This window comes from Martes martes (assembly GCF_963455335.1).
Source record: "Martes martes genome assembly, chromosome: 7".
NCBI classification, from domain to species: Eukaryota; Metazoa; Chordata; class Mammalia; order Carnivora; family Mustelidae; genus Martes; species Martes martes.
In genome coordinates this window covers 1,734,233-1,805,300 of record NC_137894.1, presented here as the reverse complement: position 1 = coordinate 1,805,300, position 71,068 = coordinate 1,734,233, and the positions used below count along the sequence as shown (strand labels likewise).

General features: G+C 55.7%; 1 protein-coding gene across 1 annotated transcript; it reads right to left on the bottom strand.

Moving 5' to 3' along the window:
• Positions 1-28,296: 28,296 nt before the first annotated feature.
• ABHD17C (abhydrolase domain containing 17C, depalmitoylase) lies at positions 28,297-69,278 on the bottom strand (the record flags this gene model as incomplete). Its single annotated transcript, XM_080808829.1, is given in 5 exon segments — positions 28,297-29,552; positions 32,965-33,144; positions 68,683-69,064; positions 69,067-69,128; positions 69,130-69,278. Coding segments are annotated over 5 exon segments (993 nt in total). The 3' UTR covers positions 28,297-29,332.
• Positions 69,279-71,068: the final 1,790 nt, after the last annotated feature.

The window sequence follows — 71,068 nt, the reverse complement described above, 5'->3', positions numbered from 1 at the left end:
GGCACCTCTTCTTCAAAAGCTCTCTCTCACCACACTTGGCTTTGTCTGTCCACTCTGCCCATGCTGAGCTGCTGGGGGCTCCTCTAATGGCCCGGATTGCGCGATCTCCCTTTGCCCAAAAGGCCCTTCTCTGCTAACAGACAAATTCTCAGGACGATTTGCAGGGTTCAAATCAAGCAGAAAGTTCCCTGGGAAATACTGGAGTTCTTACTTTTCTCCCCCGTCCACACCTCGTACAAACACCGAATGCCGTATTCTTCCCATTTGTTGACATGGCTGCCCCAACCTCAGGTTGTCGGGTAGGGGAATGAATGATGGGGTTCTGTGTCCGGTGTTGGCTGGCTGCTCGGGGGGTGTTTGCTGAATGAAAAGGCTCAGGAGAGGCAATAGCTCCTGCCTTTAGTGATTCACCTGCTGCTGACTCAAAGCTTCAAGCCCCTGTATCTTTTTAAGGAAATGGCTCAGGCTGATGAATGCATCATGGCTCATTGCACACATAAGTGGGACACAGAGCATGCACCAAAGTCTCGTGATAACATTTCGCCTAGAAGACCTTTAGTTGGCTCATTCGTTTCCTGGCAGAGTCCGTCCACGTACCTCTGGGGTTTCAGGGTCTCCAATAGAGACATCCAGGGGGAAAGGGGACCCAGCGAGGGCGTGCATTAGTGGCCCCGAATCTGGCTGCCATCCCATCCACCAACAGCACGCTCTACCATTCCCGGTGCCATTGGCAAAAAGAGGTGAGTCCAAATCTCCACTGAAAATCCTTGCTAATCTCTTTATGGAACTATTTCTGGCACAAATCAAGTAGAATTGCAAGAGCAAATTGCAAAATGGGACAGAAGCGACTTTGTACCTTATCCTCAGGGAGAGATAATCATTTAAGACGCCACAGCATTTAAAAGTAATTGCTTTTTTAAAAAGCAAGGGGTGTAGAAAGGACAAGTAAACTCGTAAACTCGTAAACTTGTAAACTCATCCTTATTTCATGCAAGATGGGAAGAGGGATCAGCTTCTGACTGAGGTCCGTGCGGGACGATGAGCTACAGCGCTCTCCCCAGTCCCTCAGCGGGGAAACGGGAGACAAGTCACGGCGCAGGAGAGCGAAGGTGAAATGCCTAAGGGTCTCTGACTCCAGGGGACAGCACCTGCCCCAAACCAGCTCACATGCAGTAACATGGCAGCCAGAACACAACGGGACAAAGGTAACCAAGGTCGGACCCAAGCATTCTGCCCCAAATCGGAGAGACGTGCTGCTAGACGTGGAACTGCAAGGAGTACCACGAAAGGCTCTGGCGGGATGTGCCCAGCTGTGCTTAGTGTCCTTTTCACCCCAGCCCTCGACTCCGGACTTGGCCTGAGGCCCCCGATGGTGCCCACAGCCCCGACCTCTGGAAGGAGGGGGCATGGCCGACAGGGGTGCTTGGGCAGCACGGATGACTCTGCTCCCCTCTTGTGTGCTGACTTATAAATGCACTGAGAAGGGCTGCAGGGATAAGAACGCATCGGTGTTGTTGAACCCAGCTTGTCCCAAACATAGTTGACCTCGGAAGGCTGATGAGCAGCCCAAGGAAGTGTTGCTTCTGAGAAACCATTTGAGGAAACATTCCTCTAAGCTTAGTTTTTAAAACCATAATCAGTGATAAAATGTTCTTATCTTGTGGGACGTCCTGTCTGTGGGAGTGCAGAACAGCTGCCCTTTCGTGGGGGGTCAGAGAAAACCCCCATGACTAAAGCCTCGTCAGGGGTGCTGGCAACAGAGGGAGCCATCCAGGAAAGAGGCGGATAAGCGGCTTTCCAGATATCGGCCTGCACACCCCGAGCCAATGACAGGCCTCCCGGTAGCCCCAAAGTTTGGAGAATAGGAGTGGAACGCCGTCCTCCACAAGGGCACACTGGTCCGACGGGCTGCATGGCCAGGCTGGGCCAGGAGCTCATGCCCTGCAGACATCCTGGTCATAGGGCCCTGTCCCCAACCCACGTGGCCTTCTGCACTGTGACGCCCACGATTCCTTCCAGTGGGATGCCCTGAGCCAAGGCACGGAGACTCTGGGAAATCTGCTTCTGACATCTTCACATTTCGCATTTTCACTGGAAGTGAGAACAGATTTCTAATCCGTGTCCCTATTTTGCTTCCTGTCAGTAGCCCTGCAGCACGGCCCCGGGGGTTCGGGCCGGGAGTCAGCTCCTTCGGAACACCCGTGGGGCCCGTGCTGTGTGACCCTGACAGGCCACGCCATCCCTCCGTGTCCGCATCCATACAAGGCAGACGGACTAACGGCCATTCTCACTGTGGGCCTGAAGCGTGGGCCGTGGGAGTGGGCGTATGGAGACCACATCTCCGGGCAGAGGGCAGGGGACGCGCGTGGGAACCTCTTCTTCCAAACAGCATTTACTCAGGAACGAGTGTCAGGCACCAGCTCAGCCCTGGAGATGCAGCGTGGGCAAGTGGACCCCGTTCCCACTCCTGGGGCGCGCGGAGGTGGTATCCTCCACGGCACGGCCTCCCACTCCGTGAGCCTCTGCGCCCTTCCGAGGGCGGCGCCTGCGAGAGGCTGACAACGTTCTGAAGTTTGCAGACTCGCCCGGAAGTCCCGGTTTCCCCTTCTCCACTTGGAACGTCTGCTGACTCCACCGAGTGTGGGAGCAAACGCAGGAGACACGCGCATGGTACCCCTAGTAGGGACCGGGCCGCGGCTCTAAGGAGTCTGCCGTAGGTTACATGATCAGGCGCCGTGTGTTCCTCTCCAGAAAATGAACAATCACCCCATTTTAGGGGACGGGTAAACAACCAAGGCACAGAGGGGTGGAGGAACTTGGCCAAAGTCACACAGCAAAACAGCGGGGGAGGCAGACTTGCGGCCAGGTCTGCGGGGTTCCAGAGCCCATGCCCCTTTCCGGTTCTTTCCACCAGCTCTCCTAGTCTATACACCCAAGAAAATACAAAGCAGGAAGCCTTTAAAAATGATGAGGAAGGACTATGGGAAACTGTTTGCTTTGGAGTCAGCAAAATCTACGGGAATTTTTCCTCAAACGCCTCCTGTGCGTCCCTCTGTGCTCTTCTGGGTAGAGCCATCTCGGCGGTCGTGGTGATCAAAACCGAGACCCACACTGCGGTTCACGGGCAGAGCCCCAGGCCTCAGTGTCCCCTCTCCCCTCTGGCGCCTCGATGGGCACCCCTGGGTTTGCTCTAGGGCCAAGTCCAGCTCTGGGCACGGGGGTGACCCTCAGGGGCCATTCATGGGTGGATTTTGTTCCCTGAAATCCCCGGAATGTCTCATTACAGACGCAGTGCAGAGAAGGGAGGGGGCGAGGGAAGGTCACACACCAGACAGCATTCAGACAATCGGCTTCAACCAGTAAAGCTTCTCTAAAACTTGACCCAGACCAGCGTCCTCTGCAGGGACTACTGTCTCTGGGCCAAAGGCGAGCCTCTCACGAAAATTCTGTCCCTGTGCCCCTCAACCCTTGCACCATCTTTGCCGCAGCTCAGGCTGGCAAGCTCCGCCCCCCCTGCCCCCAGGATCCTGGTTCCTGGATTCTCTGAACTTAGTTCAGACAATTCCTTCCTTTATAACCCTTCTTTGGTCAGCAAACTGCGCTCTCCTTCCAGAGCCAACCACCACCTCCTCTGTCCAGGAGTCTTGCCTGCTGGTCTCCTTCCCCAGGTCACACCTTGCTTCCAGCATGGACTGCAGGCTGATGAGTATCTGTCTGTCTGTCTGTCTCCCCCCTCAACTGTGAGCTTCTCCATCACAGGGAGGGGCCGTGGACCTGTCTCCGAATCCTCACCCTCTGATCAAGAACCAGCCAATCAACAGCGAGCACTTTGGGATCGAAATTGCCCTCCAACTGCTTTACTGTGAATTGTACTATTCCCACAAACATGCTTTCTCCAGCTTGAAAACTGAAGCAACGCCGGGCATCATTCAGAGCACGGGAATCTGGACGCACACAGAGCCGGGTCCCAGTTCCAGCCCAATCACCTGCTAATGTCCTCAAAATGGCACCATCGGTCAAGGCCCCTGGGTGACCTCGGATGGATGTCACGGAGACTTCTCCGTCCAGCACCTTGCTCAGAGCTGTCAGGAGGATCCAACGATCACACGAGACCTGAACTTGGGAAGCGTTCGATAAGCACTGGGAATCCATAACGATGAAGAGAATAAGGAGGGGCTGGCACAGGACAGACCTTGAGAAGGTGACTGGTGGGATTCTGGTTTCCTTCAGTGCCCAGAGCAGAAAACACAAGGACCCCCAGCAAACCGGTTCCTTCGAGAAATGTACGCACTTGGGGGCCGGGGCTCAGATGTGGGACTCACGCGCTCCTGGAGTTAAGAAAGGCTTTGTGCCACTTACATGCTGGACTCTGGGAGTACGCAGAACAAGAAAGTCTGTGCGTGTGAGCCCAGGGGGTTGACCCCAGTGAAGAGACGTCTCTCTCTTGTACAGAGATGAAACCTTTTGTATGTCAGGGAGGGAGATCCCAGCCTCCTGCACCCCGGGGCTGTGTGCAAACCCAATGCTCACCGTTCTGGGACTCTGCCCGGCTCTGCACCCCTGACCTGTGACAGTGGGTGTCCCCGAATGGCCCGGCAGAGCACAGACTCACGTGTGTGCTTAGCAAGCAAGAATCAATCAAAGCATCATCTTTTTTTTTCTATGATAAAAATAGCTTCTTATTTAGAACTGTATGTGGGGATGTTCAAAGTAAAAATGAAATTCACTACGTGGTCATTCTCAGAAAATCCTGGGAGATGTTTGCCTGTTAGCACGTGTGACAACATTACCCAATGATCGCAAAATTTAAAACAGATCCGAGCTCTTGCCCGGCCACCGGGCTCGTGTACACACACCACCCCCCCCCCCCGCAATGATGCGGTCGGAGGACACCCCAAGCCTCTTCAAAGCGAGGAACCAGACACACACCACGGAGATTGCTGTGCCTTCTTATTAAAAAAAAAATTATGTAAAATGTAAATGAGAAGAGATTCCTGCACAGAGACGCTCCAAAGCCAAAATCCGACAGCTGCTTTCCCTTTGGCTACCAGGAACTGAATTGAGAAATCTGATGAACTCAGTTGCTTCTGAAGAAGTCACAGACACGGTGACACATTGGCCCAGCAGAATCTGGAAAACATTCCAGCGTGGGGCCCACAACTCCGTCCCTCTCTAAAAGTGAAAGGAAGCAAGGGAGGAGGAGAGACGGGCGTCAGGTGCCCCCAGAAGTCTGGGAAGCAGCTCATCGCCGCCCGAGCGAGCCCACGCGCTGTTCCCCAGGGGTGAGGCTGTGGGTGCAGAATTTACAGGAGCACCAGGACTCACTCATTAGTATCAAGACTATGCGATGCCCCGGTTCCAAAATCGAAACTCCGGCACAGAATCCATAGTGAACAAATAGCACCATTTTAAATACTTTTTCCTTTTGCTTCCAGGGCCTGTGTTTACTTGTGTGTCCTAAAAGGCTGTCGAGTGGCACAGCCAGGAGCCCCAGCCGGGGGAGGTGTGGGGCGGCTGCGGGAGAGCAAAGAGGAACAACGCACGCTCACGGCTCGGCTGTGTCGGTGAAAAACAAGCTTTTGCTGAGTAACGCGGAAATGGATCTGAAACATATGGATTAAGTTCGTCCGAAAATAAACACAATTTTTAAAGGAAAGGAAAAGTACTTAGCCACCATGTTTGAGGTTTTCCTGCACCCAAACCTTTGGAAAATTAGCATACGAGTGAATTACTCAGCGCTTGTAACACAGTCAGCTTTGAAATCCGCTGCTCCTAAAACCACCAGTTTGCTTCAAAACATTTTTTTTCATGTTTTGCCCAAATCTGTTCCTTTGCTCACTCCTCCTGAGGCTCGGTTCTGTTATTCTTTACAGGAAGCAGAAAGCTTTGCACACCCGCCCTCAGCCGGGGAGGCTCTGGGACCCCGGGATTGGGAGACTCTAGGGGACCGAGCTGGGACTCAGTGCTGGGACTCGGTGCCCCCTCCCCCGCCCCAGCCCCCGCTCACAACAAGGACCAGAGCCCTGGAAAGAAGGCAGGTGAGCGGAGCATTAGACTAGGAGCTGGACGCATGCCAAGGTGCTACCCTGCTCCACTCTGTGCCCTCGGGCAGCAAGGCCCTCGGGGCCCACCAGCAGACACCACAGCCACCCCGGGAGCAGAGAGAGCCAGGCATGGCCTCCACATTCAGGGGACAGCTCAGGATCACCACCAGCCACCCCCAGACAGTTCTGTGGGATCTAGGGAACCAGGATCTTTGGTCACCTGTGCCCCAAATTCAGGGCAACACAGGAGCCAGCCTATGTCCAGCCTTAGCAAGCCGGGACAGGCTGAATCCCTGTGGTTTGGGAGTCAAGTCCAAGTTCAGGGTGTTCCAGGGTCTAGGGTGACATGGTCTGAAGCAAAGACTGCTTTGGACATGCGGCCAGCTGCCGCTGGTCACCCACCAGCACGGCAGCCCTCCCTGACACTGCCTGGATCGTCGGATGCCCCCCCACCCCCAGAGGGAAATGCCACCTGCCACGTTCCCCTGCTGAGGCTCCTCACGGAGATGGGGGTCCTCCAAGTTCTCCAGACTGACCGTGGGTCACTTTGGTCACCTTAAATCAGTCGTGTGATCTTCCTTCTAGAGCTGAGTCCCTGCTCAGAAGGGTGTCTTCAGATCCCTTTCTAAGGACAAGGACTGCCCCGTTGGTGAGGACAGGGCTCTCTCTGGGTGTCGTCGCCTCGAGAGCACGGATTTCCTCCTGCAGGGAGCTCTGGGAGAGGCGAGCAGGAGCCTCAGCTTGAACCGGAACCTTTCACTTCACCTGGGACCAGTGCCCTTTTCCCTTTTTACACTTCTGACTTACTGTTCCTGCTCGAACCCCACCTTCAGAAACCCCCCACATTCAAATGTGTCTACTTTACACCAGTGAGAAAAGGCGGAAGATCCTGGATACAATGTGTTGAGTCTTAGACCCTGGGAAGGAGCTTTGTTTCCTTCTTGCTTTTCTAGGATCTGAGGACTCCTGGGAGAACAGACGGATGGACAAGGTTGGAGATAAAAAGCCCCCCCCCCCTTTATTTTTTTGCAAGAAGCTCGTGCCTCTCCCTGCTTGCCAGCTACAGCTTGAGTCTCCTGAGCCAGCATCTGCCATGGATCCTCGCCTCTGGAAACCCACACGCCCCACCTCTGTTAGACAGTCACACACGGGGTAATTCTGGCTTCATTTCACTGAAAAGTGTTGACACAAAAACCAGCAAGACATCCAAAAGATGAAGAAGACACAGCATGACAAACCACTCTAATACGAGGCGGACACTATGGGTATGACCGCCAAAAGCAAAATGGAAAGGATCTGAGGACAGAGGTTTTCAAACTGGGCTCCTTGGAACTCACAGAGCTCTGTGGAACCCCTTGGGGACCTCAAGATACAAACCTACTCTCAGCCACGGGCATTTTTTATCTGGATTGTAAATGAGATTTATTAAGATTTTGTTGGAAAAAAAACTTATGATTAATTTAAAATCAGGAGGCTGTGAGACTAAAGGCACCAGCTGCTTAGAAAGACTCTATCTTCCGCCACGCATCGCCCGAGGTCTGGGCGGGGAAGGGAGCGGAAGCCCGTGAGCCGTAAGGAGCTTCGCGCGTGTGGAAGGATGCAGGAGGTAAGAGGTTTAAGCCTGCCTGTGCTTCTGGATCTTTCCCTGTGGCCCTTCCTCCGTGGGCATCCCTGTCTGAGCTCCACTCCCTGAATCCCACCTTTGCCTCCTGGGAAAATTCCTATCAACTCCTGCTGATCCTTCCAGAAGCACTGTATGCCCCCTTCTCAGCGAAGCTTCCCGGGTCGTCTTTGGCTCCACCTGTCCCCCACCGGCCCCCACCCACCACTCCTCCTGACCCTCGCACCACAGCCCCCATCGCGCTGTGTGGTAGTTTCCCACGGGGGTGGCTTGTTCCCCCAGCTAGACCGGTAGCTCTGGAGGGTGCAGACCGTTTCTTTAATCCTGCCCCCGCCCCTGCCCCGGGGGCTAACACAGCGCCCCGCACATGCAAGGTGAGAACTCAACTGCACACCTCCGTCTTGGCTGACCGTCAGGCGTCTGTGGTGCTCATCCCCGCGGGAATGGCACAGGGAGGGGGGCTAAGGAAGATAATGGAGGTTTGCGTTTCATTTTTAGGTTCCAAAAAAAAAAATCTGTGATCCTCTGAGTCAAGTCAAGTTGTCTAAATGTAAACAAGCATTCTCTGTGTCTGGAACCCGAGTGAGATGAGACTCCCCAAGTGATCTCTTAATACCAGCAAAATTACATTCAGATGCCTCTGCCAGGCGGAGATAAATTGCCATTTGCACAATGGCCTTGCACTTAAAAGTAACTCGGTTCAGAGAGCTGGAAAATTTATTAGGACAGGGAAAAGGGGGACTCAAAGGGGTTCACGATATTTAGTCTACTGATAAGACGATTTGCGAGCAACAATAATTACCTCCAAGAATTTGAAGGGTCATCATAAGGTCATTAGGAGGACACAGGCCAGCTGGACCACATGCACTCAGACAGACACCAGAAAGGGGCTTAAAACCCACCAGGAAGAGCAGAGCTAGGTTATAGCCCCCGGCGCCTCCCAAGGCCTCAGTGGACCCCTGGGACCTGGTTGGAGATGCAGACCCTCGGGCCCACCCCGCCCTACCTCCCGACCAATCAGAGCTTGCGTCCCCCGCCCCCGGCGCTTTTGCATATTCAAATCAACTCAACGGGGTGCTGGCCACTGCCTCTTGCTCAGTCCTGGGCCCAGAGGACCTCAGAGCCCTCAGCAGAAGCTCCTGTCCCTAGACAGGCCCAAACGGTGCAGCGGGCTCCCCGGGCATCCCCACTGCGACGTCCAGGACCGGGAGAGGCAGTAGTCTGGCCCGCATCCTTTACACCACAGAGGGACCAGCTTCTCGACTCGCCTTCCCCATAACACAAAATGCCTAACGGCTAAGCTCTGGGACAGGGACAGCTGAGAGAAGCACACAGGGGTTTTCAAAAGCAGTTGTCTGGTCAAAGCACTTTAAACCCAAGTTATAGCTAAATCCGTCACGTGGCTGTCCTTGCAGGAGCTTCAAAGATAACACCTCAGCAATTTCCCAATGCAGGAGCCAGACTGTCGGGGCTGGAGAGAGAGAAACCTCCTCCCTGGGAGTCCCAGGGGGCAGGGGTGGCCGCTGTGCTCCCCAGGGCTCAGCCACTCGCAGGCGCTGGGAAGGGGAGGCTGGACTTGTGTGCTTGGAGCCACACTGAGCCTGGAGAGGGACCCTTGAAAGCATCAAAGGAAGGGGAGAGGGGCAGCTCCTCTCTCTCTGGGTGGGGAAGTGTGTTTCCTGGCACGGAGGGAACTGAGCAGAAAGCAAATGTATATTTGATGACATTTCTCTGCAGGCAGCCTCCCTTCTGAAGAGCCAAGTTTGAACAAAGCCTGGCACTAGAGGAGACAGAGGCCAAGGCAAGAGGCAGAGGAAACAACCAGAGAGGTGAGGACGGCCCCTGTGGGGAGTGGGCTGGGGCACAGGTACAGATAGTGATCTGAATCACTGCCGTAGCCACCCAAGGCCTGCCCAGTTCCACCAAGTTTCCACATGCCAGGCTCTTGGGAAAGGAGGCTCGGGGCCCAAGGGAGACTGGTCGAGAAGACGCTCGGCACTGAGAAGTGTCCCTCTGTACCTACGGCCACTCCTAACTCCTCCTAACCTAACCAGATATAAGAGAGCAAGACACACAATCCTCCCGCCGTCCACACAACAGGAAAAATCCAGCACTAGGAGACAACCGACGCATTACACAGACGAGATCGGGTATCTGAGTATCTGCCGTTGTGTGGAAAGAGCGGTGTTGCCAGATGACCCCTCACGGATATGGGGTCTTACGGAAGCAGCCCACACACATAACTCCATTCCTCATAAGAAACCATCCCACACACTTGCATCTCTCTCTGGAGCTCGAACTACAAATGCGTTTCTTCTACAATGCCTGCGGCTCTGCGGAGACCATACAGGGGGTCACTCCGGCGGCGGGGTTCCCAGAAGGCTGAGCATAACTGAGTGCTCCCCTCTCATTCTGCTGTCCCTCCCCTGATCACCACTCGTGCCATCGCACGGGCCTGTCCCAGAGACTCAGACGCCGCTGCAGGACAGAGAGCGCCCCGGGGCCCACGGACGGCCCCCGGCTGGCTCCTGGGCCAGGCCCTCCCCTCACTTGCCCTGACTGCAGCGGTGCTCTGGAGGTCAGCTGTGTTCCTACCAGAAAGCGGCCTGTGCTGGGTGAAGTCCGGGGGCGAGAGCCAGGGCTTCAGGGTCAACCGGGGTCCAGCCTCCTGCTCCATTCACACCACCGGGGAGATGGAACTCATGGGAAGACTCCCGGCGCCTGTACCGCATCCTTGAGCTCCACGCCTTTGAGATGGAAGGAGCTAAGATGATTTCTGATCTACCAAGGAGAAAAAAAAAATAGATGAAAAAATCTAAAGCCACTAGAATGTGAAACTGGCAGAAACACATGCCCACGTGCACATACACACTTTTTGGGGGGAAAAAAATTCCAAGTGTGAGCTTAGGTGCATTATAATTCCATTATCGAAACAGCGTGGTAGAGTGATTTTCACCGGACAGAACCCCAAATGCAGAGCTGGAGGGAATCTTCCAATCCAGATGGGACCGAGTAAGTGGCCAACGCTCCAGGCAGAGCTGTGTCCTAGTCAGGACATCACAGCCAAGCTGGGCTCCGCCTGTAATGGCTGTGCGGCTTCCTACATGGCTTCCTACATGGCACCCCACAAGGTGCTGCCCCGCACAGCAAACCCTCCGTCCAACTTGCAGCAACCCAGGAATGGGGACCATGGAGCCACTCCCCATCCGGACCCAAGAAAAATCCCTTCCCTCCCCCAGCCAGACTAGGAGGGCTTTTGGAAGAGCCTGTCTTCTTTTGAGAGAAGACTCAGGGAGAATCAATCCTCAAATCTGGAGGGTGATGATAATATTTTGAAAACAACTTACTTTATCTTTCTTCCAAGTGCTGCAGGTGAGAAACACAGGGGCCCGATTTGTCTCCCCAAAATTCTCCCGTTTATCTCTGAACACCATTTCTGTTGGCACTGTGATCAGCTTCAGCATTGCCATGACTTCCGTCCACAGGTTCTCCGACACGGACACGGAGTGGGAGACGGAGTCCCTGTCAAGCAGTTGCTGGTTAGCAGATGGCTGGGGCTTCAAAAGAAACGCACAGCTATCTTTTACAAATACCTGTAATCGCTACCATTTTAAGAGCGTTCTGCGTGCTCAGCGAGGAGCTAAGTGCTTTATATTGGGCCATTTTAGTTGTCATTAACAACCCTGCCAGGAGAGCGTGTGCTCCTAAGGTATAAGGAACAGGCACCATGCTCCAGTGACTTCCACACACACGTGCTGTGTCAAAAAAGAAGATGCTTGATTGTGTCCACTCCCAAGGACCTCCAGCAGTCGCACCCAGAATCCGACCTTAGACATTTTAAAATAGAGGAAGATACACACTTCTGTATGAACGCAGAGGGCTAAAGGAGAGCCCCAGCCGGTGCCATATCTTATCAGGGAAAGGAGATGTGCACAGAGGAACCCCTACAGGTTCTCCCCTCCCTGTTTCCAAGCAACCAACTTGAAAAAGCATCAACTGGGCCCAAGAGGAACCTTTGGGAGCTTCTGTAAGAGTGTTCTACACCGTGGAGAAGGCAATTAGGATCAGAAAACAGCATAGGTGTTTTTGCAAATGAATCCAAACACATTATCTATAACTTGTTCTATTGGATTCTTCTCCATCCTGTCTCTGTGACTCTGAAACTGATATCTCTTTCCACCACCAAATTTACCAAATAATCTGATAAAAGGTAGCAAGGCTCATGCTGTGTACAGAAAAGCAGTCTGAGCAGTCCCTAATTAGGTCTGGCCCGATCTCACTGCCTCTGTCAGATGCTCAGGAGTCACACATTAGAACACTTCTGAAGGGGCTCACGGTGTTACAGCAAAGCCGGGGACCCCCTCCCGCCACACACGGCGCCAGAGATCCTGTTCCGAGCTCAGCTGCATGTTGGTCTAGGACCCAGTCACCAACCACAGCCTCCTTTATTCTCCTGAGAGGTTCATGTGACCTTGGGACAGGCTGCAATGGGCTTTCAAAAACTAGCGGCCCCTCTCCTCCTGTCCTGCGCCCCAACACCTGGAGTCTGGAAGGCACGAGACCCAGGGCTGCAGACCCGGAGTGGAGGAAGTGGCTGGGAGCTGTCCATGGTGGCGCCGCGCCTGGGCACGCAAGGCCGCCGGCTTCCAGCCCCCCGGGCGCTCTCCAGACCGCCGCAATGGAGAGGCTCGCTACCAGGCTCACCGTCTCCGGGGCTGGGGCTGCAGCCAGGCACTGGCTCATACATCAAAAGATTACTTTCAAAAGAGAGTTCTCACCTGTGGGCGACGCTGGCCGCGCCGAGCGAGACTCAGGACCTCAAAGCCGGCTGCTGGAGGCACGCCTGGGTCGGCGGTGGTGGTGGTCGACCCTTGGGGAGCGGCGGCGGTTGCTGAGAGCTGAGAGTCTGCGGCTGAAGACCTCGGGCTCACTGAGCTCCTTTCTCAAGAGCACATGCGTGCCTCCGGGTCCGTTCCAGGAGGTCTCTGGCCCTCGTTCCCCAAGCGGCGAGCTGGAGACCTGGCCGCAGCCCCGGCTGGCACTCTGCACTCCGCCAGGTCTTTAACCTAATTTAACCCTTCTGGGAGCCGAGGTCCCTCGCCAGGCACCACCGAGCCCTCTCCCGGCAACGCCGGGTTTGGAGACTCAGTCTAAACATCAACAGGGGCCGTGGTGTCTTTTAACATTTAATTGCACCCCCCCCCACACACACACACACCGCGCGCCCCGCGCCAGCACGACGCTGGGGGCCGGGCGCTCCCGGGAGTGCGGGAGCGGGAGGCAGCGGGAGGTGGAGGCGAAACCGGAAGGAAGCCAGTACCCAGGCCCGAGCAGCGGGGCGCAGACCTGTTGCCAGGCGCGCGCCCACTGGCGCACAGTGTGAGCCCGCTCCGTCCGCCGGACTCCGCGACTCCGCGACCTGACTGACCCTCAGAGCGGTCCCTCGTCCGCAAGCCACAGTCCCGAGCGCGAGACCCCCCCCCCCAGCCACTGAGAAGTGGGGGCCTCTGCGGAAAGCAGCCCCCCCACGCACACACACTCAGCGCGGGACGCGCTCCGGGGATACCGGCGCCCCCGGCACCTGCTGCTTGCAAAAGATCGCACGATCTCGGCGAAACCTCCCAGAGGACAGCGACAGGGGCGTGTGTCCATCGGCAGACGCCCGGACAGACAGACAGAGGCGGACCGCAGAGCAGAGCGGACGGACCGCCAGAAGCCGAGGACGGGTACCGTTCGCCCGTGGCCGGTGGAGGCGGCGGCCCCGCGCGCGCCCTTCCTCCCCACCGAGGCTCGGGCAGTCGGCGCAGCCTGGCGCGCCGGCCGGGCCCTCTTACCTCGCGGTCGGGAGCCGAGACGGCGGCACGTCCCGCGGGCCGGGAGCGCGTCGGCCCGGGCGGCCCGGGGGCACAGCGACGGGCTCCGCGAGCTTCGGGGACGCGGGCCGGCAGACGGGCGGCTCGTCTGAAGACGCGGGGTTCCGCGCGCGGCCGCGCTCTGCCCCGATGCCCCCGGCCTCTCGCGTCCGCCCGGCCCCACTGGCCCGCGCCGCGCTCGGCTCGCGCTCCCCGGCGTCCGCCCGAGCGGCGGCTTTTATAGCGCGCGGCGGCTCTGGGCGCCGCGCCGGCCGGGCTGGCTCCTCCCCGGGGCCCCAGACGCCCGCCCCCGGCCGACCGCCCCTCGCCCGCCCGGCCCCGGGCGGGCTCTGGCGGCCGCTCTGGGAGGCGCAGACCCGAGCCCGCCGAGCCGGGGCGCGCGGACAGCCGAGCGCCGCGGCCGGGTGAGGGCGCTGGAGCCCAGGGCGCAGCGAGCCGCCGGCGCGGGTTCTCGGCCGCCAGGGGCTGGGGGGCCGGGCGGGCGCACGACCCCGCTCCCGGGGACCGGCGGCGGAGGGGACAGTCCTGCGTCTGCCGGAGTGACCGCGACAAGGGGCTCAGGGCTGTTAAGTCTCAGGATCTTGGGGGGGGGGGTTGCTTTTTGTTTTTTGTTTTTTTAACTTAACAGAAAAGAGTGGCCTTGGAGAGATCCTGGCGTAGGCGACCCAGCGTTTGTCTAAGGGCAGCACGTTCAAAGAAAACTTGATTTGAAACCGGTCAGACACCCCAGGTCATGTAGCTGCAGACAAAGGCTTTACCCCTCTGGGGGTCAGTGTCCTCATCAGGGAAATGGGTTCTAGGAGGCCTCCTGCGGGGACTGGTGGGACGTCAGAAATGAGGTGGCGACAGTACAGACACACAGCACACAGCAGGTGCTCAATGAGTTACAATCCTTCCCGCGTCCTTCTAACTGCACAGACCAAGGTCCTCAAGGGGCAGAGCAAACAGGTATGACTGCAGACTGTCCCCGTCCTGAGGAAACAGGCCAAGTAGAAAGAGCCTGTGAGGGGCGCCTGGGGGGCTCCGTGGGTGAAGCCTCTGCCTTTGGCCCAGGTCATGATCCCGGGGTCCTGGGATCGAGCCCTGCATCGGGCTCTCTGCTCAGCAGAGAGCCTGCCTCTCCCTCTCTCTCTGCCACTAACTTGCTGGGGGACCAGTGTCACCCACTCCCCTTCCTGGGGTCTCTGTCTGCTTGTTGTTTGTAAGATGGGGGCTGTGATACAAGTTCTCCCTCCGGTCCACTTTTTTGGAGTTGATGACTCAACCCTCCGCCTGGCTAGCTGGAGCCCCCCAGAATGTGCTTCTCTTTTCCCTTCCAGCCAGCACCCTGTGAGCACCAGCTCTGCAGGGAGGGTCCTCATTACAAGGCGGCACACACCAGCCGCACGAACCCACTGCCGAGCGACAGGCAGAAGCTGCTGGAGCCTGTTCCTGCGCTCGGGGCTGGGACAGAGCCCTGATTCTTTGGTTAAACTAAGGAAGGCCTGCATTCCTCCCCAGGCCCTTCCCAGAGAGCTGGTCTTGGCCCTCACTGGGCTCGGTTAGAACCCTCAGCCCTTCCTTGACTTCTTGAAAGACCCAACCGGATGCTACGGCAAGCACCCCTTGCCCACCTCTCCTTTCCAGCAAACTTAGCTGGAACCACCTAGGTCCCCTCCCCACCACACCATGGTTTCTGGTTCCTTTCCTTTCTTAAGGAGGAGCCCCAGACACCGGGACCCACAAACACCGGGAGGAGGCGGAGCATCCGGCCACACAGAGAAAGGTCAGCTTTGAGTCAGCCTTGCTTGGAGCACGAAGAGCTGCGGGGCAGATTTCCCCCCACTCCCATCAGCAGAGAGTCGACCTGCTGCCCAGGCACTGAGACACTAAACAGTAAAGAAAGACTCTTGTCAGGTGATGGGCTTGGGGAATGACTCAGTCATGTGTTCTCGACGCGCAGAAATACCCAGCACATTCCTCTGGTATCCGGCTTTCTTTATCTCGGGCCAATGCCCTGGGGAGAAAGTGAGGCTGACGGGCGGCAAACAGGCTCCACATGTCAGAAATCAGACTCAGACGGAGCTCCATCGGCACTCACTGAGCCTGTGACGGACGCCATGCGCCAGGCGACCCTCTGGGGCCCAGTGTCGGCCGGCTGGCTCTGGGGACGTGCCTACCCAGACTTGCCTCGATGCGTGGGCTTTTGCAGGTGCAGACAGAGCAGCGGCTTGAGAAGGGCAGGGTTGGTTTTCTGGTTCTTATCAGAATCCCCGGGGGGAGTGTCCAGACGGAGGAAACCATGCTGCTCTGCCCAGAAAGCCTGCCCTTCCTGAAGCCGGCCCTTGGCCTCCACCGCCTGCCCCAGGTGGACGTGAGATGCAGCCCTCAGCCCATCCCGCGGATTGAACGGCCGGTGCGCTCACGGCTCCCACGAACGCCCAAGTCTGGCATCCTCGGTGGGCTGGTGGGGCCCAAGCCTGCCCCTCAGAGCGGGGGTCACCACCACCGTCTACCTGCTGACCAGCAAAGCCCGTCCCTGGGCTCACGGGGCAGCCTCCCTGCGAGGCGTCCAAAAGGCTGGCCACACCTGCGTCTCCGTCCCGCAAGCCTCCGGACGAGGTTTTCCCAGGAAAAGGGCAGGCAGACCAGAATAGGGGGGCGCGCGAGGAGATGGGAATGAGAACGCAGCGGGAGGACGGAGCGAGTGGGCTGTTGGCGGCAAGGCTTCCAGCAGACCCCGCTGAAAAACCAAACCTCAGGCGTCGGATCCAGGGAGAAGAGGCTCGCCAGCCACGGGCGTGCTTAAATTCCACCAACAGGGGTCGCCCTCGGACACCAAGCCTGAAGCCGGCTTGGGAGAAAGGGAAACTCCCAGCCTGCATCCTGGGGCCCCATTTCCAGGACGAACAGTGGCTCAGTTCCTGTTCTGTTGCTTGCACAGGAGGTGGCCCAGCCAAGAAGACACAAGTCCTTAATTTTTCTGGTGAGTGGAGGTCTGTGCTGGAATTTGGGACAGGAAGTCTTAGAGCAGGGGCCCACTGCTTGCAAGCTCTAAACGTGGGTTTCTGCATCTCCCTCTCCAACCTCATCCTTGCCGTAGAGAAGGAACATTCCCTCCCGTGTCTTTTTTTTTTTTTTTTTTTTTTACTATCTGACATACTTGTGTGTCAGAGGAGATGTTTTCCCATCACGTACTGCTTTTTCCTGAGTGCAAAGATTATGTATGTGCCTTGCAGGGGGGTGAAAAACACAAGTTGGAAAATTCAGAAAATGGACAAAGGAAAGGTCACCTCATTGCGAACCTAATGTGTGTATATTACCAAAAATTTGAAAAATACAGAAAAGCACAAAGGAACAAAATCACTGCTGCCCAAGGATCATCTGTTAAGTTGCAGCCAACAGCAAAATACTCCTCCACGGAGACGTTACCCAGATGCACGAATGCATGCGTGTAACTTTTCTGTAAGCAGTTCCATTGTTTAGCTCAAAATCCTTCTTCTCCACCAGCTCGCACGTCCCGGAGAGCAGGAGCAGGAGCAGGACCGAGTCCCCCAAGCTCGCTTCTTTTCACCTACAATAGCCCCCACGGCGTCCTGCCGAGAGTCCGTATGTAGGAGGCATTGACATTGTGAGTGAATGGATACGCAGAGAAGCATTTTTAATTAAAATAATATACATGGAGTTCATGGGAACAGAAACCCAAGTGGTTCATACACATTCGAAAAGAGGCTCCACTTTGCACATAAACAAAGAAATGCAAATTAAGGCTACGTGGAAATATTGGACTGGCGAAACTCCAGAAGTTTGGTGGTATTGCCTTTGTTGGGTGGTGGGGGTCTGGTGAGGGTGGAGGACGGACCCTGGCCTCAGACAGCGCTCGGGAAAGCTTAAACTGGTACAGTCTCTGAGGGCGGTTTGCCAAGATTTAGGAAAATGTGCATTATATTTGACTCGGCAATTCCACTCCCAGGAATTAACCCTATAGACATATTTGCACAACATGCGAAATGACACGGACAGAGTTCTACTGCAGCTCTACTTGTAACAGTACAGGACTGGGAACAGCCGAAACGCTACTAATAAAGCTAATTAAATGATGTTACGTCTGCACAATGGAACACTATGCAACTATTTTTTTAAAAGGATAAGGATACATTTTGTATACTAAAATTAAAAAAAAAAAAACCAGGGTCATCTGGCAGGAAGAGCATGTGATTCTTGATCTTGGGGTCATGAGTTTGAACCCCACGTTGGGTATAGAGATTGTTTAAATAAATATAACTTACTTTATTTATTTAATTTATTTACCTTCATTTAATTTATTTATTTACGTGGGTGGTCCAGTCAGTGAAGCGTCTGGTTTCGGCTCCAGTCATGACCCCAGGGGCCTCAGACGGAGCCCCACTTTGGGTTCCCTGCTCAGCGGGGAGTCTGCTTCTCCCTCTGCCTCTGCCCCTCCCCCCACTCGTGCTCTCTCTCTCTCACTCTCAAATAAAGATCTTAAAAATAAATAAATGAATGAATGAATGAGTATAAATATGTACATAAAATAATTAAAAATTCAAGTGTAAAGCAATGTATATGGCAAGCTAAAGTTTGGACAAAAGGAGAAGGGAGAAAGCACATCTGTTTGCATTCACTTCTAGATGCTTGAGGAACCCTCTAGAATGATCCACAACAAACTAACAGCGTGGTTTCCTATCTGCTCTGGTGGTGGTTTTGGTGGGTGTAGGAAGATGGAAGACAGGAATAGGAAATACACTTTTCCTTGTATGAGTGTTTGTACCTTTTGATTTTTGAACAAGGGTGAATTTATTACCTAGGGAAAAAAGCAAATAATTATTTAAATGGCAAAAATATCATGTTACATATAATACTAAGCCTTTTCTTTCACATAATAATATACCATAAACACTTCCCCAAGACTTTTTTTTTTAATTAAATTCTACACCCAGCGTTGGGCTCGAACTCTCGACCCTGAGACCAAGAATAGCAGACTCTACCGACTGAGCCAGCCGCGAGCCCCTCCTTCCCCCAGGCTTGAGTCTCTTTCAACATTAATTTCAAGCAACACACCAATTCTTAATATGGACATAATTTATATAATCAACCCCCCCCCATTCTTGATTCCAGTGTTCTAAATAAGGCTGTGATTTTGAACATATTCGCACTTCTCTCTCATTATTTCTCTGGGAGAAACTTAGATTCGCACCAACTTACAGCCAAGTTACCCTCTAGGAAAGTTAGACCTATCTCCATGCCACCGATCTACACAGGAGAGGGCCTGTTCCCCTGAGTCCTAAGGCCCAGGACAGTTGTTTATTAACCCACTGCCAACATGGTAAAAACATTTCAGTGGAGGTTTAGTTTTCACTGCTTCTGTTTCCAGCCCAGCTGAACACTGATGTGAGCATCCAGAGTCCCTCCCTTGGACACTGCCTGCTCGTGGAAGAGACTGTATCCCAGGCTGATCACGCCAAGGACCTGCGAGCTTAGTAGATGTTATGAGAGAATTAACACGGGGGGGCTCTAAGTCCGCGTGATATTAGACAGTGTCCCGGTGTGCCAATGACCCATGGTAGGGTTATGCAAAGAAGACATCCAGATAGTCGACAAGCCCTGAAAAGATGTGCCCTGCCACTCATCATGGGGGAAATGTGAATCAAAGCCACAACGAGCTAGCACCTCACACTCACTAGGACATCTACTATCAAAACAAAACAAAACAAAAACACGGAAAAAACACGGCGCTGACGAGGATGTGGAGAGACGGTGCCCTACTGGTGAGAGTATAAAATGATGCAGGCACCATGGAAAATAATACGGCATTCTTAAAAAAAACTAAAAACCGGGGACGCCTGGGTGGCTCAGTCAGTGAAGCGTCTGCCTTAGGCTCAGGTCCGTGATCCTGGGGTCCTGGGATCGAGTCCGGAATCTGGTTCCCTGTTTGGCTGGGAGTCCGCTCCTCCCTCTCCCTCTGCTCTTCCCCTTCTCCTCCTGTGTGCACTCCATCTCTCATTCTCTCTCTCAAATAAATAAATAAAATCTTTAAAAAAAAAATAAAAACAGAACTACCATATAACCCAGCAATCCCACGTCTGGGGATATATCCAAATGAGTTGAAAGCAGGGTACAAAGAGGTATTTGTGCGTTCCCAGGCACTACAGCATTATTCATAGTAGCCGAAATGTGGGAACGACCCGAGTGTCATCAGCTGACAAGTGGATACTCAAGACGGGGTACAGGCATACGATGAAACATACTCAGCCTTAAAAGGAAAGAAATTGGGGCGCCTGGGTGGCTCCGTGGGTCAAGCCTCTGCCTTCGGCTCAGGTCATGATCTCAGGGTCCTGGGATCGAGCCCCGCATCGGGCTCTCTGCTCGGCGGGGAGCCTGCTTCCTCCTCTCTCTCTCCGCCTGCTTGTGATCTCTGTCGAATAAATAAAATCTTAAAAAAAAAAAAAAAAAAAAAAAAAGGAAGGAAATCCTGACAGCTGCCACAACGTGCAACAACCTTGAGGACGTGACGCTCAGGGAACAAGCCAGCCGCGGAAAGACGAATACTACACGCGTCCTCTTCCACGAGGTTCCTAAGAGTCAACAGATTCAAGGGTCGAAACCGGAATGTGGCTGCCAGGGCCTGGGAGGACAGCGAAGTGGGAGCTGGTGTTCAACGGACAGAGAGTTTCCATTCTGCGAGATCACAAAGTTCCGGATATCGCTGGCACACCTACGCGGACATCCGCGACGCTGTCAGCTCTCCACTTAAAAATGCTTGAGATGGTGCCCTTTGTGCCGTCTGTACCTCACCGCAGTTTCAAAAAGAAAAGCAGCGCGGCAAAGAAATGACGGCTGGAGCTTTCCTTCCGGAGCAGACGATCCCGCTCCGCTCCCACCCCCTGACTGACGTCTCACCTGCGGCAAAATCTGGGGAACGGACGCTGCTGGGACGAGCGTGGGTCTCCCCGCGTCTCCCTGTGGGCTCAGTGCACCAAGTGCGCTCCAGCCCGAGGCCCCTGTCCTGACTGTTCCTCCTGCCCGAAGCACCGGTCACACCAGCCGCCCCTCGCCGGGACTCTGCGAGGCCCCGTCCCAGACTTCAGTCAGGGGTTTTTCTCGAAAATCCCACGCGAGGAAGTTCTCTTCCGTCCTCTCCACACGAGTCCCACCACCCCCCCCCCAGCCCCGCCTCTGACCCTGATTTATTGTCCTTGTTTCCCTTCCTCAGTTGTCCTCCGCTGCTGGAGTAGGAATGTCAGAAATACAGTCATTTTACGAGCCGCCCTCCCCCCGCGCCCGTGCCTAGAACAGCGTCTGGGCAGAGGAGCGGACACTCCCGCTCGGTCGGCGGACTGAACGCACTCCGAGGACCTCGTCGTCGCACCCGCGGCACGAGAGCGCAGGGACAGTGGGCGGACACAGCACACACGGTTTGTCTTCCATCCCTACATGCTTGGGATCTTTCCCCAAAGATCCATGATGCCCTCAGAACTGGCAGTGCCATGACTGCGTTTCAGGAGATCTAGGGCGCTGCTGCCCAGAAAGGCCTCCTCGTCCCTCTTCTGCATGGAAAACACAAAGGAGCCCTTCAAGACTCAGGACAGGGGTCGCTGCCGTGGGGATCTCTTTCCTGATCTCTCCCACCAGGAGTTGTCACGGAGGCTTGTAGAGAAGTCTGTGCTGGGAGCACAGCAGTGCGTGTGCCCCTCTCTTCTCTGTGTCTCCCTCTGGCTGTGAGCTTCGTGGCACGGATGTGCCTCACCCATCTCTCTGTCCCCAGACTAGGGCAAGGACAGACTGAGGGAATATTCAGTAGACCCCCAAGTCAATAAATAACATTTCTCCCCAGAGACGTATACAATATGCCCAAAGAGAAAGTTCAAGCATCAAAATTATATATAAACCACCCTGTTTAAATACTCGTGTGATTCCTAGACAACCTAGAAGTGCATTTGCTACAACAGCATCCCTCGTGGTTTCTATGGCAACATACTAAGCACATCCAAGACTTTTTATGAGGCCACGAAACCTTTGCCTTCTTTCCCAAAGTACAGAGAGTGCGCCCGTGACGGAGTGGGCTGTGTCTCACCCGCCACTAAGTCAGTCTCTGGTCCTTGAGCGAGTCCTTTCCCTTGCATGGCCTCTTGAACAAAAAGGAAGGAGTTGGACCCATCCCGATGTTGTAGACCAAATGCCCGACCCCCCCAGGGCTGCCGATGTGCTTCCCGTGGCCCACGAGCTGTGTGGACGTGTCCTAAAAATGTGCCTGCCTCTCCGGGATGCCACTTCCCATCTCCTCCGTATTGCCTCACCCGCCCCTGCCCTACCCCCCACATTCACAACGTCTGTGGGAGTCAACGGGTGTTGGCACGTGGACTAAATCCAACTGCTTGGATGGGGCGTTGAAGGAAGACGTCATCACCCTCTATCCGAGGCAAAAAGCTGGATCTGTCCCTGGCTAAGCCACGCACACAGCAGATGCTGATCTGGGAAGTGTGGGGCTCGGATTTGTGGATTCTTATCAGTGGGAGTTTTCAGGGATTAAGTGACCTTTTTGCAAAGGAAGCTCAGTCCCGTGGCTCCGGGCTCTTGCCGACCGGCCGGCCTTCGGGAGCCGTGTACTACCCGAAGGAAGCGGTCCCTGGGGGACGGTGACGGTTTTAACCCCCTGCTCCTGGTTACTGGTTACCGTGGCCAAAACCGGTAAGTCTTTTCCTGCACAGGGAGTAGAGGAGCTATTCTCAATAGGACCCCTTTTTCATTTCCGTGTCAAATAACCTGGCTCAGAGATTTTCAAATGTTAACATGAATCAAATCAGCTCACCCATAGGGCTTGTTAAAACAGACGACTGAGCCCCCCGCCCCACCCCCGCCTCCCCCGCCAGGTTTCCTATTCAGCAGGTCTTGGCTGGGTACCAAGAATTTGCACTTCTAATGAGTTCCCAGGTGAGGCTGCCACTCTGGCCCGGAGACCACATTTTGAGAACCCCTGCTCTAGCACGATGGGATCTGGCTCATTTGCCAGTTTAAAAACTACTTAACAGTAAAAAACCGCGTGTAAGAATTTGGTAAATGGATTTGTAAAACGGTTATTCATCACAGCCACAGAAAATAAGAATTTCAGGATGTAGAAAGGTAAATGGTGCCGTTTCCCCATATGCCCCCAAGAGGCTTTTTACTAATACTCTCTCTCGATGATAACAGCGAGTGTCTTCGGGGAGCTCAGTCTGTTCTAGGCTTTTCTCATCCTCACATTCACGTTACGAGGGAAGTACTAAACCATCCGTCTTTTCCGGGTGAGGACACGGAGACACAGAGAAGGGCAGTGGCGTCCCTGTGACCCACAGCTAGGAGCCAGTGGCAAGAACATTCAAGTTCGGGACAACACGCCCGACAGGTGGACGCCGAACCACGCCCCCTCACCCCCTCGGAAACCTAAATGCTTGATTCCCTTACTCACGTCCGCGGCGTGTTTCTTGTTTCCTTCATGACACATACCATGACCGGATTATTTGTATTTGTTGACCTGTTTTTGGTCTGTTTCCCCACCGAGAATATAAGCTTCAAGAGGATAGGGGCTTGGCGGCTTCAGAGCCAAGCTCAGCAGAGAGTTTGGGGTCGTAAACGGTGTGGCAGGAAGAACAGCGGTTGGATGAGTGAATTCTGTCCATCACCCAGCTTGACAGATGAGATCCGCTTGGAAGAATTCCTTATGCCATTTTATTTTTTTCTAGTGACCCTTAATTTTGCCCCGATTTGGTCCTGTTTTCCGAGAAACCCCCTGAGTCTTGAACTGGGAGGGACAGGGGTCATCTTTAAGGGGCCGGCAGGCGGCACAAAGGGTGAGTGCCCAGCTTGGTCAGCCCGTCCTTTGTTTGTCTCCCTTAAATTACTCTGGGGAGTGGATGAAAATATTCTCGGCTCTGTGGGCTCTCCAGTTGTCCGGTCACCCTGAAGACACAGAAGACGTGCGTGTGAGGGGATGTGCCGTGTTCCCGTCAAGCCTGATTTATGAGCGCAGGCAGGGGACCAGACTCAGCTTGTGGGCTGCCATTCGCCCAACCCTGTCTGGCAAATTCTCCTCCTCTTAATGTGGTTGATCAGTTGTGTTTCATTCCCAAACCAATGCATGAAAATATTTCCTATCTGACCCTATAAGGAAAATATTTTCTGGGTGGCTGAGTTGTTAAGCACCTGCCTTTGGCTCAGGTCATGGTCCCCAGGTCCTGGGATCGAGCACCACATCGGGCTCCCTACTCAGAGGGGAGCCTGCTTCTCCCTCTCCCACTCCCCCTGCTTGTGTTCCCTCTCTCGCTGTGTCTCTCTGTGTCAAATAAATAAATAAAAGGCTTAAAAAAAAACATTTTCTAACCTCTGAACTAAAATCATCTATTATAAATTCCTGGCAGGTTTTCCCCCACAGGAACAAGGCCTCATGCACCAGTTAACAGAGCTCGGTTCCCTCTACCTCTGGGGAGGGGGAAGGTAGCCACAGGCGCTGCCTGGTTCCTTGACCCGACAGCTTCCAGGCCTTGTTCTGTGCATACGCAAAAAATCCAACATAACTGCTCAGCTAAACACCAAAACCAACCTTTCCTGCCATGTCCAGGAATACAAAGTCTGCTCGCGTCTGACAGGCTTAGAATGGCTGGAGGTGGGGCTTGGTTTCAGGCCGGACGGCGGGCTGACCACCGGCGGGATCTTTCCCAGCAGCTCCTGGTACTCTTGGTGAACTACACGTTTATTTATTATTATCTGCTGCCCCAGCTGCTGGAGCGCAGCCTCCCAAGGTTGGGGCACAGTCTGTATGACGTCTGGGCACAGAACGTGCCACACAGGCCATCCCGACGCTGGTGTTACCGGATTGATGTATTTATCGATTTCTTCCTGTGGTTTTGAGAAAAATGTGTTCTTATGTACTCTGAGTCTACTTATTAAGGGGGTGATAAAGAAAAAAGTGTCCGTTGGGGCTTACCCAAGTAAAATCGAGACCATCAGTCCCACAAAGGGGGTCGTGGAGAGAATGAAAAGGCAAGGATCGTACAGCGAGGCTGTATTTGCGCCGTGCGAGGTGAGTGAAGGGGCGGCTCCAGGACGTGCGCCGACCCCTGAAGAAGGAAAAGGCGAAACTCTGCCAGAAAAGCGGGTGAGTGTCCCGGGAGACGTTCCACAGCGGAGAACCGACCAAGGGTCCGTATGTTTCCGAAAAGTCGCCTCTGCTCATGAGTCATCGGGGACTAACATCTCCCATCCACCATTTAGGCAAAAATTCACAAAGTCCCAGGATGTCGAGTGTGGGGGGCTGGGACTCGTGTCCGGGACTGGCGGGAGGGAGGCTGGGGCTCTGACTTCGGAAGTGACGTGGCATTACATGGAAAGCTGAACAGCCAACCCCTTCCGACTCAGCGAGGTCCAGCTGGGGCCACGGGTCCGCATCACTGTGAGTGTCTCTGAAGCCCACACCCCGGCCCCCACTAAAGACCGACTGAGTCGAAATCTCCAGGGACTTGCCCACTGGAAACTCCCAGGGAGGGTTTAGGAAGTCCAGGCGCCCAGGCTGTCCCCCAGACCAGTTAGATTGGAATCTCTGGAGGGGGGCGACACCCCAGCATCAGCCTTGTAAAACTCAGCCTCTCCCTGGAGCTCCCAGCTTGATCTCGGGGCCATGCCTTCATGCCCCACGTTGGGCACAGAGGTCGCTTTAACAAGCCTCCCAGCTAACGCCAACACACAACCACACTTAAGAAGCAGCAACCAGAAATCTCTCCTACCACAAGAAGTGCAAAAATATGTGGGGTTTTGGTTTTGTTTTTAAGATTTTATTTATTTATTTATTTGGGGGGGACAGTGTAGGCAGGGGGAAGAGCAGAGGGACTGGGAGAAGCAGGCTCCCCGCTGAGCAGGGAGCCCAATGCGGGGCTCTTTCCCAGGACCCTGAGGTCATGACCGGAGCCAAAGGCAGAGGCTTAACTGACGGAGCCACCCAGGCGCTCCCCAAAATGTTTAATAGCAAAATCTGGAAGACAACCTAAATATCCCCAATCACAGATCGTGTGTGTGTGTGCGCGCACACGCACACACACATACACACATATTCCCACTCCAAAGGAAAGCCCGGAATGACCAACAGGAATCTCAGGACTGTGGTTTGGCAACAGGGGCAGGACGGAAGGCCACGTGATTGGAGGGGAGAGCGGTTTTCTAAGACCCTGCTAACGGTCTACCTCTTAGGTTCAAGAGTAATACAGGGGTTCATTCTTTTGCACCTTAAATTATGAAAATATGTTTTGGGGCACCTGGGGGACTCAGTCAGTTAAACAGCTCAGATCAAGATCCCCGGGTCACAGGACCGAGTCCCCCAAAGGAGGTCGCTGCTCGGTGAGGAACCTGCTTCTCTGTCCCCTGCTGCCTCCCTGCTTGTGCTCTCTCTCTCAAATACATAAAATCTTAAAAAGAAAGAAAGAAAGAAGAAAAGAAAAGAAAATATGTTTCATCCACTGTTTGGGATAAAGTTTTTAAAATGTTTTAAGAGGACGTCTTTGGCGGAAGTTCCTCTGCGATCCCTAAAGACGGAGCCAGCCAGTGTGGGGAGGAAGCAAGCCGGGGCCAGCCAGACGGTAAATCACCGAGCAGAGGGTACTGATTAAGCTGCCGTGCGGTGAGGGCACGGGCAGGCTAGATGGACTGTCTCCACCCGGAGCTCAGCAAGCGTGCTCTGTTGTGTTCTAAACCCAGACCCCGGCCCTGCCTCTCATGAACGGGTCCAAGCGCGTGTCACCTCCTGCCAAGCGTTTCTACCCCCAGAAGTTCACCCGATCCTCCCACGACTGGGTGGGAGGTGTGACGGCAGGTTCAGTGCCTGTGAGTTGTCGTCCCGGGTCACACGGTTGCCATGGCACCAGGACTCCGCACTCAGTGCTCTTCCCAGGGATCGCCCTGCTGTCTGGGCCTGCAAAGGCTTCCGCTCCAGCCTGCACCTGCCAGGACCCCCGCCCCCGAAGAGAGAGAGCCCCCCCAACCCTCGCCCCACCGGGGCCCGCCTGCAGGTAAATCCAAGCTCCTTCATCTCTCCCAAATGCACACTCAGTTCTCAGGCGTTGAAAACCCTGGTTTTAAAAGAAACTGTGGCTACTGCGTAGCTCAGGGGTTTTCACCTTTCCGAGTTCCTGGACTTTGGAGAGGCTGCTGAAACCGTGCACCTACCTCTCCCCGAAAAATGCCCACAAGTAAAGACTTCCAAAATATGCCCTGCGGTTTCAAAGGGGTCACAGACCCCAAGATTCCGGCTAACAGAACTGCAGATCAAGTATGGTGTTTCCTCCAAATATCAAACAGTTACCTCGAGGTCCAGCAATCCCCCTTCTGGGTGCTTGCCTGAAAGGACTGGAAGTGGGGTCTCCGACAGACACCTGTCCCCGGCGCCCCCAGCAGCACTGTTCACTCTAGCCAAAGCGTACACACCACCCAAGCGTCCATCAGCAGATGAGGGAATGAATGACACGATGAGGCATATATGCCGGCAAACACTATTCGGCCTTGAAAAGGGATAAAATGTTTCCGCACAGATCAACCTTGACGACCTCATGGGACGTGAGTTCAGGTAGGCACCAAAGGACACATACTCTGGTCCTTGTGTATGATGTGATTGCATCTTTGTGAGGGACTTACGGTCGAATTTAAGGAGACAGGAAGAGGAACGGGGGCTGCCAGGTCTGGGGGAGGGGGATGGGGAGCTAGCGTCTGGAGGGACAGGGTTTCGGTAGGGGATGATGGCAAAGTCCCGGAGACAGACGGGAGTGATGGCTGTGCAGTGCAGTAAGCTTCACGCCACTGGGCCGCGCTGGAAACTGGGTAAGAGCGTAGACTGCTTGTTACCTACATCGCCCTCTGCACTCAACTGTCATTTTCAAGTGCCCCGGCTATTCTTGGCCCTTTGTTCTCCCGTGTAAACTTGAGGCTCACTGTAGCGGGCTCCATGAAGAATCCTGTTGGGATTTGTACTGGGATCCTACTAACCCTACAGCTCTTTTCTGGAAGGATTAAAAGTGAGCTGCCTATCCATAAACATGGTATAGCACTCCTTAAAAATGAGCCTCCTTATCCGTAAACATGGTATAGCGCTCATTAAATCAGGTCTTCTTTTTTATTTTATCTTACTTCTGTATTCGGCACAGAGAGGGAGACAGCGAGAGAGGGAACACAGGCAAGGGAAGTGGGAAAGGGAGAAGCAGGCTTCCCACAGAGCAGGGAGCCCGATGCGGGGCTCCATCCCAGGACCCCGGCTCATGACCTGAGCCGAAGGCAGATGCTTAACCGACTGAGCCACCCAAGCGCCCCTCTTAAAATGTTTTCTCTTCTTCTTTTTCTCCTTCCCTCCTTTCCTCCTCCTCTGCCTCCCTGGCTTCTCCCAAACATAGCCTCGGGTCTCTCACAGAACAAAGGTGTACATCTTGAGTGAGGCAGAACAGTCTGTAAGCCCCAGGGGTTTCTTCTTCAGCCCACATGAAGCGTTTTCTCGTGCGCTACTTGCCCAGGTGGAGCGACGGAGGGAAAGACAACAGGAGTAAGCCCCGCGTTCTGGTCCATGCATCCTTTATTCCATGACCGACCGCTGCGCCACACCAAAGCACAGCCCACAAACTTGCAATCCACCGCCATCCAGCTGTACAACAGTCTGAGGCTTACAGTACATTTAAGGCTTTTAAATTTGAAAAGAAAAATTCAAATCAAACCAAAGAACCCCCCGACCCCAGACCCCCGCCCAAGATGAGTAGTGTAGCAATGGTTACTCGGAGCAACTCCAGTGTCAAAACCCAAAGAACTCTTAAACTAAAAAGATCCATTTAGTGAAATTTTCATTACATAAATTCTTCAAAGCATAAACTCGTCTTTTTTTTTGTCTTGGAAATGTTATAAAATTTTTCTGAATAGCAAAACATAGGAATAAAAACATATTAACAAAATGTATTCAATCATTTACATTACAAACGAGGGATCCGCAGTTCATTATTGTAGCCTGACAAAAGAAAAGTACCATTAAGAATTTATGCACAATGGGATTGCAAATATGTACAGTACTTTAAAAAAGCCCACAAGGAGGACTTCACAGAAGGAAAGTCGGCTAGGCTCCTTGTTACACCAACCAGACAATCAAAATATTAAAACTCTGTTGACTAGTAATAAATTTACACTTAAAAAAACCCCAGTTTCCTTTTAAGAATATCCCAGTCATATTTATATTGGTTCTGGCTGATGAAGCTGTTCATGACAGTTTCGGTCCATGACCTTCTGTTGATTTTGGGGGGGTTGCGGTGGGGAGAATGGCGTAGTCACGAAACTTAACAAAGGAATTTTCGCCGCCCTAGTGTTCCAGTTAGACGGTCACGGCTCCACAGGGGACCGAGCCCACGAATCCAGAGGCTGAAAGAGAGGTGTGTATCAAGTACTGAGAACACGGAGAGAGGGCTGAGTCCTGCGGGAATGGACGGTCACCCGTGGGTACGGCTGGGCAACGGAGGCGAGCATCGTCTACACAGCACGGGGCAAACCGACCGCGCCCGCGTCTACCTCTCATCCCCGTTCCCGCCAGGCGGTGACACTGGGTGTCACCACCGTTGGGCGCCACGTGCTGTGAGGAGTGGAACGACCTCGAGGGACAGAAGATGGGGGGCTTGCTCGGGTCTGTGACCGGGACCCCGAGAGGCGGAGACCTCCTCCCAGTGGTCACGCCACGACCGCTTTCCAGTTCGAGCATGTGCAAAACAGAGGACTCGCGTGTTCACAGTAAGTGAGGTAAGATCTCGGCGTCTCCTTCAGGAATTCGGCAGTTCGTGGGATATGAACTGTTTTAGTCTTTCTAGGTATTGTGCGTAAAGCTCTATGTCGTTGTGCCCGGCCCCCTCCACCCACAGGGGTTCCACGGCGCGGGGACAGCGCTCGTACATGGCCAGGCCGTGGGAGAAATCGATGACCTCGTCCTCTGTACCATGAATGACCAGCACAGGCGAGGTGACTTTAGAGATCTTGTCAATGCTGCAAAACAGAACAGGGGCGGGGAGAGGGGGGCTCCGTTAGTGATGCCCACGGACAGCGCATGTCCCCTCTGATGTACCCGACAGTAACACCGAGCCCTTTTCCCCTTGTTTTTCTAGTGATTCATGCTTTTTTCTTTTTCCCAAATAACGTTTTCATTTTGAGGGCAATTTTGGCTTTCCAGAAATGGTGCAAAGGTTAACAGAGCTCCCCTAGGCCCCCAGCCCCTCCCCCTATAAGGCGAACACTGCACGTCACAGGACATGTCTGTCAAAACAGAAAAACCAAGGTGAGGGCACCGCTGTGAGCAGAGCCCCGCACACGGCCTGGATTTTGGTAGCTTTCCCACGGATGCCTTTGTTCTGTGGGATCCAGGATCCAGATAGGAACACCACGCGGCGTTGGGCCACCGTGTGCTCGGTCAAATTGTTATTATTAAAAACAGAACTAAAGCCACCAGACCAACGGTCCAGTAACTAATCTTTCTGAGATTCGCATTTGTGAGAGAGGATTGTTAAAAATAATCAACAGGCCGAAAGCTGACATGTCCGACGGAGCGTCTCTTCGGAAAGCCTGGACGCCCAACCCTCCGCCGCCCATGTCTGCGGTCTTCTTGGCGAGATCCCCTCAGTGTCGCCTCCAAAGATCCTCACAAACCCCGTCTCATAAACGCTAATGCCTTGTTTTCTCCGTAAAAACGGCACTGCTTCGCTTGGAGACACAGTGCAGTGCCGAGCGTGGCGTCCGAGGGATCTCGGGTTGTTTATAAGAACAGACTCTACCCTAAAGGACGAATATTTGAGGGTCTCCAGAAGAATGCGCCATCGCATTCTTGGGAAATGGAAACATTCCCCAAGAGGACTCCGAGGCTTAAGCCTCGTTGGCAGGGCATGCCGGCGACTTCTCCCATGGGGGACCGCCGTCTAACCTGCGGCGAGAGGGGCGGATCCGGCCGGTTGTCCTCGCACCGAAGCCCCTACCCGTGGCTTCTCTTTCTGCATCTGATCCCAGCCAAAGCTACACGGGGACACTGGCAGCCATCGTCCGCGGTGACCCGCGTGTCGTCTCGGGCACGACAAACACAAGGAAACATCTTCCACAGGCAGGGGCTCTGTGCGCCACATACGAGACCTCCCTGGATCTGCAGGGGCCACCAGGAGACAGGACAGCCCGGCTCCGGCTAGCTGAGGGGGCACTGGAGCCTGTGCCGGTAACAGCGACCTTGCATCAGGGTCCCAGCCCGAGACCTCCGGACGATGGTCACAGAACCTTTATCAGCAACTCGTGATGCCACCCAGCACTTCAGGATGTCCCAGGGAGTGGCAAAACCTGACCGGCCGTGGGGTTCGCCAAGATTGGGGGGGGCGATGAAACATCCCAGATTAGCAGTCGCGTTCAGAAACCTGTTCTTCTCCTGCCTGATGTTCGCGAGATGACTTCTGAGTTAAAAAGGTATTTACTGGCAGGATGGGCCTGGGGCTGGATTCCCCACTGCTCAACCTACAAGGAGAATCTCGAGGGCCGAGGCCGGCATCTGACTAAACGCAAAGGAGGGAAGGATAAGAAGCTACAAATCCAACCCGATCCAGACCCCTTCTGCCTGGTCCGTAATAGTCATAGGAAATGGGAAATCCTTTCCTTCAGAGAGAGGAACACGGACGGAGACAATCCTGACAATGGGGAGCGAGGGGCCCCGTGAGAGAACATGGCTACAGAGTCCAGCTCACGATGAAGGTCAGGGTGACCGTTCGTGGTTCGCGAGCTACCGTACTAACGCTCCAGGGCACCAGGGGGGAGCGCTGGCCTTCTGGGAAGTGTCCACACCCTACCTTCATCCAGTAAACTTGCCTCTGCCAGCCTCGGCAGCCTCATCTGTAAAACGACCCCCTTCTCCCAGCAGCAGGGAAGTCTATGTGAGGCGGGGGGACCACATAGCTCCCCGCCTGGGGGATCAGACCAGCCCGAGAAAGGCCGGTTGCTGGCTGACTGGTAATTAATAAGTTGTAATTAGTTGCCATGGCTGTATTTTAAGGTATATGGTAATTCAAGAGTCAGGAAACAACCCATTCATTTTGTTGCCACGGTAACTCCCAGCCTCGCCTCCCACAAACACGCTCCACATCTCCCTTCCCCAAAACGGGCAGCTCATTACCCATTCGGCACAAACAAGGCCACGTCGGAGCGGCACACACGCCCCACTTAGCACGCTGGCCACACCCGAAGGACTTTGCAGCGAGGTCCGCTTCCTCCCGGAGCTGGAGCTCCCTGAGTGCTGGGACCAGGCGCCCGGAGCCGAGGTTCACCCAGGGAGTTACCAAAGGCTTCTCTTTGCCGGAGGAGGACGGGCGGTGAGACGGCTGTTGACATATCCCAGCGACGCTCACTCCCCTCCGGCAGAATGGAAGCCAGGAGGGGCTCGATCTAAACCCTGAAACCGGGCTTGGTATCTGTGGGGGCGTTTTCCTACAGAAACGGCAACACGAGCCAGCCGGCCCTGCCCTTGACCACCTCAGACCTGCTTTAGTGATGCACGATGGGGAAAGTTTAGGGGGCAAATAGTTTTTATGGAACACACCGTCCTCGACTTGGATTTTTAAATAAATAAATAAATAAATAAATCTTCAAACAGAGGTATTCAAGGAGCCCCTGGCTCTCTGCCTTTGCGTTTAGAGTAGGGTGATGACCCGCTTCCCTTCCGTCCATCCTCGGGATGCGCCAACAGCCGGGGCGGGCCAGGAGGACCCAGCCGGGGGTGCTCCTCCACGTGCTTCCACAGGTGGGGCGGCCCGTGGGAAGAGATGGGGGGCAGAGCTCCTGGGGGTGTGTCCCCTGATACTAGGACGGTGGCCTGTTAACAAAGCCTGCAGCTCCTCTCGGCTTTCCCCTCCCTGCGCGGTGTCACCAACTGGCGAAGGGATGCTGAAGCCGAGGGTGCCCGCCACCTGATGTGCGTGCGCGGACCGCTGAGTCGTGCGCGCGGACCGCTGAGTCGTGCGTGCGGACCGCTGAGTCGTGTGTGTGGACCACTGAGGGCCGCGCCAGACGTTCTGCAAGGAGCTCTCGGCACCCACCACATATGCCCGTCTGCGCACGAGCGAGTATGGGATGGTGCTTGCTTCCAGGAGACACGGGTGCTTTGGTTTTCATCGCACACGTACAGCCGAGTCCCTTAACCCGGGATGTCAGTACAGGCGAGTCCTGTCATCTAGAAGAGTTCTACAGAGGACTCAGGCCCAGAGGACAAAGTCTCGGGCTGGTGGATGGGTCACCCTCACAGCCACATCCCCAAGGTGCCCGGCATGGGGCCAGCCGTGGGGCTGCACTCAGGAGAGACTGATCACCACGGGTCATGGTGGCCTCTGACCCCAGGTCACTGGGCATTCCAGTACCTGCGGTGGACGTGGGAGCTTACCTGGGGAATGCGTCAAAGCAGTACGTTTTCCTGGTGTCCGGGAAAGCCACACGCAGGCCCGACATCAGAGGTGAGTGGAGAATGACGGCAGCACACTCATACCTCGAGGCCAGGTCTACCGTGGGGACGGTCCCAATGCTCTGGCCGTACAAGATGATGTTCTCAGGGCTCACGCCGTACCTGGGGAGAAATCGGGGGGAGCTCACCATTAGCTAATAGACAGAAGACAGAGAGCGACAAAACCGTAACACCTTAAACTCACAAAACTCCCACGGCTACTGGTTTAAAACGACACCGTCTAACTTGTACAATAAACGTGGACTTCATACGAACACATGTGAGCAGCCTGTCTCAGGACGAAGGGACTGGGATTCTGTCCTCCACGACATTTTGTGAAAACAATGCACACGTCACGTTGTGGGGCGGGACTCAATGAAGTAAATAGGTCATAAACCCCATTTCCTAGCTCCAGAGTTCTCTCATTGCCCGTCCTCCCCCTTCAGAGTTTCTCTGATAATCACTGATTTCAGGATTTCTGAAAGAAAAGCAGAAGCTCGTCTGGCAGATTGTACTATTTTTATTAAGAGCACTTCAAGTGGGGTTTTAATAAAATATGAAAGGTATGAGCATTTATCAGAAAACGGTACAGAGAGACGATTAATTTGAAGACAAGTCTGTTTTCTTTAGCCTCTCCGTGGAGCCAAACCACTCGGCCTGTCCGCCAGCCGTCGCCCGATCTGCTCTCTCCCGGTGTTTAGTTGGCCCCCGCCGCACGCCTCCCGGGGCCCCAGCCCCCGAGGCCCACTGTGAGCACAGGCCTGGGCTCTGGCCACGGAATGTGAGCACGATGACAAGGGCCACCTGTGGGTGGCAGCTTCAGGGAGAAGGGTGTGACCCCCCTGCTGTGGGCGGGAAGCAGACGGGAGTCACGGGGGGCGGGGGTGGGGCGGCCCACGCAGAAGCATGCAGCAAAGGCAAAGAAGTCAGACAAGGTCAAGGATGAGCAGGGACATGGGAGGGGGGCTCTGTCACACGGCTGCGGGCGTGCAAACCCGTTCAAGCGCCTGGAAATTCATCCCCTCTCATCTGGTAACGCTGAAGCCCGGAATCGACAATTGCACTTTTCAGAGTAAATACCTCCTGCACCTTCTGGGACCATGTGACCTTTGCTCTGATAACAGCCGTCGGTGATCGCAGCTGTCAGCCGGTAATGGAGGGGACAGTGGGACCTCAGCCGGGCTTTTTCCCCAACCAGCTCCCGGGAATGACATAGGGAAATGGGGTTCTTAAAAGCAATCGGGGAGGGAATGGCTATTTCTGGCAGGGACACGCTGTGTTTACGGAGAGTTGGCATCTGAGCTGTACCACGAGGGGAAGACGGGACTCCAACACGTGGTGGATAAAGAGAACTTCCTCCCCGAGCAGCGTCAGGAGCACACAGCTCGGCACGGGAAAGTGTGGGAAAGAGAGGAGCAGGTGCGAGCCCGGTGCGCGGGTTGGGGGGCTGCGGAGCTGAGACGTCTGGGAGCCGATGTCTGGGGCACATCTGGGAGCGGCCAGTGTGCTATGGGTCAGAACTTGTCCTGAAGACGAGGAGGGGCACAGGCGGCACCCCAGGGCAAGGTGACAGGAACAAAGTTAATGCTCTGACAAGAGTCACCTTCCAGTGGCTTGAGGGATGGATGACAGAAGCGTGCCAAGGGGGCAGGGAGACAGTCAAGGGACTATTAAGAATCATACGGGGTTGGGGGGCAGGGCAGAGGGGGCCTGGGCGACTCAGTGGGTGAAGCGTCTGCCTTCAGCTCAGGTCCTGATCTCAGGGTCCTGGGAATTGAGCCCCTTGAATCATCGGGCTCCCTGCTCAGTGGGGAGCCTGCTTCTCCCTCTGCCCCTCCTCTTTCTCTCTCTCAAATAAATAAAATCCTTTTAAAAAATCACACAAGGAAGAGAGAACAGAAGAGTACAATAAATTTTAAAAAACCAACAGAAGAAAGAGAGGCTCTGTCCTCCCACAGACATAGGTGCACAGACCCTGGTCCGCCCTCTCTTTCTAGAGGGACGTGTCTGTGTGGCCCCAGCCCCTGGCACTTGGCACCACCCAATGCAACTGTGCCTTTGGAAGAATGTCCCAGGATGAAGGTCTCAGGGGTCCTTGTCTGGGCAGAAGCAGTTGGAAGGGGAGGTTATTACACAATGATCAGCAGAAAGAATTTTGAGAGAGAGGTCTGAGCCAGGAACAGGGGGCCATAGGACCCTAGACCCCAAATCCCTGAGTCTGAGAGCCTGTCAGTGAGGCCAGAAGACAATGCAACCAGAAGGTGCATCTGTAGGGTGTCAGCAGGCCGCCACACAGGAAAATGCCCCCCCACTAGGGGAAGCCAAGCCGGCTCCCTCCACCGCAGCCCCCAGAGCTCCTTCCACCCTGGACGGGGAGGCCCACTCCAGCAGGGGTTTTCAACCCAGGGCTCAGGGACCCTTGAGGGGAGCAAGATTAAGACTGGCGTCCTCTCCTCCCTCTACATTTTCATCCGATTCCTTAAGTTATCTCTGACTCCCCCCCAAAAAAGCACAATGGCCACTGGCCACTTCGTGGGAATGGGGAGGTGTGAGGGGCTCGGAGAACACCAGAGAGAGAAGGAACCCACATCTGGAGTGTGGGTCCTCCTTTCCTATCAGTTACGAACAAAGGGGTCTTCGAGCAAAGAAAAAGAGAAGAGGAGGAGAAAACCTGAAACTGAAGGCCACGGTTGAAGAAACAATTAATACTGAAAGTGAGAAACTCAGTGCAGCCCCCCCAGTCAGCATGGCGTGAGCCTCACCCTCCGCGCCCCGATCCACAGGCTGGCGAGGATCACACGGGATAACCTACGGAGCGATGAGCATCCCTATGCCGCCAGGATCCTGTCTTCTACACGAGCCTCCCTGGGGCCCCACGGAACAAAGACGGGAGTGATGAGCCCACGCCCAAGGGGTGTGCCCGCGGGACAGGGCAGCCTTCTCTCCCCAGGTCCCGAATCCGTCCATCCTCGTCCATCCTCGGACACTGAGATCTCACAGAGGGGCTGGAGCTGCTTCGCAGAAAGGCTCGGCTCCTGGCATCCCGTTGGCCGCACCCCACAGCCAGTACCAGCCTCGACAAATCCCCGCTTTCCTGTGCAGACCTACGTCCCTGGTCACAACCAGCACTCTGTACTCCAAGCTTCGCTCGAGAATGTCACCAGGTAAAACACAAACACACCAGCCGCAAAGGGAAAACACAATTATGTTAAAGTCAAGAACTTCTGCTGATGAGAAGACCCCGTGGAAAAGTAAAAGGCAAGTCACCTGACGAGAAAGCCACCTGCCACCCCAGAGCACCAGCCAAGGGCTCATACCCAGAATCTCCAGAGAGTTACTCCAAAGTGAGAAAAAGACAACCAAGCCGCGCGTGCGTGCCCACACACACACACACACACACATGGCGTTTTACAAAATGGGCATTTGATCAAAGAAGAAATCTCAAATGGCAGGGAGGCAGGTGGAGGGGACCGCCGGCTTCATTAGGAAAAAAGGAAATGCAGATTAAACCATCATGTGATACAGACAAAAACTTAAAGGTGCAGGGGACCCAGTGTTAACAAAGACAGTGAACCACAGACACAAAATTACATTTTAGGGACATTCCTGTCTGGTTGATCTATTTTGCAACCAAAAAATACTGTTTGAAAGTTCACCGGCTACGGGCGCCTGGAGGTTCAGTCATTAAGCCTCTGCCTTCAGCCCAGGTTGTGATCTCAGCGGCCTGGGATGCAGCCCCGCGTCAGGCTCCCTGCTTCTCCACCTCCCCGCACCCCACGCGTGCTTGTGCTCTGACTCTCTTTCTCTCAAATAAATAAATAAAATTAAAAAAAAAAAAGTTCACGAGGTAGTTCAGATATGGAGACAGCGGTCACAAAGACTGTTAGAACTCATGGTACATTGTCTGCTAAAAATGAACCTCATAAGGAAACAAGAGGCCATTAAAAAAGTATGTCTCGGAAAGACAGTGTGGGAAGAACTCATGCTGCCACGTTCAGTAAAAAGTACTCTACGAAAACAGGGTCACAATTACGTGCCTTCGAACAAAACCTATATATGGAAAAGGGACCTGAAATCAAGATATAAAATGGGAACGGTGTGGACCTTCATTCAGGCAGTGAGAGTTTTCATTTCCTTCTTTTCTTTTTTAAAGTCATCTCTACGCCCAACGTGGGGCTTGAACTCACAGCCCCAAAACCAAGACCACACTCCGCCGACTGAGCCAGCCGGGCGCTCTCATTTCTAATCCCAGATTTCCTTGAATTACTAGGTACTTGCTTGTTTAAAAGCACCAGTACGTTTAGGTACTGTCAGTTATTTCTGCAAAGGGTCGGTAAGCATTCCGCTCAGGGCCAGGGTTCCTGAGCTAGACGAGTTTTGCAAACTGTAGAGTGCTGGTCCAGTGTTCACGTTGGTTAGTATTACGTTCGGGGCTTTCCCACTGCTTGCTCCTGCCTTTACCAGACTGTCTGATAACAAATGAGGAACTGGAAAGGGGGCCGGGTGGGGAGGTATCAAAGATTTTCGGTGGCACTTATAAGGGGCCTCTGTTCCCCTTTGCAGAGGAGGGCCCTTGAGTGTGTCCTTTTCACCACTTGGGTTTTGTTTTTGGTGGAAAAAAGGTACAAGATTGATAACCTCTATTCCAATGGTTCCAAACTGAGAAGTATCTGAATTTCTTGAATTTGGGGGAATTAAAAGTAAATTCCCTTATTGAGAAATTTTCCATTAGTAGAAATTCCAGTGGGTTTGTGGATTTCTCAGACTACACGCTGAGGGATATGGAGTAAAAAGTAGGGCCAGGTCCTAAAGCCCCTTTAGCTTTCAAATTAAATAAAAAAAAGGGAAACACAGCCAGTAAACAGAACCTGCTCACAGAGGCCGTGGGAAACACAGGGCATTCTAAGATTATAGCTTTAAAAACAAAGGGCAGGACCAAGTGCAAAGTATTCTTTCAAAAACATCAATGACCAAGTCCCAAACCTCCATTCTGAAATGAAGCATTCGTGCATTGCTCGGCCCAGGGAAGCCGGTGGGGGACGCACCCAGGTGAGCCGGGCGGCCGGGGCAAGCGGCAGGTGCAGTGGGTGGGGAGACGGGGGCAGACACAGTCTCGGGGGCGGGGGGTGGGGGGCAGTGGCTCAGCAAGGCTGTGTGTGGGGGCCGGGAAGGTCAGGGAAACCAAGTACACACAGACAAGCCCGAGCACAGCCGGGAGGTGGCCTCCGCCATCAGACCTGGAGGGAGCACCCTGCAGAGGTCAGGCCCCCCGGGGGATCTGTGGAGCAGGTGCAGAGAGGACAGGAACCCGCCCGCCCTCGGAGGCACAGCCGAGAGCTGGGGAGAACGCAGACGCCAGCGCACCTGTGCACTCCCAGGACAGCTGATGGCACCGAGCCACGGCGGCAAAGGCTGGGTGGGTTCAGACAAAAACGCCAGGGAAACTTGGCCCATGTGTGTGGTCACGAAGGCCCGCGACTGCGCGGTGACGTAGGCCACCCGGGGGGCAGGGGGGTGTCAGGACGGGGGCGGGGTGCCGGAGGGGCGCGTGTTCACACCGTTCCCGGCAGGCCCTTCTCCCACTTCCAGACCTACTCCCCCCTCTTTCCCTCCGCTCCTCTTGGAGCACCTCGCGGGGCCCCACTCTGTCCTGCAGTGTCCTCTCTTCACACGTGCGCCCCGTGGGCCTCATCCGGCGTGAGCCCAGCGGGCACCTGACACCCAGGAACGGCGCGATGACTATCTGTGCCCTGAGCGCGCGGCTGCACGGGCCTCCCAACATGGGCCTCCCAACATGCGTTCACGCACTGACACCGTGGCCCAGCCCCAGCACCCAGCACCCAGCACAGCCCAGCACAGCGCCCAGCCCAGCACCCAGGCCAGCCCTTTCTACCGGCATTTCTCCCTGACGGCCCCCAACCCTTCAGACTCAACACCGCCCACACTGGGTGCATTGTACCCCCTCCCCCAAACTCCCCTCTCCCCCCCATCGCCAGAGCCTTGACTGCCCAGGCTTCAGGATGTGCTGGGTTTCTCGAGCTTCTCTCCCCTGCCCCCACAGACTCTCAGTCACTGAATCCTGCCGTTCCCGCCTCTGAGATGTTTGTGGGACGATCGCGTCCCTGACACCACTGCTCTGTGGTGGCTTCCTCTGAGATGTTTGTGGGACGATCGCGTCCCTGACACCACTGCTCTGTGGTGGCTTCCTCTGAGATGTTTGTGGGACGATCGCGTCCCTGACACCACTGCTCTGTGGTGGCTTCCTGGGGTCGAACGAGCTCTCCCTGTCAGTTCGGCACATGAAGGACAGGAACATCCCCACAGGCTCCCAGGGTCTGTGGCTCACGGGTCTTTCTGGAAGGCTCACCACGTGCCTCCACCTCCCCCCCGAGGCTCACAGGGCCCAGGGGGCTGGGACTGCTCAAACCACCCACCTGTCCCGCCCTGTCCTTCAGGTTTGTGCGTCTTGGGCTACGGCAGGGGAGGAGGCCGGTGTCCTAGTTCCCGATCGCTGACCTGGTTTCCATCCCGCCTGCACCTGCTCATGGTTGAGCCTGGTCACTCCCACTGCGGACCCCTCCTCTCCTCTCTCTGCCCGTCTCTGCCCCGATGCCATCGTCTGAGCTGCCGTGTGACGACATTCCCCACTGCACTCCATTCCCATCGGGAGACAGAGACAGAGACAGACGGGGCGCCTGGCTGGCTCAGTCCGTGGACCAGGCACTCAACCTGGGGGTTGTGAGCGGAGCCCCATGTTGGGCACAAAGATGACTTAAAAACAAAATCTTTTTTTTTTTTTTAAAGATTTTATTTATTTATTTGTCAGAGTGAGCACAGGCAGACAGAGTACCAGGCAGAGGGAGACGGAGAAGCAGGCTCCCGCTGAGCAAGGAGCCTGATGTGGGACTCAATCCCAGGACGCTGGGATCATGACCAGAGCCGAAGGCAGTGGCTTAACCAACTGAGCCACCCAGGCATCCCTTAAAAACAAAATCTTAAAACAAATACAAGAAGAGACAGAGAGTAAAGAAGAAACGTCACGTTACTTTGCTAATCACACCCTCTGGCAAACCACCGTCCCTGAGGTAGAAGTTCACGTACTGAGATGGTCGCCCACGGTCTGGCCCCACCTCACTATCGTGACCTTCTATCTTGCCTGCAAACGAACCTGCTACCACAGTCAGACCCCGCACTGTATCCTGAACAGTCCCTGCCTGGAAGACTCCGGGGTCCCACCGGCTTCACACACGTCTCCTGGACGCCGGTCGGCGTCGGATCCTCTCCCTCCTGACCACTCAGCCGAGGACGCAGCGACATGACAGTGTGTGAGGTGGACCAGGTGGACCAGGACGGGACTGTAAGCCCCACACACGGGCAGGCCCCACACAGGGGCAGGCAAACAAAACCTGCCCTCGGGGCTCCCCCGTACCTCAGAGGCTTTTCTTCCTTTGCGTGGAACGTGGCTCCAGTCAAAGGCTGCTTTCACACCAATCACAACCGAATCCCACATATTGTTATCACTCCAGTGGCGAGATAATGCCTCCAAGCTCAGCATCTTCCTGATGCTCTGATGGGGCTTCTGGAATCTCCGGTCTGCAAACCAGCAGATGAGTCGGTCCATCAAGGACCACGACGACAGCTAGTGAGCACCGATTCTGGTGTGATATAAGATTTACTTAAGACCCAAAGCAGGAAAGTCAAGTCTCCCAAATTTTGCCAGGGGGAAGCAACGGCCCCCAAGAACCACACCCTGGAAACCTACAACCCCTCCCACCCCAAACCTCTCTAAGGGTCTACCACCTTCCTGCGTCACAAGCAACGTCGAGTTCGGGCTGGCCACCCCCCGCGTAGGTCTTCGCTCCCATCGGCTCCCATCGGCACCAGGACGCACCCCAGGAGCCCCGCACCCCTGGAGCCCCGCAGCCCAGGGCCGTGAGAGCCAGAGCTGGGCGGGCGTGTCCTGTGGGAACAATCCGTTTGCTGATAATGTACAACATGTTTGTTTTCCTTTTAACATGAGGCTTTCATTTCTGCCTACAAACATGGAGAAGGAGAGCCTCCCCAAGACACACACATCCTGTTTAAGTCAGCGGACCTTGACTCTGCCCTGTGTCAGCAGCACTTATCTTCACAAGAAGCGCGCTTGGCACAGTTCCACGCACTTTGAAGTCAATATTTTAAATATTTCAGAGCTAGAATTCCTGGTGGAAATATCTTGAGACGTAGGACAAAGATAAATACACAAGGTAATGTGAATGTTAGCTGAAGGACGAGATCGGGGATGGTGGGAAACCCCAAAAACTTTAGGGCACAGCCTCAGAGTGAAAGTCTCGCCCATGCAGGGAGAGCAGGTGTGTAAAAAGGACTCGCCAAAAACCACGGGCACAGAAACGGTGAACCAGGCTTTCACTTTCTGTAGCCAAAGCTTAACAAATGTGCACCTTATATTTAATTATGAGGAAGATGAAAAAAGCAGCAATCACCCGAAACGTGCTTGTTTTCCCTTTTTAAAAATACACCTGTGTAGGGCGCCTGGGTGGCTCAGTGGGTTAAGCCGCTGCCTTCGGCTCAGGTCACGATCTCAGGGTCCTGGGATCGAGTCCCGCATCGGGCTCTCTGCTCAGCGGGGAGCCTGCTTCCCTCTCTCTCTGCCTGACTCTCTGCCTGCTTGTGATCTCTGTCAAATAAATAAGTAAAATCTTTAAAAAAAAAATACACCTGTGTAGGTTTAGACATTTTTTTTTTGGTACACACGATGTTTCACAAACAGATTTCTATCCGTCATTCATTCAAAGGTGAGAAGCAAAGGAAACAAAGTAACCGCTTCATGACTACGGTTGGAGAAAAGTAACAATTTGAAAGGTCAGTGGCGTCCATTGTAAGTTTGTTGCTTTTCTTGTGATCAAGGGAATGTGCTTAACAGAGACATTTATAAACAAGATAATTATAACCTCTGGAAGTTTCACTAACCCCGGGGTGTTCAAGGTATTTTTTCAACAGTGGTTATCAAATAAAATGTGGCAAATACAACAGTGAAAGTGGCCGCATCCACTGGACATTGACAGTGACACGGGGAGAAACGATGTGCTCCCGGGTTATGAGTTTTTGGGGAAATAAAGAACCAAAAGTGATTCAAGCCAAGAAAGAACAAGAAAACCAAGTCGAAGCTGAGGCAAAATGAGTATCCCGGCCGGTGGGTTTCTCGGAGCACAGGGCGGGGATGATCAAAACGGGGACGGGGGAGTCAGGACGTGCAGAAGCGGAGCTGGAAGCCCCCTGCAAAGGAGGGAGGGGACAGAGCCGGGCTGGCGGGGGCTCACTTCTAGAAGCAGAGGGACACAAAAGGAGGGGCAGCCCAGGACGGCAGGGTCGGGGAACATGCACGAGATCCCAGGGCGGCGTCCAGGGACTCTCGTGCGGCGCCCGGGGACTGCGGGAAGGAAGAAGCCCGTGGGCTGCAGTGTTTGGGGTCGTTCAGATCAGATGCGTCCGCGGCAAGTCGTGCTGGGGGAGGGACAGAGCGGAAGACGACCCCACAGCCAGCGGCTGGCGGGGGGGGGGGGGGGGGGCGGGGCACAGAGGGAAACCGGGGAGGAGATGACGGCGGGTGGAATTTTGTTTGTTCCGTTAGAAAGTCAGTCTGGGAAGACAGAGCCTCAAGCTACAGCAGCATCTCAGGAAGGCACATGAGTCAGACTCTCGGGGGCATCGTAAGAAAAAACCTTCCTGGGGCGCCCGGCTGGCCCGGTCGGTGGAACGCTGCCACTCTTGATCTCGGGGTCGTGAGTTCGAGCCCCGGGCTGGGGGTAGAGATGACTTAAAAATAAAATCTTTGAAAAAAGGATAAGAAAAATCTTCCTGAAATTGCTCTGATGTCCGTACTAGATGGACCGGGGCCTGGGCACCCCTCAGCATCCCCCTGGCTGGGGCTCCGAGGAAGCCGAGCAGGGGGGAGGCGGCGGCCGGGAAGAACCATCCGGGCCAGGAAAACACACCTTGCAAGCAACTCGCGCACAGCCCTCCAAACGTATCGGGACCCGTGTTCCCCGAGTTCTACAAAGCAGAGTCCCCCCCTTGGGAACGGCCTTTCTCCTATGTAGGATGTTTGAAATTTCCTTCCAAATGGGAGGGAGGTGGTGTCAGGCCCAAACCCACCTTCAAGACAACTTCATTCTCACTGACATTCGAGACTGTTCTCTGTGTCACAGCGAAGATAAACAAGACCCGGCATGCCTTAATTTTAACTAAAAACAAACAAACAAACAAAAAACCCAGTTTGCAGAAGAAAAGGCAGAATAACATGAAGGATATAAAATCAACTCTTTAGATCTGTTACAATTAAAATGGGAGAATTTGCTGGAGCTTGTCTGAGTAGAATTGTGCGTGGAATTGTGCTAATGATCACGGAAAGACTCCTGCATTCTCTAATGATCTACTGTGTTGGAAAGGCCAGAAGATGCTGCTCCCCACCCCCCACCCATGCCCCTGGCTCCACAAATACCAGGAAATGGTTAGAATCCCACCTTCCCTACTTTTTTGAGAGAATTCCATGAGCGGGCTTAGGTAAAACGTCTGACACAGACATCTGACCAAAAAAACCCATTTAACAAATAGCACTTCCGTCCCACCAATACAAACACGGACTGACGGCCAGATAACGCCTTGCGGGATCTACCTATTCCGTATCCAAGGATCACAGCCAAAAGGAAGGTAGACATCTCATGACATCTCTGCGATGGGGAGAAACTTTAAAAAAATCTAATTTCAGGGTTGCCTGGGGGGGCCCAGCCGGTGAAGCGTCTGCCTTTAGTGCAGGTTGTGATCTCGGGGTCCAGGGATCGAGCCCCACATCGGGCTCCCTGCTCAGCACCGAGTCCATTTTGCCCTCTTCCTCTCCCTCTACGCTCTCTCTCAAATAAGTAAAAAAAATCTTCCAAAAAAAACACCTCATTTCATGATCTACCTCTTCGCCCAGCCTAAACATTATTTCTTAAAACAGGATGCTCAAGAATCCAATTCCTAATTATTTTATCCCACTATAAGGTGAGTTCTGACAACAGCTGTGGTCCAGACACGAGACCCGGGTCGGTGAGTCTGCCCGGCTTGACACTGACTTGCAAACACGGTAGAACTAGGAATGTCGCGCCAGGCCTTGCATCCCATCACTGAAGCGGTCTCTGTAAACGAGAAAATCCTTGGAGGTCACATCCCAGGGACAGAGCATTTCCGAGTGCCCATCTCCGCGCCCTGGAGCTACGGGTGTGAATGCACACCCTGGGTGACCACCGCTGGGACGGGCAGAGCTGGAACCAGGACGGTCAGTCCGCATTCCCAGGACACCTGTGCGGTCTTCTGTGGCACCTGCGGAGGTTACCTGCGTCCCCAACCAGAAAGGGCCTCCCTGCAAGGAGGAAAGCGAAGCTGACGGAGGGGGCCGGCGGGCCGTTCACATGCGCGTCCACGAGGGCGGACCTGGGTGGGGCTGGGACGAGCCTCTTGGACGCTGGGCTCAAACCAGTCGTTTGCGAGCTCCTCGGTGCGCGGCCATGACCGCGTGAAGGTGTGGGGCTGGGCATCTGCACAGCGGGCTAGAAGCACAAGCAGACTTTGAAACCAGGCCACCCGAGGTCTGACTGCTGGCCCTGCCCTGCACCCACGGCCGGACCGCTCTGAGCCCCACCTCACAGGGGGTGTAAGGGTCCCCTCCCAGGCCTCAGGCACGAAACTCCATGATGGTCCTCCCGGCCCCCTGGGGCTGCTTTCCAGCGTCCACGGCCCGACAAGGCACAAACAGGACCTAACAGGGCCCTTGGACAGCTGCTCTGAAGCCCGCGGGCGGGCTCCCTCCCCAGCACAGGCGGGGCACTGCCCGACTCTACCTGGCGATGCCCTTTGGGCGGCTTCGCGTCCACCCACAATGCAAGTCTGCTAGTAAGCCCTCTCCCCGAGCAGACCCAGCAAAGAAGCCCCTGTCCCTCCTCGATGGCATCTTGCTTCCCCTCTCTGGGGCCGAACCCCCGCTTTGGGCCTGTCTTGTGTCATTCCTCCTCACGCCCCTACTCTTCCTTCTGCTTCCAGAACCTTCCATCTTCCCCCACATCCTCCTTCTTAAGAGCACAGAAAGTTCACGGCATCAATCATGGAAATATCACAAACCACAGGACAGGGATGGAGAGGCCCTTAGAGATCATAGAGACGGATCACTTTATTTTATAGATAAGGGGACTCGAGCTTTAAGAGGTTACTAACCTAACTCAGAGTCGTAATCACTAAGACAGCTGCTACTTTAGGGCCCCAGAATATGGCTTCAACCGGGAGGAAGAACTAGGATTTCTACGAATGACAACCAGGCCAGTGAAAGCATCACGTCGTGGCACGGCCTCGGAAGGGGGCAGGCCTGTCCGAATCCCGCCCTGTGACTGGTGAGTCGGCTGTGCATCTGCCAACCTGCTCTGAGTTTTCCTTCTCTCGTGTGCACCGTGGGCTCCTGTCCCCCGAGGCCAGTGTGTAGCTCTCGGTATCGTTATCTGCCACCCCTTTTAATGCAGAGGTGAAGTGAGCCGGTCCAGGCCCTGGCCTGAGCATTTCAGATGTAGTAAATGGCACTTTCAAAGTGAAGATTTGGGGTGCCTGGGGGGTTCAGTCAGTTGAGCGTCTGCCTTCAGCTCAGGCCATGATCCCAGGATCCTGGGATTGAGCCCCGCATCGGGCTCCCTGCTCGGCGGGCAGCCTGCTTCTCCCTCTGCCTCTGCCCCTCCCCCTGCTCGTGCTCCCTCTCTCTCTCTCTCAAGTAAATAAATAGAATTTTTTTATTAAAAAAAAAATTCTGCTTAATGGGAAGAGTGTCTGTGGAGGACCATGGGACGTTCTGGAGAAGGATGGGGGCACAACACTGAGGGCATCAGTGTCCCAGAAAGGCACAGTTAAATATGGCTGAAAGGGTAAACTTCGTTCAGGTATATTTTATCACAGTGAAAGGAAGGGGGGGGGGAGGGAACACTCTTCTTAAATCTGACTTGTACTAATTATCCCATTTGTTTGTTTGTTTGTTTACTTAAAGTGGGCTCTGCACTCAGCGTGGAACCTAGCACAGGATTTGAACTTGCAGAGATCAAGACCTGAACTAAGATCAACTGTCCGATGCCTAACTGAACGCGCCTCCTGGACGCCCCGAGATTACTCCCCTTGGGCAGAGTACGAAGGAACGTTCCAGCGCTCCTGGAATTCTAAGTGAGACTTTTGCTACAGGAGTAGAAACAATAAGTAGAAAATAAAACAGTAACAAAGAGTAAAATGTGGGTTTTTCTCTTTTTTTTTAATTGTAAAATCTCCAAAGGCCAAAGGCTGTGAGGTTTCTAGTAACAGAGAAACACGATCCCAAAGACGGGCGTCTCACCGCTACCGTGTCCTTTGACAAATCGAGCAGACGGCCCTGCCCTCGCTCTTTCTCACCCAGGAGGTGTGAGCCTCGGTGGGGTTCGGGGACGATGACGAAGCTGGAACCCACGGGACGACGCTAAGGGAATTCTGACCTCCCTGTCCCGAAGACTCCGTGATCCTTCCCACAAACTCCCCATCTTGCCTGGATCTTTTTTTTTTTTTTTTTTTAAAGCAAAACACAAAGGAAACCACTCCTTAGCACAGCCCAGCCATTCTGCGTCCTCTTTCTCTTCTGCAGATAAAAGCCATCCCTCAGGGTCATCCCAGAAGGAAGCCTGGGCAGCACGTGGAAAGGTGAGGACGGAGGTCTTTTGTGGCACAGTCACCTGAATAAAACCATGACAGGTTTCCAGTTTCTAGGTTTGAGCAGTCAAGGGCAGATGTTAATGAGGTCATTGTCCCTCACGGTCCCCTGGCCCCAGACCGTCAAGGACAGGGGATCGGGCCGGAGCATCACCGCCACGGCACTCAGACGCCTCCCCCATGGGCAGCCCCTACTCTCTGCCCACGCCGGGCTAAACCGAGGCCTGCGGGTGGCCTCCCCATGGTGTGTGAGCTAAAATGCTATGTCGCGTATCAACACAATGACACAAAAGCTATGTCCTTGCGTATCATCAGCAGGAAGGCTTCCCTCGGCTGCTGAGAACGCTGTGGCCGGGGACACGAGTGACGGAAGAGCGCCCTGCTGGCTGCGAGCGACTCTGCGATGGGTCCCCACGCCCTCCCCGCCCAGGTCCCGTGGCTCACATGGGCACAGAGACGCAGCCGCACACAGCTGCTCTGCCCTGGAGTGAGAGCGCTGGCCTCGACCCCTCCCGTGTTTCCACCCCTGCCCTCCAGCCGGCGTCTCCGACTCTCCCTGCCGCGGTCACGGCTGTTCTCTGGCACAACGTGCAAGGCCACGAATCTCCGACCAGGGCCGTCTCGGAAACTGAGGGGTTCCACGCAGGGTGCGTGCGATGAGGTTTCCAGCAGGGACAGGTGCACACCAGGTCCCGGCTCTGACGTGAAATCGTTTTCTCACTGCAGCACCCGCCCCCCAGATGCACACGTCTGCCTCCCCCCGCCCAACGGGAACCCGGCCCGGCCACCAGGGGAGGGGAGTCCCTGCATTCTGCGGGACAGGGCCCCCGGGGCCCCCGGGCAGACGCTGGGACCAGGAGGCTAAAAGAGAGGCAAGGGAACGAATTAGAATGGCCAGACACACCTGGGGTGCCGCTAAGTCGGGGACCTGGGATCCGCTGCTGGCTGATCTCCCGTCGTTGCTCAGAGCATGAGTGATTCTGCTCCCACCCCCAGGGAGGCTCGTCTGCTCCACGGGCGTCAGGCCCTCTGTTCCCTGGTGGCCAGGGGACGTCAGCAACGCAGGCGGCCCGACGACCCCACGCCTTCCCTTATGCCCTAGGGGAGGGTCGCCCCGCTTGGCCCTGAACCCCACATTCATGCCTACAAAGGACAGAGCACCAGATCAGGTGATCAGAGAAAAGTCACAGGACATGTGAAGAGATTCTGCGAATTCTGAAAAAGCCCCGATCTTAGGAATCAGAGCAAATGAGGGCTAGGACGCATTCTTTGACCCCTGTGCAAGTGACAACAAAAACAGAAACAATTAACCAAAATAGGAGGGACAATCTCAAAATTAAAAGAGAAAAATACAGAAAAAACTTTTCCGTACACCTCTGGAATCAAGAAGTCAGAACCCCAACGACAGCCTAGGTAAAAAATAGCGACGAGACCACGGGTGTTGAAAGGCAACATAACAACAGAATCCTCACCAACACCATCGTCATCGAGACCATCAAATACCCAAATGGGTGACACCACTGAACCAGAAGGTGAGAACCAGAGCGTCGCAAATACGCAGACACCCACGGAGCAGGAATCCTTGACCTGCCACATCCACCACCGCCCTTCCTTCTCAGACACCACTGAGGGAGAAAAGACCAGAACCCTCCCTCCCGAGGGTCTGTTAATTCACAGAAACAGCAGAGAACGCTTTGTGCATACAGGAATGTGTCTGCAATGGGTTTGGGTTGGTTAGATCCCCTTCCTTCTCATGTCCCGTAGTGAACAGAATCTAGTGCCCAGGGGGCACCCACCGCTCTGAGCGAGCCCCCAGGCACGGCAGCGGCCGCAGGGGGCACACCTCCTTTGTACCTCGGTGCCGCCTCCTTCCCGTTTCGTGGCCGACTCTGGGCATTCTCCCAGAACCCAGAGGACAAACACGCAGGAGCAGGGGGTCCTATAACTAAACTAACAAGGAAACACTGTGTGGGGTGGGACTGAAAAGACCAATCATGTACGTGTCCTAAAAACAGGGAAATGAAAGGCATGTTTCTCAATTCTCCCTCCTCGAAACCCACTCAAAACAAGAAGAAAATTTTAAAATAATAATGTGATGATGAAAGTAAAAAAGAAAACACTCCAGAGAGCTTAGTGCCGGGGCGTCTGTGACCCCCCGAGAGCCACAGAGCTTGAGGGCATGGCCCCAGCAGGGCGGCCAGCCGGTGTCTGTGGGAGGCATTTTTAAACCCCACATCCGGCTCTGTTACGTGTTTCTGGCCATACTGTAGCATCTCCCTTCCTATCTTCTAGATCATTCATGACAAGACAGAAGCCAGTCAATCAGTCAAAAATCATTACACGGTACAAACCCAATTTCCAGAGTTTGGATGTCCCTGGCTCATTGATGTATTTTCTGCTTAGGACAGAAAAGAAATACATGCAATATTCAGAAATATTTCATCACGAGTTGTTAGAAGTTTGGCTGCTTCCCATCACACACCCACCAGGCTGCTCAGGAGTTATGAAGCCCAGACCCGGGGCGGGGGGAGTGGGGGGCAGGGGGCTGCCCGCGGGCCCGTCTCTCAGCAGCGCGCCGCACACGCCAACCCACGGCCTGAGCCTCGAAACTTTACCTCTAGCTCAGCGTTAGCACCCGGCTTGGGGAAAAGTTGCACGTACCCCAAAGACCGACCCAAAGGCCTAGCTGGCTGGGACAGCCTGCGGTAACCGCCGGCAAGACCCGCTTCTCGGACGCCCGCTGGAGGGGATGGTCTACAAGCCCCTGCCTGGGACCCCGGCGTGAGCCAAGGATTCATCCTGAGCCCGAGCCAGAGACGTGGCTCCTAATCACGGAGCCACACCAACGCCCAGGAAAACGAGCAGCACGAAAGACCCAAACGTGTGCCTCAGGGGGACACACACGTGCGGGCCCAGCAGTTCAGGCTTGAAGAGAAAACAAAGGCGCACTAAACACGAAAGTACCCTCACGGGTCTGAGAACAAGCACCCATAAAACGGGAACAGGATGCTCTGAAAAAGGGAAGTCGGGTAAAAATGAACTCAGGGAGGAAGAACGAAGCTCGCACAGGAAACCTAGGTTAGAGGCTAGAACACGGGGTCAAAGAGGCCTCCCGGGATGTCCAGCAAACTGGACAAAGAGACGGGGACCGGGAGACGCAGGGGTGGGGGGGGCTGCAGGTCGGGATAGCGGGGGCCACGCTGGGAGGGGGCTACGCAAGCGGCCCCTGGCCCTGAGGGAAAGCCGGGCAGGTCGGGAGCAGGGAGGGGGGTGGCGACAGCAGCGGGTGCACTAGAGACGGGGCAGGAACAGAGCTGAGATCACTTCCTGAGATCACCACACGCCAACAAAGACCAAACAGCCCCCAGCACCCCCCAACACTGGACACAGCACAAGGAAGTCAGCAGGGGTGAGTAACGGAGAAAGTGCTCCGTATTTCGGAGCAGGAAGTCAGGAGGCGCTGTCCGTGGTCCCTCCTGGGTGCTGGGCAGCCCGGCGGGAAGTAGGGCGACGGCTGCCTTCTGTCCCAGTCTCTTCTGTGTCATTTATCACTCTAGGCACCGATTACTTGAGTCCCATTGCTCAACTCCGCCAGGAAAATGTTACTCACCTCTCGGGTTGGTTTTTTTGAGTTTTCTCACCGGCACGGTGGCCTGACTTGGCGCCAACGGTGAACATCACCGTATTTTACCGAAGCGCGCTCTCCAGGAGCCCCCCGAGCCTGCTCTTTCTTCACAAAATGAGGAGGGGGCTCCAACCCTGCACGGCACCGGGCACAACTGTCTGAGGAAACAAGACGCAGGCACGACTCGGACGGATGCGTGAAACTCCTCTCTCCCCTCGCTCTGTCCTTCACAGGTCAGCCCCACCGCCCACCCGTGCCGGGTGACGTCACCACAGGGGAGCGGTGCTACGGGCCTCCGAGCCGCCCGCGGCTAATTTTTAGGAATTACACTGAAGAGCCGGGTCTAAAAATCAAGACTGAATATTAATAAGGTCAGTGGCAAGGAGATATCGACGGGCGAAGTGCGGGGCTTACGATTACAAGACGACGTTTAAAATCTTCAAAGGGGGTTTCAAAGGCAATGCCACAAGGAGCCCGAGAGCTGATCCGGCAAGGGTCCACGCGGAAAAAAAGAAAAGACCAAACCAAACTGGAGGGGAGGGTCTTAAAAGTAATCAAAAGCTTTCCGTGAGCTTGGGGTTGAGGGGGCAGCCCCAACTCTGGAACACCCTCCTTTCCCAGCCTACACCACCTCCCCGACAACCCACATGTCACAGTGCACACCCCACACAACAGTGACGCTACCAGCCGAGTGTCCTGTTGGGCCACTGGCACCGTCCGTCAGCAGGGCTTGTGAGATGAACTGGGTCTTTCACTGAAACCAGGTAGAAACTCTGCGTGGGAGCATCCTACAGTCCTCGGGAACCAAGGAGGGGGGGGTCTCCTACTCTCCTAAGTGCTCTGAAGAGAAAGGGGTCAGCTGACAAAGATTCTATGGGCAGGGGGAGGTGGAGAGGCAGGGGGAGAAGCAGGCTCCCCGCTGAGCAGGGAGCCCGACACGGGTCTGGATCCCAGGACCCTGAGATCATGACCTGAGCCGAAGGCAGAGGCTTTAACCCACTGAGCCCCCCAGGTGCCCCCAAGCAAAGATTTTAACTCCAATCTTTAAGTGCATATCTTGTCTTATTGTATCAAATGAGTGGAACATGGGAAAAACAAGTACCAAATTGATGAGAGGCACAAGCCTGGAGGTTGAGGCGAAGATGACAAGATCAGACGTACCAGAGCTTCAGAGAGTGGTTTTTGTTTTGTTTTCTCGTTTTTGCATTTTCCTCCACCAAAGGCTCACGGGCCTCTGGCTGACAGCGGGTATGTACAGTTACAAAGAAAAAAAAGAAAGCACTTCAAGAACACAAAGGAAAGGCTAGAAATAAATGTCATTTTAAAGACTGTGTGCACTTTCCTCCGTTTTCCTGGGCTGCTGTCACGGTGTGTGCACGTGTCCCCACAGGCACTCACGAGGGCATCAGTAATGCCAAGAAGAGAGGCTCCAAAGTCATCATCTGGTCCCCGCTGTGGCGATGACACATGGTCACCCCAGGGAGTCTGAGGTCACTGAGGATCACAGAGCCAGGAACACTGCTGTGACCCTCCCAGGCAGGTTAAACTCGTGTGGAGAGACGGGCCCCGGATGTGTTGTGCAACTCCAAGATCTAGAAAGACAGCGGAGTCATCCGCTTGCGTCCCGGCGGAGGGGCCTCATCGTTCTGATGGCCTCGGCTGGGATCGTGGCCCGTGAAGAACCCAGATGAAAATGCACAGGAGGGGAAGTCCTGGGTTCTTTTTCTAGGGATGTGATTTGCACATGCAAGCAGAATGTCTCGATGGACCAAAGGGGGGAAAAAAAAAGACTTAAAAGACTGAAAATCATGGTATCATCAGGGAATCGTTTTCTGTTAATGAACTCTCAATAAATAAAATCTCCCATTGCACGTGATCTCATCCTTCAGAAAGGCATGCGTATACAGCGGCAAGCCGTAGTCGCTGCCGAGTTGAGACCGAGGGAGAGACGGGCCCTCGCACTGCCCCACGGTCAAGCCACGTGTGAAGTGCCCACGGTACCCGCCAGGCCTGTCTTCGAAATGTCGCTAACACAGACTGCGTTCAGAGAGGAGGGCCGGGCTCGCAAAGGGTCCAGACGCTTATGCAAAGCACGGTCAGAAGTAGGGATGGTTTGTCTGTAAAGAAAACGGTGATTAGGCACGAGAAGAATCTAATTCAGCCAACAGTTTTGGAGGCTTTCTAGCCGGCATCACACCCTGCAGGAAATCCAGATGTGAACACGACGCCACCTTCGCCCGCGGGAGTCTACCTGGTCGTGGTTCCCGGGACCGATGGATGCCACCGGGACAGCGACCAAGAAGAGGGAAAAGGGAAAGAGCTGAGCTTCACAACGGAAAATTGTTCTTCTTAGAAAGATTCAACGGCCGGGATCTGGATAGGAGCGTAGTTATCCACTCAGACAACACTTGAGACGGAACGGCGGTCAGTACCCGGGAATCGGCGGCAACGATGAAGCCAGCACTCAGGCGGTTGGCGACCTGGGGCTGGAGGGGGTTGGCGGGAGCTGGGGCAAGACACGACCGGCCCTAGCAATACTGGACCTCTTACAAACGTCCGGAGACACTGCCGTCCTCGTGTTTCTCATTTCACAATGGATGAGTGAGTGTGCCTGCACTGGGGACCCGTGGACTCCCCCAGTCCTCGGGTCCCTTCTCCGGACCACCTGAGTGCACACTTCACTGGCTTCCCCGGCAAGGGAAGCGCGAGAGCCCGAAGTCCACTGATGGGCACAGCCCAGCTGACTACAGAAATGACCGTCCCCCTAACGTCTCTGGCTGTAGCGCAAGGAGACTCAGCTTCCCGTGGGAGGGAGCGGAGATGCCTTACCCCAGGATCCATTCTCCCAAGACACCAGCAGATGCTCCCAACCTCACTCTCATATCGCCTGAGTCTTCTGACCGGAGGCTTACCGAGACCCCCGCACTTCCCAGCCTGGTAAGAGCCCACGAGGAGGGTGTTCCCAAGGGCTCGTCTTACTTGTCTTACTTGCTGCCTCGTGGTCGCTGAGACCAAAGCACGACAAGAGCCTCGTCGGGGATTAGGAGAGAAAGCCCTTCCTGAGAAGCGCCAAGCCCTCGGTCCTAGAGCAGCGGATCAGGATAACCGTCCTACACCCTCGGAGCAGGCTGGAGGCCAGGAAGCCCCCTGCCAGGATCAGTCCGGCTCCTGGAGGCTAAGAACGCCTTTCCTGGGTTATCAGTCGAGCTAAAGCACTTTGCGGAGGCTCCGTAAACACGTCAGACGGATTTGTAAGGATTTTCCACTCCCCATCACAAGGGAAAAGTGGTCCAAGTTTAAACGCTCATGAGTAAGACTGTTCCATGTTATGAAAATAGGTCATTGTGGCTCTTTAAAACCAATTTCAGGAATGACAATAAACAGAGGAATGAGAAATAAAACTCAACTGCACTAAAAAAATAAGAGAGTCAAATACGGGAAGACCGTGCTGCTGGATCACCTAAACATGCTGCCTCGTTTACAGACGGACAAAATCACCCCAGAGCAAACCATGAGAGTAACTACTAACGGCAACAAATGAAGAGAGGCAGCCCTGGAAAAACGTGTAATAATCAAAAGAAAGACATTGGAGCCTCCCACTCAGCTGCCGAACAGCCCCACGGGCTACGGGAAACCAGTCCCTCTCCCTAAACCTCCTTCTACTAATGTGCAGAGCGACAATGACAGTATCTGTCCCATGTTTCTCCCCAAACTACTCTTAGGGACAGAGAGGGTGCCCTGAGCCACGGCACCGTGTACAAAGGCAGCGGGTTGCCAGGTCTCAAATCTTCAAACACCATCTATGATTGGCTTCTGCATTTCTTCCCATTTCTCTGCAGTCTTTTTTTTTTAATTCATTTGGTTAGACTGACTGACACACAAGCACCCCGCAGACATGTGCTCATCCATTGTTCATAACAAACACTACCACATACACGACCAGCATTTTCCCCTTTTACTGGAGAAAAAACTGAGGCCCAGAGGAACCCACAGAGGCAGGAGTGGACCCGGGGGCAGTCTGGCCACTTTGTCCTTGCCCCTGCCCTCTGCACCCCCCGCCCATCGGAAGTTCCAGAGGTCAGCAAACCACACCGGCCCCTCAGCATCTCCCCCTTATCAGAATCCACAACGGGAAAGGCAGAGCAGGCGCAACCACCCACCTCACTAGGAAAGAATCATTTCTTTTCCTTTCAACTGATTTCCAAAGGTTTAGGAGACTTTTTTTTTTTTTTTTTGGTCTTCACAATGCTGTTAGACAAAAGTACAGAATTCCACGGGGAGGGGAGCCTCTCTCAGGGTATTCAAAGTCACCTTTTAAATGCAAATTGAAGGGGTGTTTTGTACTGTAAAAGATCTAGTAACAATGAAAGCTTGTACCCAGCATCTGGCCCAGCACCTGAGATCTACCAGGCACTCGAATTGCTGAAGGGTTGGAAATTCTAAAAATTTAAATTTCTCATCGTGCTCAGATCCTGTGGTTCTAAGAAAAGAAATCCAAAAATTATTAAGTACAACAATATCAATCTAGACTTCCACCATGTGACCTCCTTCTCAAAAAGAAGAGCATGTGTTTCTGATACGTATATAGACACACACGAATCTTAAGAACAATTTAAAATAAAAGACATTGAGGGGGGCTTGGGTGGCTCCGTGGGTTAAGCCTCTGCTTTCGGCTCAGGTCATGATCCCAGGGTCCTGGGATCGAACCCCCGCATCGGGCTCTCTGCTCCACGGGGAGCCTACTTCTCCCCCTCTCTCTGCCTGCCTCTCTGCCTACTTGTGATCTCTCTGTCAAATAAATTAATAAAATCTTTTTAAAAAATAAAATAAAATAAAAATAAAAGACATTGAAAGCAATGAATCATGAACAGAAACTCGAGTTCTGGTGTCTTCTCTCGGCGCCCAGAGAACAGTCTTGAGCACCTGCCGAGATGCTCAGCTCCTGTCACCCCAGGCGCCACGGATGGAGAGAACATCATCTGATTTTGGAACCCCAGGGTCAGGCTGCCTGGGTCCAAGCCCCTGCTCACCTCTTAACTCTGTGTGGCCCTGGGCAAGTCATCTCTCCTGGTCCTCGGTCTCCCAGTTTCTAAGATGGAGGTGACAAGAGACCCTGCCTTGCAGGCGTGATGATCAGAATTACGTCCCACGGGAAATGTGCTTGGCACAGAGGAGACGTCCAGTGAGTGACGCGGCCAAGCCCAAACTGACACCCACAGCAAACCTCCTGTTTGTGAACAGAGAAAACGGGGCTCAAACACAGTGCATGACTCCCCCGGCCACACGGCCATGTGTGTCAGTGCCCGATGAGCAGTCCCACCTCCCAGCTCCAGACCAGTGATCTTTCTCTCTTTTTATCATTCTAGATAACTGTGACACACCCCCGGAGCTCCTGCCCCTCCCTCCTTCCTAGCCTTCCCTCCAGCCAGCCAGCCAGCCGTCCAGCCGTCCATCTATCTTTACAACAGCGATGTTGAAAACAATGGCCAAGACTCCAGTGCCTTTCCTTTGAATACCTTTTGGTATGAAATTTACTTAATGTCTCCCTTAGATCTATTCTCATCCTGCAATCCATACTCCAAAGACAGCAGACACGTAGCGCAGCGCACCCAGGAAAGCCCGGGTCTGCAGCTGGCTCCCCGCCATGCCCGAGTGCCGATGCACGCGGCAAGAGACGGCCAGGAAACCGGACAGCTGGGATAGGATCTGTGCACTTCCACGGTGCAAATTTTTCTTACGATGAAAGAGACCAAGAGGAGAGTAACGATGGAGTGGGGGAGGGGACGGCTGCCTCAAGTGTGGCAGAATGCTGGAAGCCCTCGAAGGAGGGTGATGAGGGCATAGGGTTCACTTCAGTATTTTATTTATCTGGTACATAACAATAAAATTTAAAAAAATACGCATTACAGCAAAGGAAAAAACAGAGCTGGTGTGTCGGTCTCAAGGTCCTGAGGCAGTGAAGGTCACGTACAGGAAGCCCGTGGAACTCCAGGTGCCCTGTTCCTCCAACTCTGCATTCTCGCCGTTATCAGCTGACAGGGAACACACAAATTCCCCTTAGAACAACCACCGGGTCTTACGAAAACCCGTCAGAAAGCAGTGGCCCGCAGTGTGCGCGTGGGGACAGCAAGGCCACGCGCAGCAGGTGAACGCGCCCGCACGCCCGCCCAGAACCGGCCAGGACAGACGGGCTCCGTCTCCTCTCCGCCCTCCCGTCACCCTGCCTGGACCAGTCCCACCGTCAGGTGTCGCTCAGGAAATCAGCTTCGTCCCGCAGAAGGCAGGCCGGGGCGTCTGGATGGAGGGCTGCGGCAGCATCTCAGGTCCCCCCCGACCCCGGGGCCGGGTTACGCACTCACTCTCAGCACAGCAGAGAGACCTCCCCTCCCCAGACCGCCGGCAGCTGGGATGCCCATGGCTACCTGAGGCCTCCATTCCCGGGATCACAGGAGATGAGCGCCCTGAGTCTCGAAGCTGAAAAGAAGGCGACCGCGGGGCCCGCAGCCCCTCCTTGTGATCTGCTCGTCCCACCAAGGGCCTTCCAAGACCGTGCAGGGCTCCGTGTGAGTCTGCGGAGAACCAGAGCGGGGCCCTGTCCTCAGGGCCAGACGCAGGCCCAACTAGCCAAAAGCTCTTACTGGCAGCGACGAGGGCGGTGGGAGCAGAGATCACGACCCGGGCTCGCTAGCAAGACGCTGCAGGGGCAACGGGCCAGCGGGCACGGGAGGGACAGTCAACAGCGTGTGCGGGTGCGGAAGGCTGGTCCGGGAAGGGCGCAGGGAGCCGAGGCGGTTCCTCCTCGTGAACACACGGCGGCCCTTCCTGCTGACCAGCACCGTCCAGACAAGAGCTGAGGACCCACGAGACCGGTCCTGAGAGACTCGGGCCCAAACCCTCCAACCGTGTTGTTACTGCGTTACCTTTGTGTTAATTACCAACAATGCGAATGCGCTACCTTTGCAGTTCGTGGTAAACGTGGAGACAAGGCGACAGGGCAAAGACCACTGAGGAAGCGGCCACGGAAGGGGCAGGTGCTACAGAGACCCCCTCCGGTCCACCTTCCGGCTCAGAGGGGAAGTCTGGGGAAAGAGGCAGGCGGGCGCCGCCACACGAAGGAGACCGTGGTCGTCACCATGCCTCGTCCCACAAAGGTCCTCAGGGTCCACTCCCACTGCCCACGTCCTGACGTGCTCATTCCCACTGAGGGTCAAGCTTTCAGAAACTAGTCTCAGGGACGCCAGGAGGCTTGCAGCACTGAAGGGACCCCAGGGAGGACAGCAGGACACAGGAGTGGACAGCACCTCTGACAGGGAACATGCCAATGCTTGGGGTAGGACAGCCGCTCCCCGGGTGTCTTGGGAGAGAAGGGGGGGCAAATTTCCAGGTACAAAGCGTGACCCGGGAGCAGCACCCAGTACCCCCTGACACCTCAGTGACATCCCCCAGGGACAGGGTTGTCACAGGGACATTGGACCCTCCCACACAGGGTGCCTACAGGGGCCTGGGGCTTCCCAGGTGCAGGCTGAACGGGGTGGGGGGTGGACAGGGGCAGGGTTCCCCCAGGCAGATGCCTGTTCCCTCAAGTTGGCTTTTGGTTTTGTGGTTTCCTTCTTGGACGGGACAATTGCAGAATGTATCCCGCCCTTGCTCTCGACGTCCAGGCTCGCACCCTGTTGCCTCCTCTGAGTGTCCCCCGGGGTGGGCATCTCAAAGGCGACAGAGACAAAGCGAGACTCCCTGCCCGCCTCCCCACTCGGGAGCCTCTCCAGCCCCCTGCCGCCTGGATGAGGACTGACTCAGGCTTCCCGCTGCTCCAGCCCAAACTCCAGGACTCATCCTAGACCCTCCCCTTCCCCACTCGACTTGGCAAATACCGGGGACCGACCTCGGAAAGAACACCCCGGACCCCAGCACCTCCCACCACCTCTGCCGCCACCGTCTCTAACCTACCACCCTGCGGCGGGGCCTCACCGGCCTTCCTCCCTGCTCCCCGGGGACCCCGGCCTTTCATTTAGCACGGACACATCACCAAGAGCCACTGAAGCCTGTGACGTCCCGTTACTTCTGTCCCCGAGGTTCCCGTTCCAAGCCGCACAAGCCCAACACAGTGGCCTGTGAGGCCAGCTAGGAGCCCCCCCACACCCGCTGACCCCGTCCAGGTTCCCACTGCCCCCACCAGGCACCTCACTGGCCCTGCTCCAGCCACACCAACATCCGGGATGCTCTGTGAACTCAGGACCTTTGTCCCCTGGCCCTTCCTGCACGGAGCCACAGGATTAGCCCCTCACTGCTTAGGCCCGATGTCATTTTCGGGACGAAGCCCACTGTCACCTTTTCAAACGGCCCTGCACACGCCCACTTTCTTATTGCCACCGGCCGACTCTCTTCGACATTCTTCTCCCGTCTCAGTAACATTGATCATATTCTCCTCAAATACTGTTTACATAATTACTGGGATGACTGTTTTTCCTAGGCATGTGCCCCCTGTGAGGGAAAGCTTCAGCCAGCGGGGATTTTGTGTGTGTTTTGTTCAGGAAGCACGTCTGGCCCATGGCAGGCCCTTAATACACTTGTTCAACAAACAGACCCAACAGGATATGAGATTGAGTCAGAAAAGGATACTTCATAATCTGAAGGCCTGGCCGGGGAGTGTTGCTGGAGACGACAGGTACGAGGTGTGGCTGCGGACGGGGGCCAGGGATGGGCACCAGGAAGGGGCACAGGGTGGTGGAGGGGAGTGTCAGCCAGGGACGGGCCGGGCAGCCAGGAAGCAGGGATGAGGAGCAGGACACCGGGGAGGTCGGCCTGGGCGGGGCGGCCGAGGAAACCGGGACCCAGGTGTGCACACTGCCGTGGCTGGCCAGACGCGCAGACGGACAGAGGAGCCCAGAGAGGAGCCTGCAGCTCCGACCCGGAGACAAGGAAGCGTGACGGGTCAGCCCGAGGCCGGACTTTGAGCTGTGGCAGGGCTGGAGCCCCAGGCCGGCGAGCCCCTGCTGAGCTTTGGGGACAGAGGCAGAGACCCGAACCCCCCCCCCCCCCCCCAGTGAGAGCACAGCCCTACCACCCTCCTCCCTCGCTTAGGACCATGGTCGTTCTGGAGTTTTCTTGATGTTTTCGTAGGAAAAACCAATGTCTTCCAATGAATCACGTCACAGCATGCTCGTTTAAAAAATGATTTCCTCCAGCCCGGTTATGTAACACAAAACACGCACAGAGTTGATTAACATGTGAATGGTTCTTTCCTTCTAGACACATATGAAAACTAAAGTCATACCCAACACCAGTTTGCACGGGTGCAACCGAGAAGAGGGCGTCTGTGAAATATCCTTGGGTTATTCATGACAATAGGGAGGAACCAAAATATTTAAGTTAAACTAGCATACACACCCCTCGTGCCGGTATTACGGACCTTTGCAGGCAAGGTAATTATACTACACGCAGTTTGGTTCTGCCCGTGACAATCACTAAAAATAGTTTTGAGAAAGTTGGAATTCTCATTGGATTCCCGGCCATAATAACAGAGGGCTGAGCCAGCAGCTAGAATTAACGTCCTGAAGCTCGCACCACGGATGTACCCTGAGGTCAGGCTCGCCTGACATTCTCCCCCCAGCCTAGCTGCCAGGATTCCATCTGAACCACCCAAAAACGTAACCCAGAGGAGGAAGCGAGTAATCAGCACCAGGATCCCTCTGCGCCCCCTTTTCATTTGAAAATTAAAGCCGTGCTCTGTTAACGAGTGATGCGGAGTTTGGGCTCCGCTCGGCGATTCAGCGGATCGCTGACAGCCAGCCGGTCACTGAGCAGTCCGCAGCTGAATGACCGAGGTTTTCTGGAAGGACGGTCTCCAGTTTCACCACGGTGCCTCGGTCCTCGAGCGCTCTGAAGGCCATCGATCGTGTGGAAGTTATCAATGAGCTCCATGACGCAGAGCCTTGAAAAGCCAACAGGACTCAGAGGCCAAGGCATCATGGGAGCATTCATACTTTAGAAGGAAGTGTGTGATTCAGGCTGACCCGAAGTAAAGGGAAGGGTGAGTATCTACTGAAGGTCGTCGCGTTAGTCAACAGCTACCAGCGCCTGTCCTGAGTGGTGGGCAGGGACTGGGTTTCACCTTCCCGTCCCCCCATCCCTGACGCGACACCCCAAGAAGTCTCCTGCCAGACCGCAGGGCCTGCGCCCACGAGCGAGGCCTGCAAAGGTCACGGAGGAGGGAGGCAGTGGGGGGCGTGGGATTACAGGTAGTTTCCTCTCCTTTTAAGTTCTCCTCTGGGCACATAAACACCTTGGCAGATGAAGCATCCCCCGATTTAAAACACCAGCGCACACGGCTCCCCAGGGCGAAACTGGGAGACGCGGAAGAAAGAATCCAGACGGCCTCTGCGCGGCAGCGGCACACACAGCCTCCTCCCCGTCCGCGGCACCCAGGTCCTGGCACTCAGCCGCGGTCGGGACCAGGGATCCTCCTTCCAACACATCATCGGGTCACCAGCAGCCCGACACCACGTCCCTGAGCCTCCGTCACCCCCTCACGCCGTCTCATCACGTCAGGAGGGTGAGCGCGGCACAGCACGGCGGTTTGAGCGGGAGAACACGTCCGCGGCACCTTCATCACTGCGTACCGCTTGGACGGTCCCACTGTATTATGCGTCCTTGTTGCCCCCTCCCTTGGGGTCTCATTTACACACTGATCACAGGTACGTGTCCCCAAGCAAGCCCAGCAACGCAGGTTTGGTGCGATGTCTTAGAACAAACCTCCCACGGATAAAGGGGGGCGGGGGGGACGCCTGCACAACCGAGTCCTCTCTGCTGTTCTCCGCGCCCACACCCACCGGGCCAGGCCGGCCCCGCGTGCTGCTCGCATCCTCGGAGAGCGGGGAAGGACGCGGGATCTCTAACAGTCTTTCCGATCTAAGTGCCTGGCCCTCGCGCGAGCTGAACACGTGCTGATGGCAGCTGGAATAATGTTAGTCACGATTGTGAACAAATAGCCCCCTTGCGGTGCTCCTGCCGCGTCGGGGGTGCTGGGCTCACGCACCTCACATGGGGGCCGCCCCCACGAGCAGAACGGTCATGACCGGACCTGAGGTCCACGCAGGTTAGGAGGCCTGCCCGAGGCCCAGCCGCTAAAAGCAACTCAGGCAGGATCTCAGGTCAGCTTGACTCCCAAACCCCTGCCCTTCGCCACGGAAGCGCCAGAGGAAAGCTCAGACTCGCAGGAACACTCCTCGCCAGGTCGCCCTTGAGACAACCTTGCTATGTTGCTCTGACAGAAGGGCCAGGAATCAGTTCGGCTGTAAATCAGCCAAATGAAGAGAGAGCTCACCGAGTCGTCTCGAGCTGGAGACCTCTGGCTGGAGCGGTGCAGACGCCACCCAGGCACACTTGCACCCGAGTCCCCTGCTGCCCCCACCCAGCCTGCCCACAGCCAGGTCCACGGCCCCGGCCACCGGCTACCAGCTGCCAGCCATCCCAGGGGGTGGCTGTGGGCTGCAGGGAAGGAGAGGTAAGGGCCAGGGAAGGGGAGGCCTGTCTCCCCATGGCCAGTCGCCACAGGAGCCCACACAGGTGGTCACAGAAAGACAGCGGCGTCGCTGCCCTACTGACCTGCTTCAAGGAACCAACTGTGGGCTGTTCGGCAAAGCCTATGCCCTTCAGTCAGAGCGAGGCTCGTCGAGGCCGGAGCTCCGTGGACAAGCCTCAGCACCCCTGCAGCCAGAGCCCCCACCAGCGCCAGGGGACTGGACGCACCAGGGCCCAGCCCCTCCCCCAGGATGTGCCTCGTGCAAGGGGACATGAGGGACTGGAAGGAGTGCCGGAATCGGGACAAATTTCCCTCGCTGCAAAGGTTCTGTGCTCATCTAACGTCTGTTAATTCAATCTCTGAGGCACCCAGATGGCTGTCAGGAGAGTGTCTGCCTTCAACTCAGGTCATCTTGGGGTCCTGGGATCAAGCCCCGCATCGGGCTCCCTGTTTGGCAGGAAGCCTGCTTCTCCCTCTCCCCCTGCTTATGCTCCCTCTCTCACTGTGTCTCTCTAATAAATAAGTAAAATCTTTAAAAAAAAAATTCAATCTCTTAGACAAATTAGGAAGCCTATTATTTAAAGCAATCCTGGAAAAAAAAAAAAGCCATTCGGATCGCCAGCTAATGATCTCCTAAGTGTCTCTGCGCTGAGAGTTTGGGTCCCTGCGAGCAAGGCCTCCTCAAGCGGAGATTCATCATCTCACCACGAGCTGAAGCAAAATACCATGGGGAAGGCAGGTGTGTGGACGCCAGGCCCCAGGGACTCCCATGGGGTCCCCGGACAGGGTAGAGGAACAGAGGAGCCAACGGGGCAGGAGAGGAGAGAGCGCGCTGTCAGTCCCCTCGGGGGATATCCTTGAAGTGACTTCTCCAGAAAGCAAAAAGGGAGAAAAGGCCACTTCCACGGGCGGGTCGGGCCCCAAGCCCAGGGCTCCACACCCAGCCTCCAAGGGCCCCTGAACAAACACGGATGCGTCTGGAAGGCACGCTCACCCCTCCACACAGAAGCGCACACGAGTCCGTCCGGTGGGTCACCCTTGGAACAGAAGCGTGGAGAAGGGGCCATGAGCGCGGAGAAGGAGCCATGAGCGCGGAGAAGGGGCCATGAGCGCGGAGAAGGGGCCATGAGCCATGGACCCAGAAGCTCAGAGTCTGCGGGGCTGGAGAGGACCGCTGGGCCACAGGGACACCCCCCAACGGCCGGGCTCAGCACATGCGCTCCGAGGGTCAGGGGGGCGCCGGAGAGACACTGTGCAGACCCCCAAAACACATGCGCCCATGTCGGCTTCAGCGAGTCGACTCCGAGAGCTGCAGTCTCCCAAGTGGGATATTCCCGCACCGGCCGCCTTCAATTCCAAGCCAACACGCTGTTCCCTTCCTGGAAACGGCGCCGTGCCTGGCCCTTGTGTCAACCACTCTCCCTACCACATTCCGTTCCCTTCATCCCCCGGCCGTCAGACCCAGGTAGAAATCCTAAGTGGCCTTCCCTTAACGGCACCCTCTGAGAACACAGGGAGCAGACAAGTCAGGTCTGTAACTTCGCCTTCCCAGGGAACGGAGCTGCATCGCTCCCCCAGGAGAAACCCACCCTGACAGTCAGAACGCCATTCACTGGCAACAGACGGGGCCCACCCGAGAACACCTGCCACGGCCTTCCTGGGACTTACAAGTCGTCCAGTTACGGGTCCTACAAATCACAGACACAGAACTTATAAAACAGCAGCACAGGGTTACGTTTTCGGAACGTTTTTAGAAGCTCTCTCTCTCCTCTCCACCATCGCCGTGGTGTGGGCAGACCCTCACCACGTCTTTTCACAAGACCTCCAAGATCGGGAGATTCCTGGCCAGGAAACCAAAGCGGGACCGCCCCATTGCCCAGGGGACGCGGATGAGAACCGGTACTTGAATCGCATACACCTCCGAGGAGGTGGGCGAGAAGCACTGAGCCAGGTCCATACGGGACCGCACAGGAGCCGGCACACATATTTGCACACTCACTAGAGCCCCACAAGGGCCCCAGGTTCCCATCCCATCATTCTGCAACATCCCTACTCCGCTCCCCGAACAACCCCTACACAATGGACAGGTTTCAGTGGGGGAAATGGTTTTTCTCTGTTACCGTGCCTCCGCACTGGTGGGTTGGTTCAGTAACACATGGCGGAGACCTTACGGCTGAAAAAAAAAAAAAGTCTCCAAAATCAAGCCCATCCCTTTCACAAACTAGAAAAAGAAGGAAGCAGGCAAGAGTTGGGGATTAGCGATGCTCCAGGGGGATGTCCCCTGGTGTCGGCCAGGAGCACGTGCCCACCGGGCTAATGGATCACGGCTGCTGGTAAAGGGAATGAATGAGTGAGCGACGTACTGTCTTCGGTAATTTGCCTGCGGCACCGAGGCACCAAAAGTCATTTTTCTTTGTCTCTGCATTTGCTTTCTCTGATTGGGTCCCTGTTTCTGTCACCGAATGCCTCGCCCTTCCAGTCTCTGCAACAAACAGAAGGTTGGGACAACGTCTGCGGACGGACGGCCCCGGCAAGCTCCGGGGATAACCGAGTCCCAGATGCCATCTCTCCTTTTCTAGATTGAAGTGTTTCTGCCAGAATGTTCGCCACCCATCTTCCACCTCGTTCTCGGGGTCGTTTGCTTGCAAATTGGCTCGATTCACACCTCGAATCCCGGGGCCCACCGCGCCATCTGCAGCTGCTCACGTCCGAGAGGACCCCCGAGGACGTGCGCAGAGGGGCTTAACCTGCCTGCTCCCACCGTAACCAACAGGCAGCTCATCCCACATGGAGCAAATTAACCATTTCCCCAGCTCGAGTTACCACACCACCTCCGGAGAAGGCTGCACTGCTTTTCAGCGTCCCCTCCACGGACATTTCCAGGAGATTCCCACCCACTCCCTCAAGGGCTCGTGTTCACGACATGTTTATAGATGCAAGGCGCATCCTAACCTTCAAGCTTTCACTGGGGCTCCGGCTCTCACTCGCAGAGAACCTCTCCTTGTTCCCACACCGGCTGTGGGGGAACTAGATATTCACGTCCCCGCCGGCAGAGTCCCATGCTGAAACCCAGCCCCCGGAGTGCCGGAATCGAGAGGTGGGGCCTCTGGCAGGTGGTCGGGTCCAGAGGGTGGAACCTTCCCGGGGTGTTAGTGCCCTTAGAAAAGCAGCCCAAGAACGCCCCGGGGTCCCTTCTGCCGCGTGCGGACGCCATGAGAAGCCAGCAGTCTGCAGCCGGGAAGAGGGTCCTCGCGCAACCCCGACCTCGCAGGGGTCCTGACCTCAGACGTCCCGCCTCTGGAACCCTGAGGAACCCATCTCTGTTGTCCGAGGACCCCCAGGCTATGGCACCTCCTTGAAGCAGCCGAGCGGACTCAGACAGCACTCACTTCTCCCAGCCCCGGCCCCTCACACCTGCTCCTATCCCACACCTTCTCTAACAGTTTTTAAAAATGCTTGAAATAATCCTCTACCGGCCGACAAGCAAAGAACACCCTTCTCGCCTTCGCGTTTGTTTACTTCCTCCCCAAAGCTCCGTTGGGACCGCTCGGCCACTTGGCCACTCCTCACCGACAGGACCTGCTCCGTTCCCAGGCACGTGGGTAGCCGGCACCCAGGGCAGCCCCCGAGCGGGGAGCGGGAAGTCCGCCCGGGGCTGCGGCAGACTGGGGTGGGGGGTGGGGGCAGATGAAAAGGACAGCAAGGGAGGGCGGCTCTTATCCGCAGCCGCAACAGAAGCTTCACTGTGCGCAGAACAAGCACATAATGGATACAAAGTGGCTGGTACCTCGGGCCGATACATTGTAGACCCTCCCCGATCCGGTCTGTGCTGGCGCCTGCAGATAGCAGAACCCTGGAGGTGCGATAAGACCCAACTCTTGTTTGTAAGAATCCGACTTAGGAAAAACTAAATTTATCTCATTTGTGGACTTCGGGGCCGTCCCTACGTGCAATTCATTAAAACAAATACTTGACGCGTACCCATTATTTCAGGGCACTGCTGGGTACGGAGAAGACACAGAGTCCCTGCCTCCAGGGAGCTTCGGTTTAGTGGGAAAGACCGTTCAAGAGTAAGACATGGTGGAAGAGTATGAAACGTGCCGGCCAAGGGGCCGGGTACCAGGTGCCGGGAGCACAGAGTGTCCGAATCTGCAGCCGGTCAGGACCGAGCGCTTCCGACGCCGAAGAAGGGCACGCGCCAGAGGCTGGAGGTGAAGGTGAGGAGGGAGGCGGGATGCAGGCTGAGTACAGAGACAGAGAGCGCGCAGGACGAGGCAGACTCTGCCATCGGGACCGTGAGCCATGCGGTGACCCAGGAGGTCGGAAGAGAGATCCCCAAAGAAGACACGGAGGGAAGGAGGTGGAAAAGGGGGTCAGGCCCAGCCACGTCATGGGTACCTGCGGTGGATGACTCTGCCTTGGCAAGGACCTGAGCAAAGCTGTAAACGGGCAAAGAACAGGGCACCTTCCACACAAGGCGAAGGCAGGAGAGCCAGAGAGAATACGAGTCTGCTGAAAAGGAAGGCAGTGAGGGGACGGCCCGGCTTCGGAATCGGGGGACTCCCGTGTCACTAGAGGAACTAACAGACATAATGCACCTCCTGGGAGGTCTGACACACAGGACTCCGTGGTGCAGTGGGCGGTGTGGAACCCGCGGCCTGGAGACCTGCCGCCGGCCCACCGTGAGAGAGCCTTCCCCGGGCCTCGGGCAGACAAGGCGGGCGCCCAAGAGCGGAGTTCTGAAGCTAGGAGATACATTCCGTGGCCAGCAATCTGCATTTTTCTTGTTCTTTTTAAAAAATATTGAATAGACTATATTATGCCATGCACATTGCCCATGGAAAAAACAGTGGTTTGTGAAACATGTGCTTTGGCCACAGACATGTGCAGAGGGACGGGGCGTATACGTGTGTGCCTGATCGACGCATGACCTGTATGTGTGACCGTGAGGTCACCTTCCAGATCGCTGAAAAGCACAGGGCAAGACAATCTGTAAGTTTCTTCAAGTTCTAAGATGCTCATGGTAGCCTTTAAATTCTACCCCGCTTTACAGAGGCGTGAGTCCATCCAGATATGAATTCTGCTGTAAAATTAAATAAATGGTAGGCACCATTCAGATCTATCATCAGATGTGCCAAAATTGAATCGAACTGTTGATCCAGAGACAATACCCTTAAACTAAGTATGACAAGAGTCTCCAGGAAATGACGACACCGTGCCTACTCTGAGCACAGCTGCACCTGGACATCCAGGCCAAAGGGCCAGTCTCCTGTCTGACAGGCTTTCGTTCTCAGGTAGTTACACACACACAGGAACAATGGTCTACAGAAATTCTCACATCTTGGAACTCAAAGTAGGATTTTGATGGTTCATTTTTAAAAAGATTTAATGCCAACCCTTATTCTTAACACCTTTATGAACAGTAGACTGCGGCAATGTACTGATCGTGTAGGACACAGAGTTTTGAAACCCTTTACTGGAACAGGCAGCCTTCGACGGCTTGTGGCTCCTGACTCAGTAGATCTGTACATGATACGTCCTCATCTGCCCAAACCCCTTTCGAGAAAGCATCCTCCCAATGAACTCCTTCAGGATTCCAAGAGAACACAGACAACAATATATATTAAATCCCAAACGCCGTCCTGGGGGACGAGGCATTTTCCCCAAAACACAAAGGGTAGTTTGGGAGCATTCACATTGGCGATCCGCATAAGCCAAGCAAACACATTTTGGGCAAAACCACATAAGTGCCCATTGCCAGAATCGTGCCAACTGCCCTTAACCTGAGGACTCTTTTAATGGGAGAGATCAGACGGCGTTATAGACGTGATCGCAGGTCTTTTCCCCATCACTGCTCTGGGGTAGGTGGGGGGAAGTCACAAATACCCACAGGGAGCACAAACAGGTGGCGTGACCTGCACACTTGCCAGGCGTGTTCCTAAGATGAGAAGAAAACTCCAGTTTTCTGACCCAGGAACCAGGTCGGCCATTTGGGCCTCGAACACCAAGGCCCTCCCTCCACAAACACTTTCCAGTCCTGTGAATGTTAATTCAAGGTCAAGCGAGTCGCCAGACCCTACCAGGTAAGATTCAAACTCATCCTGGGCTCGTTCCTGAGGCTCTGTGGGAGGTGCAGGGGACAGCCACCAGCTAGCTTCCTGTCCACACAGTGCCGGCTACTCTGCCCCTCCCCCCCCCAAGACAAACTCCACACCAGGCGCCCCTCCAGCTGCCTCCGGGGCTGCCCACCCACGGCCCCTAGGAGCCCTTTACAAGGGGGGTTGGAAAGGTCTGTCCTCTTGCCCCGGATTATACACGAGAGGAGCCCGAGGTCGAGAGGCTCCTGTGCCTGCCCAAGGTCACTTCAGTCGGAGGCCCGTGAGGCTCTGGCCGCGGCTCACATAAACTCAGCGCGAACCAAGTTGCTTCTCTGCCCGACACTTGAGCCGCCCCCACGCCTCCGCGGGCGGGGACCAGAGCCACAAAAGACCCAGCCGGTGGGCCGGGGGCCCCCAGGCCTGCCTGAACAGGCAAATCCCCCCGAGTCTGAGCTCCCCAGGAACCTGCGGGCTGGTGGGATTTGGGGAGGGGGTGGGAGAAGGCCAGGGATGGAGGAGAAGAGCGAATCCACGGGGCCCGGGGCTTGGGGGGGGGTCCCACTCCGCCGGCGCACAGCCCTGGAGAGGAAGGACACCCCTCCCCGCGGGCCGCCCCCCAGGGGACCCCTGCCCGCCTCCCCTCCCCCCCCGGCGACCCCCGCCGGGCTCACCGCGTGCGCAGCGCCTGCCAGGCGGCGTCGATGTCGGCGTACAGGTTCTTCTCGGAGGGCTTGCCCGAGCTGACGCCGTAGCCCGAGTAGTCGTAGGAGAAGATGTTGCAGTTGATGCGCGAGCCGAGGCCGATGTAGAAGCTGCACATCTGGCCCAGGTCCACCGCGTTGCCGTGCGAGAAGAGCAGCGTGTAGCGGCTGGAGGGCGCGCAGCGCACGAACATGCAGCCGAGCCGGTTGTCGCGGGCGGTGCGCGAGAAGAAGACCTCGACGGCGTCCAGCTCGCGCTGCGAGTACTGCCAGTCCGCGCGCTCGCTCAGGTGCAGGCTGCACGCGCCGGGCCCCGCGCCCGCGCCCTCCTCGGGCTGCTGCGGCGCCGGCTGGGCCGCGGCGGGGGCGGGGGCGGCGGCGGCGGCGGCGGCGGCGGGGGCCGGGGCGCCGGGGCCGCGCTGCTCGGGCGCCAGCACCGTGTAGGTGGGCTCGGGCGGCAGGAAGGCCAGCTTGGCGGCGATGCGGCTCGGGCAGGGCGGGCAGCAGAAGAGCCAGCACAGCTCGCCCAGCGAGAAGCCGTTCATCCTGGGGCCTGGCTCGGGCATCGGGGCGGCCGGGCAGCGCCGCCGGAGGCCGGGCGGGCGCGGGCGAGGACGCGGGCGGGCGAGCGCGGAGGGCGGCGGCGGCCCGCCCGGCCGGCGGCGGGAGGCGGGAGGCGGGGCGGGGCGGCCGGGAGGCGGGGCCGGGGCCCGGCGGGCGCGGCGCTCGGAGCCGGGGCGGGTCAGCGGCGGCCCCGCGGCCGGGGCGAGGCGCGGGCGGCCGGGGCCCGCGCGCGGCACACAAAGCCGGCGGCCGCCATGGCTCCAGCGCGCCGCCCCCGCCCCCGCGCGCCCGCCGCCGCCGCCACTTCCGGGTTACCGCGCGCCGGCGCCCCCGCGGGGACTCGGCGCGGGGCCGGGCACCTGGGCGGGGCTCCCCGCCGCCCCCTCCCTCCGCGGGCGCGGGCACCTGCCGGGCCGGGGGAGCGCGCGCCCGCTCCCGGGACGCGCAAGGCCCCGGGGGAGCCGCGTGTGCCCGGGACGCCCCTGCCCCCGGGTCCGCACCCCGGCAGCTGGGCCGACCCCACGAGGGAGCGTGGAGGGGACGCGGGCACCTGCCGGGCCGGGGGAGCGCGCGCCCGTCCCCGGGACGCGCAAGGCCCGGGAGGAGCCGCGTGTGCCCGGGACGCCCCTGCTCCCGGGTCCGCACCCCGGCAGCTGGGCCGACCCCACGAGGGAGCGTGGAGGGGACGCGGGCACCTGCTCGGCCGGGGGAGCGCGCGCCCGTCCCCGGGACGCGCAAGGCCCCGGGGGAGCCGCGTGTCCCCGGGACGCCCCTGCTCCCGGGTCTGCACACCGGCATCTGAGACGCAAAGGCCCCAGAAGAGCCGCATGTCCCCAGGACGCCGCTGCCTCCTTCCGGGTCTGTACGGGGGCAGCTGGGCCGATCCCCGGAAGGGACGGTGCAAGGGCCGAGCGCATCCTCCCGCATCGCTCCTCTCTCCCTTCTCCAAACCCAAGTTCGGTCGCGGATGGGGTTTTTGGGGATCGGGGGAAGATCACATTAACGCGTGGAGGAGCGCGGACACACACCTGAAATACTCGGCTTTGGGGGTCTGAGCTTTCTGAACCGGCCCTTCCTCACGTGTCAGCACCGTCGGGTGCCGCTGCTTGAGGAACGGAACAGTCCGCGCGGGGGGTCCCCGTTACAGGAGGCCGTTTCTGCACATGGAGCAACCATGTTACCTTCCTCGGGGCGTGATGGGGCCTTTCGGGTGTCCCTGTGTCTTAAGGAGTCAGACAGGGTCGCTCCTCCCCGTGTACGGTGCGAGGCTGTCCTCTCTGGTCCCGCGTGCGGCTGACTTTCTAGTGTCCAACACAGGGCTAGTTTCTCTAGACTTGTCTTGGGTCCGAGACTTTTAAGTGGTCTCCATCATGAAAGATTTGTTATAATGACTTAAATCCACTGTAATCCTGGCATTCACCTTTAAGTGACTTTTTTTTCCCAAGTATAACTCCCAGTGTCTGAAACCGAGCATATTCTGGTGCCCATGTCCCCGAGATTTCTATGTTTCCTTTTTGCCCCCTGATTTGGCGCTGAACTCCCTTTCAGGAATTGACAGGAGATCCCCTTCCCGCGCTGCCCAAAGGACGGGGAGAGACGAGGCAGCTGGCAGCATTGCCAGGCTGGGCCGGTTGTTCTAACTAACAGACGTCCCGAGAATGTTAACTTTTGCTGCGGCTTTTAAAGGAGGGGTGTTTCTGAGCACCCTCGTCTAGACGGATTTGCTCTTCAGATCGCAATAACCTCAGGACCTGGCTTTAAGAGATCATTTCTTCACCGAAACAATCTAGGT